Source organism: Muscardinus avellanarius (assembly GCF_963383645.1).
Source record: "Muscardinus avellanarius genome assembly, chromosome: 5".
In the NCBI taxonomy this organism is placed as follows: domain Eukaryota; kingdom Metazoa; phylum Chordata; class Mammalia; order Rodentia; family Gliridae; genus Muscardinus; species Muscardinus avellanarius.
Window position 1 is genome coordinate 7,876,146 of NC_137790.1, and position 72,089 is coordinate 7,948,234.

General features: G+C 43.5%; 1 protein-coding gene across 3 annotated transcripts; it reads right to left on the minus strand.

Moving 5' to 3' along the window:
- Positions 1–7,884: 7,884 nt before the first annotated feature.
- Positions 7,885–46,780, minus strand: DYRK1A (dual specificity tyrosine phosphorylation regulated kinase 1A; the record flags this gene model as incomplete). Of its 3 annotated transcripts, none has more annotated exons than XM_080695874.1 (10): positions 46,589–46,780; positions 41,106–41,198; positions 39,067–39,255; positions 35,664–35,811; positions 30,957–31,243; positions 27,242–27,388; positions 25,261–25,401; positions 15,587–15,893; positions 14,975–15,099; positions 7,885–8,505 (listed from the first exon to the last, which is right to left on the minus strand). In XM_080695874.1, the coding sequence occupies exons 1-10, from the start codon at positions 46,706–46,708 to the stop codon at positions 7,885–7,887; spliced, it is 2,178 nt and encodes a 725-aa protein (XP_080552000.1). In that variant the 5' UTR covers positions 46,709–46,780. The 3 variants fall into 3 exon arrangements, with proteins under 3 accessions (XP_080552000.1, XP_080551999.1, XP_080552001.1); XM_080695873.1 differs by having other exon boundaries at positions 41,106–41,225; XM_080695875.1 differs by lacking the exon at positions 14,975–15,099 and having other exon boundaries at positions 8,462–8,505; positions 41,106–41,225.
- Positions 46,781–72,089: the final 25,309 nt, after the last annotated feature.

Consider the following 72,089-nt stretch of genomic DNA (forward strand, 5'->3'; position numbering starts at 1 on the left):
GGCCCTCTGTGACAAAGTGAGACCCTGTTTCAAAATAAAGAATAAAAAGTCGGGTTGGGGATGTAGCTCGGAGGCAGAATGCCCCTGGGTTCCCAGCAACACACACACACACACACACACACACACACACACACACACACACATTCTCACACAGTGTTTCAAAGATTAGTCTCCATTGCCTTTTGATTAGTGTCTTCTACAGGAAGCAGGGCAGGTCTTCCAGGCTCCACTGTAATCCTGTCACTAAAGGAGTACTGCCCTGTGCTTCCTGTACCTGGTCGCTGCCGGCCGCCCGGGTACTAGCGGGGCAGGGAGACCCCAGCTGGGAGGAAGACCCTGACTGAGGGAATCCCCACTGGAAGGCCTCACTGCACAAGCTCCTACCTTAACGTCCCGCAGACAGCGGAGGAGCCCCGCGGCCCTTGGAGAAGCCAGCTTCCAGAGGGCCCGCTCACACACATCCCTGCGTGAGAAGTAAAACCCCGGCGAAAGCGGCCCGAGCGAGGGGAGGCGGGGAGTCCTGACTCTGCATGGCAGCCTGTCCCTCGGGTCTAAGTACGTCAGTCACAGCCCAGGACTCCGGGGGGAGGCATGGGTCCAGCCCCTCACTGGTCTGTTCTTAGCACCAGGCACCCTGCCCACCATACCAGAGAAACCCCCAGGAGGCAGAGATGTGCAAACCAGACAGGGAGAAAACCCAGAGCTCGCAGGGGGCACACGAGCTGGGTAACTGCCTCCCAAGGACAGGCTCCTGAGGAGGCCAGTTTCATCCGCCACAGGCGGACACTCCGGTCCTACAAGTCGATCTGCTGTCATCTCTATTCACCCAAAGACACAGGCGGCGTGGGCAGCCGAGTGCATTCCAACAGACGGCAGACCCCAAGACACTTGGGTCCTTACGTATGAGCTGAGGGAGGGAGGGCACTGTAGGAATGAAAAGATGTAACCTGGGGGAAGTCCAGTCGGGTGGTCACCTCACACATGCACAGGTAAATGAAAAATTATACAATATACACACCATGGAATTCTAGCCGTCAAGAACAAGATTTGTTTTGCAGGAACATGAAGGGCCATGTCTTCTCCCACATGGAGGCCGGGGAGTGACCGGGACCCCAGGGGGACTTTAGATACCAGACGTAAAACCCCGGTGGAGCAGTGGAAGGGTTTAAGGAAAGGTAGCAGTGGGGGGGTAGACTTAAAGAAAAAGGAAACACTTCCACTGACATCCCATATGTGGAATCACTGATGCCAGTCTCAGCATGGCGCGTGGGGAAAGGAGCCGGGGAAGCCCGCTGGGCGCTGTGCAAGTCAGCCCTCTCACTCTGAACTACGTATGAGACTCTGAGACTACAATGTAGTGTTAGAAAGAGCCGTAGCTAGCCCCTCACAGCTTTCAAATGTGGATGACAGATAACCTTCTACGTTCCCATCCCCATCGCTTCTCCAGTAATAAAACTGACTTAAGCCCTTACTTCTTTCCCTGGTCTAAGTCAAATCTCTCCCTGAAGACTACACTCGGGACTGGCTTTGGGGTGGAGTGGATGTGACCCCAGGGCCTGAGGACATGCTTGTTTAGAAGCACTGCTATCCCTGAGTGTATCTATTCACCCACGCGGCCTCCTTGGTGTTAAATTCTACTGAAATCGTCCCCAAATGTTTCATAACTTTAAATATACATCAAAGCAAGCTTAATCTGCAACCCCAACCCCCAATTCAAAATTAGCAGAACCAACTTACGCTCACATTGTCAGGGTGCTCGGCATATACTGTAATTCACGAGAAACACCACACAGTTCACGTCCCGATCATGTTTGTTGTATTAATGTAGGAAAAGTAGGTTCCACTCTTGCTGTGAACCCAAGCTCTCTACTTAGAACCTAGTTCTTGGATACTTACTATATACTAAGCATGTGCTAAGACTTTTATGCTCTCTGAGGCCGTGCGAAATCCTGTAACTGGACACCAGATTCTCCGTTTGGACAGTGGGAACTGGAGGCTTGGAGCAGTGAAGGGGCTTTACCTAGCACAGCAGAGCTCAGGACTTCCACCGTCTGCTGCTGCCACGCACACTCAGGAGGCTCCCACGTCTCCACGCAGACAGACCCTGGAGACCGAGGTAATGGGGTAAAGGAGCACCGCCATGCTCCATCTGAGCGCGGACACAGCCCATATCAACCCACCTCTGTAAGGAAAGATGGCAAAGAAACCGTCCAGTTGGCATACTTAACACCTGCAATTTCTGCCCTTCTGGGAAGCTCTTAACGCTTTGCAATGCAATTTGAGCTGTGAGTTTTAATTAATTCAGGACTCCATAAACGTCAATGTTGACAGGTATCAACACTGAAGCCTATTTTGGGAAGCTCCGGAGCTTACACTGTCAGATAGCCGGTGCCTGGCCAGGCCCGTCCCGCCCGGCTGCAGCAATCCCCAAAGCTCAGAGCCTCTCTTCGCTAGATCCCGGGCCTCTTCGGCAGCCGCTGGCTAGTCTGCAAAACACACCAGCGCACTTCCTCCTCGGCCACTTCACTTTTTCTGTGAATAAATAACCGCTGCACAGCACCAGAAGCAATTCCTTTACTTGAGGAGTCGTCGAGTGTCCCCCTCACACCACTGCTGCTTTTCTGGGCAGTATTTCTCTGCAAGTTAAGGGGCGGTGACGCACTCCCAACAAGTCTACTTTGGGCAGCATCTGAGCGTGACCGCCCGCTGGCCACGCCCGACGGCCTGTGCCATGGAAGTGCGGTGCCTGGCACTTTGTCTTTGGCACCCTCCCCCCCCCACCTTATTTTTACTGGTTTCAGCTCAAGGACTTAGGGGACAATTACAGTGGTTAATGGAGCAAAAGTTTACAAGAATAAAATAAAAACCCAAGGGTAGCAATTTTAGAAAATTTAATTGTAAAGATATCCAAATAAACTATGGTCTTTCAAACAGGCATTTAAGTAGTAATACTTACATGGCCTTTCTAGACGTTGCCCCCTAAACAATCCTCGGGCATTTTTCTAGCTCTGAGAACACTGGGTGGCCCACATCCGCTGAAAAGATCACCTACCGGCCTCATCTGCACATGGGCAGAGCTGGGTGCCACTCGCACGCCCCAGCCAGGCTTACAGTGCAGCCGCCGGGACTCGCTGTCCTGTGCTCTCTCCTTCAGAACCCAACTGAGACTGGACGGTACTACCTACCGAGGGGACGACCAACTGCACCCCGCACTTGCCTGTAACACTAAACCAATGTACCACGCTAATCCCCACCCTTGATTTCTACAGAGGGATGTACACTGAAGGTGAGAAACTGCAAAAAAATGTGTGTAGATAAAAATGCTACACACTGGAGGGGGGTTCTAGGTACCTAGTTATTATTGTGTAAGTGTGTTTACTTAGCAGTCAGTTGGAGAAATACCTTTGTCACTGAAGATTTAAGGTAAGATACATTCAAAAACAGGGAAAAACACTTTCTGTTCTCAAGTGTAAGGGTGAAATTTTTTAAATTTTCTAATGCGTGAACACCCTCGTTCTTTGCCACTTGTTACTAGAGCAACTAGAATCCAGGACTTTGGTGATGCATAATGCCAAACAGAGACAAGCAGAAAGTGATACGCCACTTATTTTGCTGAACAAATTTCCCTCAAAACAAAGACGCCCTGCTCCACCGCAGGGGATGGGAGGAGCGGAGGCCCCCGCCGCCAGCACGCGCAGGACGGTTCCCTGTGGAGCACCTGCCGAGAACCGCAGGTGTTTAAAAGGACACCGGCGACAAAGCAAGCGATTTTCTCAGGATTCCTCCTTCTCAGCACTGAAATCCCTTGACTCCTTGTTTCATCCTAGGACGTGAGTCTAGGTAAGGAGCCATGGTAAGAGAAAAGAGACCTCCTATTCTTCCTGACGCCAAAGGCCCAATGTCCAGCCGACAAGGAGTTCCAAGGAGATCGTAGGAACGCTACGCAGTGTCATACGCCCAAGTGGGAACGGCCTTTGTTCCTTCATCTTACATCTTCAAACCTTCTTCATATAAGCTACTAAGGCCAAGTCATATATTTGGGATAAACCATTTGATCTACAACATATAGTCACCAGTACGAAAATAGAAGGAAAAAAAAAAAAGAGTATTGAATTTATATTCTGAGGGCTAACAAAAGCAGGCGACAGCAGGAAGGCCAAGGGCCGGGGCCCGCTGGCGTGTGGCCTGCTCACGTTCTTCCTCTCCTAAGGACGTAGAGTAAGACAACCTCATAGAAGCTGGGAAGAGGAGCGTGGCCAAGGCCCAGAGTCACTGGGGGACTTACACATAATTACTGCAGCCTTAAAGATTTCTTACATGTAGTTCTAATAGTTATTAAATAAAAATGTCTTGGTTTGAGCCCAGTATCACAAAATATGCCACACAGTCAACTAAGTAAAACATCCGTACCCTAAGAAAAAAACTAAAGGGAGTTTTCCATTCTTCCATGTTAAATTCAACGTTATCTAGCTGACCTGGATTTTACACCAGCACACTCCACTTTCTAGGTAAGTTTCTTACCTTCTGAAAGCCACCTTAATAGATGCGTATGCAGGTTACCTTACAAAATGAGAAGATGCTAGGTTAGACACTGCCTCGCTGTGGCAGGACTTCTAGAGTTGATCTAAGAAGGTCCCCGACACGTTTCCACGAGATGGGAAAGGAGAGGCAGGTTTGTGTCCCCGCCTTCATCTACTAGGAAAAGCACGCAGTCCTCACACCCACCCCAATACTACAATGACTCAGAGAGAGATGAGGTGACTAGAGTAATCATTCAGATAAAGAATCAGTTTTAAAAATCAAACCATCTGTTCAACCTCCAATTTTTACTTTCAGAGATATTTAGAGCCTATGTCGATGTAACTCAGATATTTTCCTTTTACATATTTGACTAAATTTATACTCAGTATACCTACCAGACCTGGACCAGGTTAATTGCATAGGAAGATTTTTACTATGTTTACATTTTTCCTTAAATTAATTTTAAAAAAGCATAGTAAAGAGTCTGAGGACAAATTATTCAACTGTTTATCATACATAAGACCGCATGACTATAATACAAAGGGGGTTCTTTTTTCATTTAACGTTACAATATACACAGCAAGTCCGGACTAGATCTTACAATCTGAACACAGGTATTTAACCTTTTCCATGCTGTTTATGTTTACAATGCACAGAAGTCCTGTAACCAAACTGTGTAGTAAAGCACACAAAACTGGACTGTAACATAACACAGTATGCAGAAGCAGTGGATTTTATGATTTTCTTTATGTAAATATCGGTTTAAAAACTGCTTTAGTTTTTTTTGGTGCTTGCTAAGATGTGGCAACCAGCACAGGAAAAAATGACCTGACCCATATGGTCTTAACCTTGCATTCTGTAGTCCTAAATAGCAGTAACTACTGAATCCTCTTTGATATCGCTATATGCTCCAGATGACAGCCTTTTATTCACTGCAAACCTTTATGAACTACCAAGTTCAAAAAAAAAAATCATCCACAGGCTTGACATTTAATTACAAAATAAATATGATTTCCTGATTAACAACAAAAAAATTTGTGGTTTATAAAAACGGATATTTCCAAGTTTCCATTCACATTTACATAGTTTTTAAGCCTTTCTTTTGTCGCTGTTTACATATAAAAAACCTGCTTTTGTTCAGAAAAAAATTGACCTAGTCAGCCACATGGAGTTGACCAATAAAAAGTAACATGGTGTTCTGCTGAGTTGTTTCGAACAGGGTTATCGGCAGAGGTAGATTACTGCTTCTTTTGATCCTGGACAGGTAAACTACTACATCCTCTCCCACTTCAGCCGCTCAGAAGTGCGACACCCTAAGATCGGTCAATTTAAAATGGGAACACAAATTTAGCAACTGCCAGACTGTGTTGCATTAAGGCAGCGCGATCTCGAAGCGAGGCACCTGTCAGACACCGGCCTGCTCGCGTCAGTCATGCTGAGGCTCTGCTTCACTCCTGCCCCTAGTGTGGACCTGTGGGTGCAGTCAAGGTCTGCGTTCAAGTTTACAAGTAGGTTAATCAGGAATACAAGAATCGACTGCTGGCTCCATAGCTCCTGGATCCAGTGTCCCTTTACAACCTTCAGAAGCCTGACCACATTTAGAATGTGACAGATGTTGTAATCTTGAGTTAGATGTCAATCTATTATGTTCAGTACACAGATTGCTGTAAATGTATTGGCTATGGATTCAACAACAGTTCCAGTTTTGTTTAAGCAATAGTACAGCCATAATTTTCAACTGACATTTAAAAATGGTCTAGTTACACCTTGTGTCAAAGTGCAGAACTGCTACATTATTGGTTACAGACATCTATGTGCTATAAAAACAGCTTTGGTACAATAAATTATCAAAAAAGAAAATAAATTTTTGTAAAATTCACAGCATAATTGTGAGGCAAAAAAGCAGTCACATAAAATTCTGCATTTTTTGAAAATGTTCAGGATGAACAGAAGACATCTTTGTGCAGAAGAAATGGTGGAGATACCACGTGCCGAGAAAAAGCAAAAGAAAAAGTAAAAAGCAGGAAGGGACACAGCTGTAGCTATTCCCATCAAAGCAAACCACTACTTCTGTGACCTTCAACCAATAAGGAAGTCAACTTTATGACACACGCAAAGTGACCTTGCAATACCTTACAATTAGTGGGTCACAAAAGTCTATTTTAAAAGAAAGGCCTCTTGAATTACCCATTCTCTGTTTTCAGCATTAAGGACTGTCTGCGAAAGCATGTCCACAAGTGATTGCATCTGAAATGGTAGGCTCTTCTAGTTTCGAGTCCAAATCCATAAGGCCAAAGGTTATCCCAAAGACCACCACTCAGACCTCCCGGGACTGGCCACGACCGCCCCGTTGATTGCTTCTCAGCGCACCTGTTAGGAGACCAGTCACGTTCCATTCCTATCTTCCCGTGGCCTCTGCAACAGGAGGCCCAGGATCCCAGGTAACAGCTGCTGCTCCTCAGTAGGTTCAGACAGGAGAGTTCTGATCCCCGCCACTCAGCACGCTCAGTGTGCCTTAGGAACTTCAACACGAGCGTCCCTTTCATACAGCTGGAGATGTTTGTGTAAGGTGGACGTCCCTCTTCCTTACAGTACTGCAATGCCGTGCCCAAGTGTGTTTAGAGGACTTAAAAACTCAAATTCGCCCCCCACCCAAAACAAAATGAAACAAAAAAGGAAAAAACAAAAAGGAAAAACAAAACAAAACACCCTCGTGGGGCCCTTTATGCAAATTATGTGCAGTGCCTCTTTTTTCTTTCTTTCTTTCCTTCTTTCTTTCTTTTTTTTTTTTTTTTTTTTTTTGAGGTACTAGGGATGGAACCCAGGGGCGATCTACCTCCGAACTACACCCCCAGCCCAACATTTTTATTCTTTATTTTGAAACAGGGTCTCGCTGAGTTGCAGAGGGCCTCACCAGGTAGCTGAGGCTGTCTGCGAACCCCGATCCTCCTGTCTCAGCCTCCCAAATGATGGGATTACAAGCGTGCGCCACCACACCCGGCTTGTGCAGTGCCTTTTTATTTTAAAATTAGTTGGCAAATGACCGAGACCAACATCTGAACGTTAATTTTGCTGAAGAGAAAGACAAAAAACCCCACTATGAAAGGGACTGGCAGGTTAAATGGGGAGGCAAAAAGAGGACGCCTCTGAGCTGTCCATGAAGACGGGCTTGGACATGGCTCCTAAAAACTTCATTGTCCCTTTGCAATCTTTTCAAGTTAAAAAAAAAAAGTCAGCTTTGCCCTCTTGTAGCGGTTCAGTGTGTTAATCTCCTTCTGATTCAAGCAGCTTTGCACTTTGTTTTTGGAAAAAAACACCACTTCTATAAAAACACACAAGAAACAAACTCAAGTTTCAATGTAGTCACGAGCTAGCTACAGGACTCTGCTGCACACACACTCCCGTCATGGGGGACTCTTCTCTGTCGGCCCCTTGCCTCATGGCCAGATGGCCTTCAGTCATGTAATGCGCAGGACCTGTATTAGCAGAAAACTGGTATGTTGGATGTCCAGCTAGGCCAGTCTCTTGGCGGGGATTGGAGTAGACGGTCAAATTAACGTCCATAGCTCCATTCTGTCCAAAGTCCAAGGTATTAGCAGCCACTGGGCGGTTCTGGTAGGCCTGATTGCCTTGATTACCAGTAGAGGAGGAAGATGTCGAGGAAGAAGTCGTTGAGGAAGACAGGGATGTCATGGAGTGGTGACTGTGGCCAACCTCCATAGAATCCTGGGTAGAGGAGCTATTTGTTGGAGAATTGTAGACCCTTGGCCTGGTCCGGTTACCCAAGGCTTGCTGTCCATGGTGGTGGTGGTGGTGATGGTGGTGGTGGTGGTGGTGGGAACTGTTTCCATGGTGATGATGCAATGCGTTCTGCTGAGGGGCTACATGAAAGGTGGTTTCTTGAACAGGATGGGTTTCAACAGTGACCTGTGTAGGAGCTTCAGTGCCTGACCAGCCAAGAGGAGCCGGAAATTGCTGACGCACCTGTAAGAACACATTTTGTGAGGATTATTCAAGAGTGCTATTTCCAAGCTTTAATCTTCCATTAGAAGCTATGGCATGAACATTGCCATTAACCAAGGAGACAACTTTTGAAACTTTAAATATGCTAGTTCTGAAATACAAAGTTCTGCGTATGTTCCATAAAGTGGTGACCTTGTTTCAAAGCGGCAAATTTTAGAAAGCTCTGCCCATAAATAGGGTCAATGTATTCCTTCCTTCTTCTTTTTTGAGGTGCTGGGGATTGAACCCAGGGACACTGTCCCTCCATGCTAGGCCCCTAGCCCTAGTTTTTATTCTTTCTTTTGAAACAGGATTTTGCTGTGTTGTAGAGGGCCTCACTAAGTAGCGGAGGCTGGCCGGGAACCCGGATCCTTCTACAGCCTCCCAAGTACTGGGATTACAAGCGTGTCCACCACCCCGGCTCTAGGCTCAATGTACTTCAACTGGCCACTGGCTTATCTTGGGAGCACTGTCTATACCAGGGGTCAGCAAGCTTTTTTCTGTTAAGAGCCAAAGAGTTATGTATTTGAGGCTGATCCAAAATAAATTCTTTGCTTTCCCCCCTAGAGTTCTTTTCTCCACCTTTCTTGTTAAATAAAAGGATTACTATCCCTCCAGCTGCTCAGTAATTCCTCCATCCAAACTGTTAGAAAATGACTTTATCCACATTTCAAAACAGATCCCAGACCTGCCTCTCTTCACAGGCCCCACGTTAGCCCAGGCACTATGGCACTTCTTGCTGGACCAACACAAAGGCCTCTCAACGTAACCCGCCGCTCTCACCGTTGCCTCTCCAACCGATTCTGCAGAGTAGAGGCATAGCCTTTCCAACACAACCCCACCACCTCCCTGCCCAACTCTCTGACGCCCTCTCATGCCTTCAGAAAAGCAAACAGTCCAAACTCCACCGTGCTCACAGCACCGTCAATGACCTCTCTAGCTGCCTGGGTTTTAGCCACAGGGCCAGCATCTTTCAGATGCCTGGGATGCTGGTGCTGCCGCCTCCTGTCTAGAATGCTCCTACTTCCTGCTGTTTCAATGTCTCTAACACTTCGGTTCTGGAGTCTTCCTAACCACTGTGGCTAATGCTGCCTGAACTCTGTGCGGACAGAGGCTACCGGTTGCCCCTAAGTGCATCCTTAGTTTCTGAGCTTACAGCTGGCTGTACCACACTTACTAGCCTTTGTACTTAGATGTGGCCAGGTAAAAAAAAAGCATCAGTGGAACAAGAAGGAGTTTCTATTTATGAGCCTGGCACACAAAACACCACAAGTCCTTCTGCCTGTTGTATGTACGCAGTGGGCAACTAGGCCCTAGGGGATGTGGAGCCACAAGAAGGAGGCGATCCGGACACAGACAATGGCTATGTTCAGCAGCCCTGGAATCCGACTACCACTGTACATGTTTTAACCTGCCATGGCATGGGGATGTTGGGGGAGGGCTCGAGGGGGGTCTGTCATCAGCTCTGCACCACTTTAATTAACACGTCTCACCCAACAATGAGTCACTGGTACCATACCCATTACTCCTTTCTTTACTTTTTTTTTTGAGGGGGGGCATTGATGCCAGGGGTCGAACCCAAGGTCTCAGGCAGGCTGACAAGCAAGATACCTCTGAGCTACAGCTTCAACCAGCTTTTTTTATTTTTTATAGCTAATGTTACTTGCAAACCCCCCCCCCCGCCAAGAGTTGAACCCAGAGGTGCTCTACCACTAAGCTACAACATCCAGCCCCTTCCAACTGGAGAAAGGGTCTCACTAAGTTGCCTGAGCTGGCCTGGCACTTGCAGACCCCCTGCCACAGCCTCCCAAGTAGCTGGGCTAACAGGTACGTGCTACCAAACGTGGATGCGACCTGCAATGTTTACTCCTGCTTCACTCACTGTCTGTTTCCTTGTACCACATAAGCCAAAGGAAGGCAAAGACTGCCTCCATCACAGTGGCTCTTCAATGAAGACACTCTGAGAGATGACCCTGAAGAGACACTACTGAAAACACACTGACAGAACTAAGAGTTCTCAAGAAAAGAAAATGGAGGCCGCATGTTAACCCAATGATCTAGTCAGATGTGGTGGCACCTATCTCTTATTCCAGTTCTTGAGAAGTACTGAGACTGAAGGATGGCCGATTTGAGGCCAGCCCCATTTAACAAGGCTCTGTTTCCAAATAAAAACCGCTGGGGGTGTAGTTCAGAGGCAGAATGCCCCTGGGTACAATTTCCAGTACTGTAAAAGCAACAAAAAAATCTGAAATCTAAAACTTTTTGAGTGAGGCCTTTAATACTTTCAAATTAGGTATATATACCAGGTAAAATCTATGCAAATATTCTAAAATCTGAAAAAATAAAATCTCAAAACACTTTTGTTCCAAATAATTACAAGTGAGAGGTACTCAAGCTATAGGCTGAGTCGGCCTACAGTAGGCACTCCCTCTCCATGAGAAGAGTTCCTGCCTCACTGCGTACCTAGAGCCCTGGACAGCACACAACCCCACCTGTGCAGCCAGTCCTTCCTCAGTGTGTGCACGACCGCTTTCAGGGCCCCTCTGAGGACCCAAATCCACGCACGCCCAGGTCCAGTCTGTGAAATGGCATGGAACTTGCACAAGGCCTTGCACATCCTCCTGTCTGCTTCAAATCACCTCTAGATTGCATTCATTTATTTATTTACTTATTTACTTATTTATTTATTTATTTATTTATTTATTTATTTTGCAGTACTAGGGATGGAACCCAGGGGCATTCGACCTCGGAGCTACACTCCCTGCCCTATTTTTTATTCTTTATTTTGAAACAGGTCTCACTGAGTTGCAAAGGGACTCACTAAGTAGATGAGGCTGGCTGAGAACCCTGGATCCTCCTGTCTCAGCCCCCCGAATGCTGGGATTACAAGCGTGCACCACCATGCCTGGCAGTACTCTTAATAATTGTATTAATACCTAATAAAAATGTTATATAAATAGCTGTTATACTTCCTGATGAGGAAATGATGCCAAGAAAATCTGTGTACGCTCAGTACAGATGCAATTTCCCCCTGAATATTTTCAATCTATAGCTGGTTGAACCTGAGGATGTGAACTGGAGCTATGGGGACCTGACTGCACTCTTCCCCCAATATGGATACACTGTACACTGTGCTAAAGCCTAATTTAGAAGTTAGGCATAGTAAGAGGTTAATACCAACAACTAAGAGTAAGAAATTATAATGCAATAAAAGCTATGTCTCTCTGAAAACATCTCATTGTACTGTCGTCTCCTTTTCCCTAAAGGAGGCACTTTAGGCTATTTTTGGTGTGTCTGGATTGCCAGCATCACTGACTCTGCGCACTGGGATCGTTATTAAGTGAAAGAAGGACTGCTCAGACACCGTGCAGTATGGAGACAATCAATCTGTAACTGAGACGGTCACTAAGTGGCTGACAGGCGATGGATACAGAGCATGGAGAAAGCTGGACAAAGAGATGGTTCACATCCAAGGCAGAGAAGGGTAGGCAGAGCAGGATGGTGAGAGAGCTTATCACACTGTTCAGAAGCACGGACCATTTATAATGTGTCAGTTGTTTCTAGAATTTTCTTTATTATTTTCAGACCAGGGTTGACTACAAGTAACTAAGACTGTAAACATTTTTAAACAGAAGGTGGGGAGATTGAACTGTCACCCCCAGCCTCATCCATGCTGGAGATGGGGTCTCAGGCTCGGGATGTGGGGCAAGTGTCCTGCCACTCAGCTACAGGCCAGCCCTGTAATGGTTTTTAAAGGATGAAGCTATTCAAATGACTGGATTGTAAATCATTTAGTAGTCGTTTCATAGATTCCAAGTCATCTTACTCTATAACTAGAAAATTTCATTTTCAATTACTTTCAGGAATTTATATCACAGACAAATTGCAAATATGTGACTGACGTGTGCACAGGGTTCCTTACTACGCCAACATCTGTAGTAGCAAATAAAAGTTGGGTGAAGAATATACATTTTTATTGGCTTTTATATGCATAAAAGATCCCCAAAAGGATTTTAAAAAACTAATCATGGTAGTTTTTATTAGAGATTATGTGGCTAGCTGGGCGTGGTGGGGCACGCTTATAATCCCAGCATTTGGGAGGTTGAGACGGGAGGATCTTGGTTCGCAGACAGCCTCAGCTACTTAGTGAGGCCCGCTGCAAATCAGTGAGACCGTGTTTCAAAATAAAGAATAAAAAATAGGACAGGGGGTGTGGCTCGGAGGTGGAATGCCCCTGGGTTCCATCCCCAGACCCCCACACACAAAGTATGTGGCTAGTGGAAGTGGAAGGGAAGAGAACTTCCCATAAAACCCTCTTTTGTATTCACTTGTTTTATTAACCATGTGACTCTGTCGACTCTTCAGAGTTGGTATGTGGGTGCGATGGCACACGCCTGTGATCCCAGCTTCTTAGGAAGCAGAGGCAGGGGGTGACAAGTTTAAGCCAGCTGGAGCAATGCACAGCGAGACCCCACCTCTAATCACACCAACAGTAAACAAACAGGAGAATGTGATCTCAAACAATGTGCCGACTCCCATGAGTATGGGCGGAAGGTAAGCGGTCCTCTGCCATGGAGTGCTTACGTGTGTGGGCATTTGAGCATTTGCACAGGAGGCAGGAGAGCGTCTGAACGTGCGGACAGCTACGGGAGCTGTGTAAGGGCAGGAGGGGGCTCCAGGCCGCACTTCCAGCCCTGAAGTGGGGTGAGGGGCACGAGCAGAGTAAGTGCGGAGGGCTCAGAAGACCCTGGTGGCGGCAGGTCACGAAAGTCACTGCCACTCTAGAAGAAGCCCAAATTTTCATTTTAGTTACAAAGGGAAGCCAAAAGCTGGTTTAGAGTAGAGGAGCCGACAAGACTGCTGCTCTGGAAAGTTCCGCTGGCTGCAGAGAAGAGGGTGGTGGTGGAGGTGGATGGACGGGACAGGGCAGGCCGCCTGACATTCGGCACAGGAAGAGATGCTGCGCGCGGGTGGAGAACTCATGCAGCTCACTACTCGACTCCATGTGGGGACGAGGAGGAGTGAAGGGTTATCTCCCCAGGCCCAGGCCCACTAGACAAGCACGCTGGAGGAGCAGTGATGACACTGGTTTACGTGAAATGCCCGCAGCGTCATGTTGTTGGGAATTTCAAAGTGATAGTAGTACACAGTTAGTTAGAAATAAAGGCCCTGTGGCTCGGGAGCAACACCCAAGTCCGAAATACAGATCAAGAGGGTGAGTGCAGTCACTGGGAAGGGGCAGGCCGTGGCAGGCTTCAGGGTGGGAAGGAGAAGCCAGAGGGCCGGGAAAAGCCAGAGGAAGGGGCACAGGGAAGCATCCTGCCAGGGAAAGTAGAGGTGAGCGCTTCAACAGCCAGGAAAAGGTGCTGAGGTTCCTGCAGTTGAGAGGTGGAAACAGACACAGAGTGGCCGCCAGCCGCAGCAGTGAAGACCACCTCCCACACCGGCAGGAGGCTGACTGGAGCGGGCCCAAAGCCCGGAGTGGCGAAGGGACGAAAACCTCCGGAGCAGGAGGGAGGCCGAGAAAAGCAGAGGGCAGAGGAAGGTGTTGCCGTGGAGAGAACCAAGGGGGACCGCTGTGCAGCACCATGCGCCGGGAGCGCGAGGCCTCGGGGCCGCCAGCGAGCAGGGACGGGAGGCGCGAGTGGAGGGCGTCCTGTGCCGAGACTCTGACCTGCCACACCAGGAGCGGCAGGACGGAGGCCAGAACACGGTTTCCACAAAGAGCAGGAAGGTTTGGCTAGTGAAGAGAAGGGGGAGAGGTGGGACGAGCTGAGACGAGTGCACGGCCACCCGGAGGGGCTGAGTGGTAACTCGCTGTGGTGACGACAGCGCCACGCGTGAGACGGGTCTCCACGTGAGCCGGTCAGAGGGGCGATGCGACTGAGAGCAACTACTTCACCCTTCACACCCTGACCTCCCTCTTACCAGAGCATCACTACACAGCGCTCAGCACAAACCATCGTTTTACAAAGGCATTCTGAATATTTTTAACTCTACTAACTGCTTCCTCCTAATTTCTAAAATTACTTAAGTTAGATCCTGTTCTTGAACTGGCTGAAAACAAAAACAAAACCAAACCTGTGCAGGCTAAAATCAAACCGTGAAGCCGAGACGAGTGTGCAAAGACCACAGGAGGCAGAAGAGCACAGAAAAGAGGCCGTGGCCAGGGACTCACTAGACCTCCAAGGCCCAGTTTCCACCGGACTGCAACTGTGTGAAGCTCAAAAGGCTGTGGTGGTGAATGAGACAGAACGGGAAGTGGAGGGGACGGGCGAGTTCTAGGCTGGGCGCTCCGGAGCCAGAGTCAGAGTGAAGCGCCACGTGTTTTCACGCCAAGCGGCCGCCGGAGAGAGGACCGCGCGAGGGGATGTGCGGCATCGGAGGGAGCAGAGAGGTCTGATGGTGGAAGCAAGCCACCCATCCTCTTCACACAGAAGTTAACGCTCACCTGGGGACTGTGCGTCTCGCAGTCCATGGCCTGCACGGCGGCGGCGAAGTGCCCGCCGCTGTGTCGGTGCTGGTGCGTGGGGTCCGACCGGGCTCTCCCGCTGTTGCTCGTCCCCGAAGATCCACCTGAGACATCGCAACACAGAGTGTGTGTTAGTTTAAGTTAGTCCTGCGCAAGCAGACGCTCTCAAACTACCCCTTCCAAGCCGAATGCACACGCACACACTGTGTATATATTACCGGGTCACGGGACTCCCTGACAAACCACGTGCTCTCACACCAGCCGCTGGGCTGAACACAACCAAAGTTTGCTTATGTTAAGGGAAAACGTGGACAAATAATTCCATCTAGAAAACAATCTAAATCTTTGGCTAGTAAACAAGTTTTGTTTCCAACTACCAGGCAGACTGGTATTATTACACCCATAATGAATGACTGGAGCTTTAACGGCTGGAGCTTTGAGGAGGATGAATTTACTAACTACAAAAACAACTTTAAGTCAAACAATTCAATCCCACCCCACTTACAAATTATACAAACGCTGCAAAAGAATTCCTCTTTATAACCAAATACTAAAGCTTCGCAACCCTTGCGCAACAGAGAGAGGGCAGACCTGAGCTGGACGATGTGCTGGAGGTGGTGCCTGAAGACTGGGACTGCTCCATCGCAGGGCTCGTGGACACACTGTTACTTGTATTTGTGCCTTCGTCAGCTGTTTTCTTGAAAAAACTGTGCTGCAGGGCATAATAAGGCTGGATCCGAGTCTTGGGGTCATAATCAAGCATCCTTAAAATGAGGTCTTTGAACTTCAAGTAGTCAGCTACCGTATGACCCGACTCCCCAGCACGTCGCCCACCCGGGCCTCCTGTTTCCACTCCAAGAATGTTGTGAAGTTTGCGGGTTCCTGGTGGTTTATACTCCTGTAAGAAGAAAGAGCAAGAGCGTTCTCTAAACTTGGTGGAATTGGAAAGCTCACATAACTTCACTTCAAGTCTGTTTTAAGATGCTGAGGTCTTTATTAGAAAGGACACATCATTAGATCCCCCCCTTTTCACATATTGCTGTTTTGAAAGTACTGTGGTTACAGAAATTCTAAAACCTCCTTCTTAAATAGATCACAGGATAAGCCTCAGCATCTTTCTAAATACTGAAATGACTTAGAATAGAAAGGCTGGACTTTTGCTTCTAGTTACAATGTAGGAATGGCTGACATGGTTGTTCACACTCTAAAAGCAAGAGGACGGAATCTAAGTTACAAAACAACTGCTGTTTAAAACCCAGCAGAAGTGGGAAAGACGCCAGTGATCCCAGATACTCATGAGGCCGAGGCAAGAGGAGCCCAAGTTTGAGGCCACCCTGGACAGTTTAGTGCGATCTTGTCTCAAAATAAAATAGAAAAGACCCAGGGATTTAGCATAATCGGGGCACTTTCCTAGCAAATCCAAGGCCCTGGGTTCAAAACAAATACTTAGGGGGGTGGGCAGCATCAGAGAATTGAGGCCCCAAGTAATCAGAATTAGCTGAGTCCTGGAAAATGAAAAGCCTTCCCAGGAGAGAAGCTGCCTACGGTGGGAAGAGAAGCTAGTAGGAAACACACGCGGGAAACAGAATCGGGCCCAGCCTCTGGCAGCCACCCTGCCACGCAACCTCCACCCAAAGAACAGAAATGCTAGCAAAAACCAAAAGGACACATTTAATGGTTTTAAAAGCAGACTAGATTTAGAATTTAAAAAATGACTGAAACACAGATAGAAGAAATCATCCAAACTTAGAATAACAACCCCAACAGGAATCGGGGTGATGCTAAGCACTGTAATAAGCAGGCAACTGAAGGTGCAGAGACAGAGCACAGTGAGTGTCGGAGAGTCCAACATCTCAGGCTTCCGGAAGACCGATGAAAGAGATCAGTCCACAAACCCAAGACTTCACTCAGCCCCAAGGAAAGTTAATGTCAGAAACCCACACACAGGTACGTAATAGTCAACTGCTAACAATCAAACGGAAACATAGCTAGGGGCAAGGGTTAGAAACATCACCACTATCTCTAGAAAATAATGTCATAATGTCATTTTCTTTTGCTGGAAATATTGAAAAAAGGGGGGAGGAGGCATCTCAAATTCTACATCCATAGGGGGGAAAATTTATTTTGTGGTGCTATTTGAGATTAAAGCCATGTGAGGCATTCTACCCCGGCCGTATTTTATTTTTATTTTGAAATAGGGTCTTATTAGGATGATGGGCGTCTCATTATTTGCTGAGGCTGTCCTCAATCCTGAGGCTCTCTTATCTCAGCCTCCTAAGTCCTGGAATTAGATGTGTACTAGCACACCCAGCTCGTGGAAAATATTAAAAAAAAAAAAACCCACAGGAAGCCTGGTGGTGCACCCTTGTAATCCCAGTACTTGGAAAGCTGAGACAGAAGGACTGAGGCTCTTGGACAGCCTCCACTACTTAGTGAGTCCTTGTTTCAAAATAAAGAGAAAAAATAGGGCTGGGGGTGTAGCTCGGAGGTAGAATGCCCCTGGGTTCCATCCCTAGTACTGGAAAAAAAAAAAAAAAGATGAATAAATATAATTTTTAAATAACTGCTAAATTTGTCAGAAATCAAATAGCAATAGAAGCCAGGAAGTGTAGGAAGGAATGACGAGTACCAGAAAGGGCAAATACGAGGGCAAACATAAGAGACCTGTCCATCACCTTTAATTATTTTGACATGTCTCTTAGAGTCTACTTTTCATTTTTATTTTAACCAGCAGATCGGGTGTTGTGAGCTTTGTACCACATGACAACTGGCGCACAAGAGGAAGGAGTTACAGAGTGATAGTTACACTACATTGCTTATCAAGTGGCAATGTTATTTGAAGGTAAACTGCTATAAAATAGCATAATAAAAAGTAACACTACAAATTTCAGAGGAACAAAAGTCAAGAGATGAAATAAAGTGACAAAAAACACTTAATGAACCCAAAAAAGGTAAAAAAGGAACTAGACCAAAGAACAAATAAAGCAAAAAGAATAAAACTAAGATCAATATTCAACCTCAAACATTCTGTATAATTGAGCTAGTCATTTTACTTATTTATTTATTTATTCATTTATTCATTTATTTTTGTGGTCCTGGGGGTGGAACTCAGGGGCTTTCTACCTCCGGGCTACACTCCCAGACCTATTTTCTACTTTATTTGGAAACAGGGCCTCACTGAGCAGCTGAGGCTGGCTCCCAACTGCATGATCCTCTAGTCTCAGCCTCCCAAGCACAGGGATTAAAGGCGTGCACTACCATGCCCGGCTTGAGTTAAGTCATTTTAAAATTTTAAAACTGTCAGGCTAGATTTAAAAACCTACTGAATCCATAGTGGACACAGAACTCATGCTTTAACTAGAAAAGTATGGACAGGTTTCAAGTAAATGGGCAGTGTATATGTACACACACACACACACACACACACACACACACACACACACACACAAACATACCCATGAACATACTAGGAAAGCTCGTATGCCTACAGTAATACCCAAAAAGATTTAAAGGCAAACATCAAAGATAAAGAAGGAAATAGAGGGTCAAGTGATCAGGAATCCTAACGGTCCTCCATGGTGCACACAGAGCGACAAAGCTCCAACATCAGGAAGCACTGACGGGGAAACGAGGGCACGCACGAAATGACCAAACCTTAATGGTCTTTCTCTGCTGTTGACAGGGCAAACACACATCACACAAATACAGGCGTGTGCGGGCACACATGGAGTTCAAATTTATAAAAGATGTGAAGAAAAATACCAAATGACTGAAACCATATGCTGACATCTGTAGACCGCTACAACGAACACAATCAATTTCTCTCGAGTTCATATGAAACACTCCCCAAGATAGGTCAGAGGCTAGGCCATAAAACAAGCCTCAGTGCATTTCGGTTTTTGTGGTACTGAGGACTGAACCCAGGTGTATCCAACCTCCAGTGATACTCCCAGCCCTTACTCACTCACTCACTCATTCACTCATTCATTTGCGGTACTGGGGATGGGCAGGGGCATTCTACCTCGGAGCTGCACTCCCAAGCCCTATTTTCAGTCTTTTTTTTTTTTAATTTTTTTGTGGTACGGGGGTTCCTGGAAAACCTTCTACCTCCGGGCTACACGCCCAGACCTATTTTATATTTTTATTTGGAAACAGGGTCTCTTAAGCCAGCCTGCGCGATCCTCCTGTCTCCACCTCACAAGCACGGGGATTACAAGCGTTGCCACCACGCCTGGCTCATTCATTCTTTAAAATTGAATTTGAAAGTCTAAATTGTGGAGGGCCTCACTAAGTAGCTGAGGCCTCCCAGTGACTAGGATTATAGGCATGAGTCACCAAAGGAATGAAATCATACTCATCTTCTGTTATCACAGTGCTAGTTAACTAGAAATCAATATAACGTCTAGGAAATCCTCAAAGATTTTGAGATTATGTAATAAAGTCTCAATAACTGTGGATTAAAGAAGAAATCACAAATCAGAAACAATATAAAATGAATGATAATTAAATCAAAAGGTTTAAGAAGCTGGGTGCTATGGTGCAGGCTCGTAACCCCAGGGCTTGGGAGGCTGTGACAGAGGACTGCACCTGGAAGACAGCCTCAGCAAGACGGCGGGACTGTCAGCAACCTGGGAAGACTTGCAAAGCACAACGGCTGGAAGATGGGGAGGGGGTGAGGCTTGGAGGGAGGAGTCTTCTGACCTTAATCCTTAGCATCTCTCTCTCTCTCTCTCTCTCTCTCTCTCTCTCTCTCTCTCTCTCTCTCTCTCACACACACACACACACACACACACACACACACACACACACACACACACACACAGTTGCAGGACACAGTTAAAGCAGTGATTAGAGAAAAATATGGACTACATAAATGCTGTAGGAAACAAGAAAGGCTTAAACCAATGATTTCAACTTACACCTTACGGAGCTAAAAAAAAGTACAAGTCTGACAAGGACACAACAATAAAGACCAAAATGGAGAGAATAGAAAATACACTAAAAACAGGGAGAAGAAAAAAAAAAACCCAAGGTCAAATGTTGATCATCTGAAGGATGAATAAAGCTTGACAGACTCTAACTGGGGAAAAAGAGAAAACACATGTGGTGACTGCCAGGAATAGAAGAGCGGCAGTCTCTGCAGTCTCCAGAAACTGAAAGATAATGAAATACTACGAGTGACTTTATGTTAAAAATTCCACAACTCAGACAAGAAGGAAAGTTTCTTGGAACTCACCATTTGGCAAAACTAACGGGGGGGGGGGGGGAACACCTGGATAACCATATATTTATATCAAAAACATGAGTTACAATTAATTAACTACCAACAGAGAATATGTCTGGTTCTGATGGCTTCACCAAAAAGCTCTATTATACAGGCAAAATGGCACATACCTGTAATCCCAGTATTTAGGAGGCTAAGACAGGAGGCTCACAGGTTCAAGGCCAGCCTCAGCAACTTAGCAAGATCCTGTTTCAAAACAAATAATAAAACAGGGTTAAGGTTGTAGCTCTGAGGTACAATGTCCCTGGGTTCAGCTTTTAGTACTCTCCTCAGGGGGGGAAAAATTATCAAACAAAACAAACAAACAAACACCCACAAAAAATAAAACTCTATTAAGCACTTACAAAAGAAATGTCAAACAATCTCACAAACTTTAGGGAATCAAAAATACTGCCCACTTGTTATATGAGGCCAACATAATCCTAAATTGAAACCCTAATGACCAGAACACTGAGTATTTATAATGGCCGAGAAATAAAATTTCTTACCAACAAACAAAAAGAATTCAGCATGCATAGAGACAATAGCACATCAAGGCCAGCAATGTTTTATCATGACTTCATACTCCAAAAATTAATTTATACATTTTACCACATGAGAGAAAGGCCATGTGATCATCTCTATAGGCACAGCAGAAGCATATGACAGGATTCAAAGCCTTTTGACATTACGAAAAAAAAAAACCTCAGAAACACTGATAAAGAAAATATTCCTACAACCTGATAATGGACACATACAAAACTATGCAACTAATATCATACTTAATGTGAAATGATTGCATGCTTTTCTTTCTTTCTTTCGTTGTACTAGAAATGAACGCAGGGGCCTTCTACCTCAGTGCGATGCTCCCGGACCTATTTTCTATTTTATTTGGAAACAGCATCTCACTGAGTTGCAGGCGCCTCACTCAGTAGCTGAGGCTGGCTTGGAACCTGCGCGGTCCTCCCGTCTCAGCCTCCCGAGCACGGGGATTGCAAGTGTGCGCCACCACGCCCGGCTGGCTGCATGCTTTTCTTATAGAACTGGGAACAAGGAAGAATGTCTGCTATCACTATATTCAATATATGAAGATCCTAGTCAGCATAATAAACCATGAAAAGGAAAAAGAACTGAAAGAATAAAACTTGAGATGGCTGTTCAAGTAGAAAGCCCTACAGAGCCTCAACAACGGCAAAAGAAAAGAAACGGCACTAGAACAAGACGGATCTGACAAGGTCAGAGGATACAAATCAATATACCATTTTATTTCTGTGCATTAGCAATGAAAAACTGAGATGATATTCTTAAAACAATGCCATTTAAAACGCTAAGCCAGGCGTGGTGGGCACGCTTGTAATCCCAGCATTCTGGAGGCTAGGACAGGAGGACTGCAGTTTGTGGCCAGCCTCAGCTACTTAGTGAGGCCCTTTGTGACTCAGTGAGACCCTATTTCAAAATAAAGAATAAAAAATAGGGCAGGGCATGAAGCTCGGAGGTCAAATGCTCCTGGGTTCCGTCCCCAGTACCACAAAAATAAATTTAAAAAAATAAAAAGCTAGGATCTTAGGAATAAATTGAAGAAAATATGTGTGACATGTATGCAGCAAAACTGTAAAGCTCTGACAATGAAACAAGAGACCTAAATCAATGGAGAGGGAACAACCTGTGTCTACAGACAAGACCTGGTAGTAAGATATCCATTCCTTTGATGCAACTCAAACCAAACTCTAGCAGGATTTCTGAGTACAAACGTATAAGCTGATTTCTAAAATTCATATATAAATAGGATTTAGAACATAAAATAATTTTGAAACACATGAACAGAGCAAGAAGACACTATTTGACTTCAAGACCTACTATAAAGCTATGGCAATTAACACTGTGGCATTAGACGGAGAGATAGTAATAAAAATAGTCCAAATATGGACACATAAAAGATGATTTTGAACAAAAGTGCCAAGTCAGATGAATAGGGAAAGGCACCTGTTTTCAACAAATGATGCTCAGCTTGAATCCCTTCACCTTACTCTATGCTCAAACTGAATTCAGATGGACCACAGAACCCTAACCACAAAAGAGGAAACCAAAGCACTTTCAGGAGAAAATTAGAGAGAACATGGATACAAATTCATTCATTTTTTAAAAAGTTAGAAAATATTAAAATGTCCTTCTCATAAAAATATATCATATTCAAAAAAGGAATAAGCAAGCCACATTCCTAGAAAAAATATTGACATGATAGTCTTATACCCTATATATATTTAAGGAGCTCCTAAAACTGAAGGATTAGATAGATGAGTTCCTGAAAAGGTGGTATCACCAGTCATGAATGCAAACATAAACCACCATCTACTTGCGAAAACCCAAACTGTCAAATGATAAAAGATGTCATCAACTGAACTCACATGTATCATAGAAATATAAAAAACAACTCTGCAGAACTGCTCACCACTTTCTTATGAAGGTAAACATATGCACACACAGACACCCTGCGCTATCTAGCAATTCTACTCGTAGGTAGTACCACGAGAGAACTAAAAATGCATGTAAAAATAGATGTGCACACAATGTCCCCAGCAGCCTCATTCCCAAATTAGAAACCACCCGAATGGTAAGAGCGGTGACTATGGGTAAGTCACGGTAATCATTCCGAGACATAGTATGAATGGATATGCCTGAATAATGTTTTGTTAAGAGAAACAAAACAAGCCGGGCGTGGTGGCGCACGCTTGTAATCCCCGCGCTTGGGAGGCTGAGACAGGAGGATCGGGAAGGTTCGAAGCCAGCCTCAGCTACTCAGTGAGGCTCTCAGCAACTTAGTGAGACCCTGTTTCCAAATAAAAATATAAAATAGGTCTGGGAGTATAGCCCAGAGATAGAAAGCCTCTGGGTTCCACGCCTAGTATCACTAAATAAATTAATTAATTAATTAAGGAAAAGACAAATCTACTCATTCTGAAATGCCCACCAACTAAAAATAATAAAAATAGAAAAGTTTTGGAGAAATGATAGGTAACAGACCACAAAATTATTTAACCATCATTATAATAAAGCAGAAAAATGTAGGACATGGAAGGAGCTGTAAAAATCCACAATGGCCAGATGTGGTGGTGCACGCTTGTAATCCCCGCGCTTGGGAGGCGGAGACAGAGGATCGCGCAGGTTCGAAGCCAGCCACACGCGCTGGCTTAAGAGACCCTGTTTCCAAATAAAAATATAAAATAGGTCGGGGAGTGGAGCCCAGAGGTAGAAGGGCTTCCAGGAACCCCAGTACCACCAAAAAAAAAAAAAGAGAGAGAAAAACCACAGTGAAGTAGCAGCAGCCTGTATGCCACAGAGAAACACGAAGGGGTCCATAGACTCCACACCCATCCAAACGGGCAGAGGCTCCCTTGAACGCTGGCACAACTAAGAAGGCTGCTCAGTCTATGTTTTGGTCAACAGGAAAACGGGTGAAGAATGAGAAGCTATGTGGATAAAGGACAGAGGGACCCAATATGAGTGCTTGTGATGCCTAGCCCTCCCTTAGGGGAGCAGGTAAAAATGAGGAAATGGGAACTGTGCTGTCTGCAATTTCAGAGAATAAAGTGGAATACAGTGCATTACAAGTCAATTGTGAAAGAAATAATTATATATACTTTTAAGGAATCCTAAAGAGGAATTTGATACTAGGACTTCGACTCAGAGCTAAGTGGAGGTGAGTCACAGGGAGCAGCCGTCATCTTCAGTTCACTCAAAGTGACACCTGGTGGCAGCACCACTAACACAAGGATGGGGTGCTCACCAGAGCAAAGGATGCGGCTGGCATCCAACCGCAAGCCATGCCCCTCACATGTGCACGCTCATCAGTCAGCACAGGACCACTCGACTGCACGTGTGTGTGTGTGACAATTACAGAGAGAAAAGGTATCAATCAAGATGTAAAGCTGCCAGTCTACTCTAGTGTCGTGATATACTTTGAGTATATGGAAAAAGTCCTCAGATAGAAGAAAATTATTAAAACAAAGTAGCTCTTTTATTTTTTGTCTATATTTTTATTTTATTTTATTGCGGTACTAGGGATGGAACCCAGGGGTATTCTATCTCTGAGCTACACCCCCAGCCCTATTTTTAATTATTTATTTTGAAACAGGGTCTAATTAAGTTGCAGAGGGCCTCATGAAGTAGCTGAGGCTGGCTCCAAATTTGTGATCCTCCTGTTTCAGCCTACTAAGTACCAGGATTACAAGCTTGAGCCCCCGTATCAGGCAAAGTTACATTTCTAACGCCTTACTTTTGGAGATTCTGACATGTGAAATTCTTGCTACTTAGGTCACTAAACCAGAAATCTGAAATGTATTGAAAGGCTTGTTGTCAGTTCACATCCTTGAGAAATCACAAACTGTTTAAGCCCCAAATCATCTCACATATTTCACAAATTAACAACAAAAAATCATTTACTGCAATTGTGACTTGGGTTTATAGCTATGGCCTGTGGACCGACTTTACACTACATGGCCGAGCTATGAAAACAAAGGCCAAACATCAATTCTAGTATCAAAACAAAGCATGGCGATTTGGTCATGGGTTTCCAAATGTGTATAGGTTTGTTTGTTTTTAAATGAAGTCATACAGAGAACTCTATTAATGTGGTGGGGGGCAGGGACTGATTCTAGAGGTGTGCTATCTCTGAGCTACACACCCCCAGCACTTTTCATTTTTTATTTTGAAACAGGGTCTTGCTAAGTTGCGGAGGCTGGCTTTGACCTGTGATCCTCCTGTTTCAGCTTCCCAAGTACTGGGATCACAGGTGTGAGCTACGGAGCCCAACAAGAGAGCAGCATTAAACAAACACTGGCCCACAGAGTTGGTCAGGTCAAATTACATTCAACTCTGAGCAAAATATCTACAAATCAATGGAAATGTTTGCTATAACTCTGATTTCAAGTAAACTCAAAAGTTGCTATAAAATGACGAGGAAAGTGGAGGAAAAAGCCCCGCACAAGCTGTCCCCCAATTTTACCCGTTTTCCATCTTTGGTCTTCTTTAAGTTCCAAGTGCCATCTGGCAACTTCTCAAAGAACTTTCTTGCTTTTGGTGCTTGGTCGAGAATGTGAGCGGGTGGAATACCCAGAACTTCCACTATTTTATTCATCTGATCTACCTGTATTAAAAACAAAAATAAAAGCTGTCAGCACTCCTGTCCATCCACTGCTCGTGGCCGCATTTATAAATACAATGAGCAGCTCCAAGGCGCTGACACTCCTGCAGGCACTGAGCTTCAGGAGCGACCTCCCTCCACCAAGACTGCAGAAGGGAGGCCTGGCTCTCGGCACACACAGCTGGCCTGGGGCCCGCTGGCCTGCAGGCAGAGGATGGAAAGGAAGGATGGGAGGGCTTTCAAGCGCCAGTTTTTGGAGACTTTCAAATAAAAAGCCTCATAGGCTTAATAATAATAATAAAAGTATTGTATTTTTAAGTGTAGACTTGTTTATCAAGTACTGCGGGTCTACTATATGCTAGAAACCAGGCTTAGTAAAGAAGTTTCTATTATGTTGGGGAAAAACTGACAGTAAACCAATACAGTCATCTTTCAGTGCCCTCAGGAGACTGGCTTTAGGAAGGAACAACCCCTCACGGGACACCAAAATCTCTGGATGCTCAAAACCCTTATATAAAATAACAGTGTTTGCACAAAACCTATGTATGTCCTCCCATATACTTTAAGCCATCTCTAGGTTACTTGTAATTCTTAATACAATGTAAATGCTATGAAAATAGTCCTTAAGAGTGTATTGTTGAAAGAATCCTAAGAGATAAAAGCCCGTACATGCTCAGTACAGGCCCAATCCCCTCCTCCACCCCTTAGGTATTTCTGACCCACAGTTGGCCGATTCTGGGGACGTGGAACCTGTGGATACAAAGGGCTCATAGCACTCAAACACATGCTATCAAAGGTGACTAAGTATGGAGGAAATGGAAAGGGAGTGGGCAGGAGGGGAGGAGCAAAGGTGGTACAGAGATCCCCTGCATCAGAGAGAGGAGGGGCATGTGAGTTACTCAAAGGCCTTTGGCTGTGACAGTGAGGGAGATGAAAGTCACTGAAGTTTCAGGTAATCCTCATATTGTTTAAGCTCAAGAAAGTTATTGACTGTGTCACAGAGTAGTATTATGTATACTAAAAATCAATACTATGGCACTTGCTGTCAGAATAACTCACTAGATGAATTTGAAATAATTTCAAAAGAACAGAAGGGAAAAGTTTCTGACATTACCTATTAACAAATGTATAATGCAGTATAAATCTTTAAAGAAATGTCTCTGGCCCTTCTTTTTTTCATTTATAAGTGAACAGTCTGACCAAGATCCACAATGATCAACTTTTCTTTAAAACACAAAACTCCCCAAGTGGATAGTTTCAAACAAATGAAAGCTCAGCTCCGCCGGCTGCAGGAGTGGCTGGCTGCTCCCCTGCCCTCTCAGCCAGCTTCTGACCTCCAAAAGACCTCGTGCTAACACAATGAAAACCCACACCCTCCGGACTCCTCTCCGTAGCCCTGAACCTCTGCTGTCTTAAGTTTACTCTCAATTATCCAGACTGTGTATCCACTGGTGTTACTGGTTAGAAGTCCCTAATTCTGTACCACAATCTCAAAGTTTAGAGCACTGTTTACCCTGGTTTTCAGGACAGGCCTCATTCCTTCACGATCATATAAGTTTGTTATTATTCTTAAAATCTGTGAAGCATGTGCAAATACTTTACACTTTCTAAGTCTGTCACTATTCTCTTTCCTTAGGAGATTAAAAAAACCTCAATATTTCCTAATTCTAAACTCACCATATGACAGCTCACAAGCATGCCCGGATGGAGAGGATGAGCTCAAAACTGACCTCACACTTGAGCCACTCTATGGGGAAGTAAATGTCTCCCCTGAAAACAACGTTCAGATTACTCTGCCACGGACAGAAAAGAATCGTAACTGTTAGCGCAACACATCGCGTACCTCATTGGCACCACTGAACAGAGGCTCTCCAGTGTGCATTTCAACCAGAATACACCCCAGGGACCACATGTCGATAGCAAGATCGTAAGGCATTCCCAGTAGCACCTCTGGAGACCGATAAAAGCGACTCTGGATATACTGGTATATCTGAAACACGTTTCAAAATAGAATTAATTCAATGTTAGTTGTGTTTATAACTGTGGTAAACATTTTATTAATACTGATCTCACATTAACAGAAAATTTCAATATTAAACTACAAACACTGATTAAAGAACTGAACATTTCAAGGGTTAATCGAAATGTAAAAAATGTATAAATTCCAGCTCCTTTCTTCTGTAGTCCAATCCTAACTGATGATTACTATAAATCTTAAATAATTATGCCTTTTTAGAAATTATTAAGAGTAACTTATTTTCTTGTTAATTATTCTCCCTTGGTATAACTGGCACTTGGTTTAACACGAACTTAATAGGTTAATTGTACTTAATTAATCTGAAGAATATATTTCAGCATTAAGAGCCCTGTAACCTCAAAAACAATGACACTTAAAATACAGTCATTTGTACTCTATTTTCTCACAGATAAAGCCTAACGATGCTACTTTAAGAAGATCAACTGGGAATAGTCTCTGACTAATTTTTCTTTACTCTCCCCTTTCCATGTTGATTCAAGACTTCTTAGAGGAAAAAAAAAAACTAGAAATGCACTATTTTTAATGAAGTAATAAAAAAAACAAGCTCAAATTCACTTAGTAATTGTAAATTTGTATTTAGAAATATTTAAGCATAAAGGATTTAATGAAAGAAACAAAATCCTCCTAAGCAAACTTCCTAACTGAATACCCGGACCAGGCAGCCACAGGACTGAGAACTATGGCCACATCTTCAAGAACCATGCAGGCTGCCGTAGGCAGGTCAACCCAATCTTTAGGCATTATGAGAAGAAGGTCTAATCCAAAAGAAATGAGAACCAACGATTAAACAATCCTAATCTAAAAAATCTAAATGCTCTAAAGTCTAAAACACAGCACTCAAAATGCCTATGAGTTCGACATATTTCAGACTGCAGATTTCTGATTTTAGTATGTTGTCAACTGAAAAATCTATGCAAATAACCCCCCCCCATGGAACTCAGGGGCATTCAACCTCCAAGCTACACTGCCTGTCCTATTTTTTATTCTTTTTATTTTGAAACAGGGTCTCATTAAGTTGCGGAGGACCTCACTAAGGAGCTGAGGCTGTCCGCAAACCATGATCCTCCTGTCTCAGCCTCCCAAATGCTGGGATTACAAGCGTGCGCCACCATGCCCAGCTCTTTTTTTGTTGTTGTTTAAAGAAAGCTCTAAAAACAGAAACACTTCTGGTTCCAATATTACAGAAGGAATACTCAACCTGAACTGTATTTCAAGGTTTTAATTTTTTAAATTTTTTGGTGGTACTAGGGTTCCTGGAAGCCCTTCTACCTCTGGGCTACACTCCCAGACCTATTTTTACATTTTTATTTGGAAACAGGGTCTCCTAAGCCAGCGCGCGTGGCTGGCTTCGAACCTGCGCGATCCTCCTGTCTCTGCCTCCCAAGCGCGGGGATGACAAGCGTGCGCCACCACGCCCGGCCATTTCAAAGTTTTTATAAATCAATATTACTACTGACCTCTAAGACTTAAAAGATTTCCTCCTACTAAGTCTGTCTCACTACGCAACTCATGCAAAAAAGCTTGTCACCTTCGATTTGGTTTGATTAAGGCAGTGATTTGAATCTACAAGGCTGGGCATCAACCACCCTGAGGATCTTTTCCCTGAAATACACTCCCCTATCACATGCTGACTGATCCAAGAGAACCAGTGTCAGGGCCAGAGATGTGCATCTTGTAAATAACTTTCCATGCAATACCGATACACAAGGAAAGTTTAAAACTTGCTAAGTTAAAGGGATAACTATCTGTGTTTGGCTGGACATAGCATATGACTTAATTTAAATAGGGAAAATTATCCCCAAATTTAATTAAAATCCACTGAAATTGCTCTGAGGATGGGCACATGAATATATCTTTGATTTTTCAGAGGTATCAGTAACTGCTAACTTTGCTTCCTTCTCCTCCTTGCTCCCAGTACTAGGAAATGAACCCAGGGACACTATCACTGAGCTGTATCCCCAGTTCACTGGTAGAGTGCTACCTGGTATAATCCCCAATACTGGAGGTAGGGAATCTAGATTTGCTACTATAATTTATATAAAATAACAAGATTCTGTTAACTGGATATAAATCTTTGTGACTACATTAACCTGCTATATTTAAAAACTGGATGGAGCCGGGTGTGATGGCACATGCTTGTAATCCCAGCATTTGGGAGACTGAGATGGGAGGATCGTGGTTCAAGGACAGCCTCAGCTACTTGGTGAGGCCCTTTGTAACTCAGTGGGACCCTTTTTCAAAATAATAAAGAATAGCCAGGTGTGGTGGCACACGCCTTTAATCTACACTTGTAATCCTGCGCAGAGACAGGAGGATCGCAGAGGTTTGAAGCCAGACCCTGTTTCCAAATAAAAATATAAAATAAGTCTGGGAGTGTAGCCCGGAGGTAGAAGGGTTCCATCCCCAGTACCACCAAAAAAAAAAAGTAAAGAATAAAAAAATAGGGCTAGGGGGTGTAGCTCGAAGGTAGAATGCCCCAAGTTCCATCCCCTGTACCAAAAAAAAGTTGGATGGAAGTTGGATAAGACAGAAAATTTCACTAAATTAGAAAAAAAAGAATGGAAAAAGCCAAATAAAATAACAGGATTTCTACCTCTGTGCTATACTCCCAGACCTATTTTCTACTTTATTCGAAACAGGATCTCACTGAGTTTCTGAGAGCCTCACTAAGTAGCTGAGGCTGGCTTCGAACCTGTGTGATCCTCCTGTCTCAGCCTCCCAAGTGCAGGGATTACAAGCATGCGCCACAATGCCCAGCTAAAGAAATACATTTTAAAATATTAAATGTTATTAAACTGACTCTAATTCTTTTCAAGAAAGCAATCCATAACTTTTATATGTAAAACAAAGAGTAATTTTCATAATGCTAGGCTAAAATGGTAGAAAAAATTTGCTTTCCTAAATAAATCACTGATAAATTTATCACTACAGATATGTCTGTTTTAAACAATGTGAGGAAAACCAGTCTGGATATATGTCAGGATTTATACAAATTCTAATTTAGTGGGAGAAGATGGGTAAGATTTAAATTTATTTACTAAAACAAGTATATCCACCAACTGTGTAATATCTATGCTACAGTGCCATGACTAATATAAAAGTTATTGCATATTTTAACCCATCAATTTTTGAAGAAAAACATTTATCTTAGAGTGAGTTAAGAGAGAAATATAGGAAAGATTCAAGTTCTAGTACCAGAATTCACCAGTTTATATTAAAACATCTAAGAATATACTTACAAATCTCCTAATATTTATTGAATCTTCTATCTGCTAATCTCCTTCTATTTTAACGCACATATGATTTAAAATATAACCACTTTGAAAATTCAGTGCCTTCTAATTCCAAGTATTGCTATTCGTTTACTAAACAGATATCAGTGCAAGGTGATTTGAGAGCCCCATTTTAAAGAAATAACCATCATATAATTGCCTTCACATGTAAGCACATTATTAATGACATTTCAAATATCTACCTACACTGCTCTACTTTAATTCAGAAGTTCTAAAATAATACTCACCCTCTGCCCCAACTGACAAGAACTGCCAAAGTCGACGATCTTGATTGCACTGCGTTTGGGGTTACAGAGAAGGATATTCTCTGGTTTTAGGTCACAGTGAATGATACTAAGTTCTGGAGTCGCCAGGAAAAGCAGCGCAGTGCACATCTGTTGTGCAAACTTTCGTGTTAGGTTCAAAGAGACTCCCCGGAAATTGGTGTTCCTCAACAAGTCATAGAGGTTGTAGGACAGCATTTCAAAAACTAAACAGAGATGATTTCGAAACATAAAGTGGCGTTTCAAATGCACTGAAAGAGAAAAAAGTTTCATCTTTAATCATACATACCAACGACAGTAGTATATACATGTGCTCTCAGTCTACAGTATCACAATGTCAGATGCCAAGTAGAAACCACAATGAGGTTTGCAGGTCAGTATTCTGCAGTAAAAGCATATTTAATTACTTAAGAATATCTAAGCCAGACGGTGTGACACATGCCTGTAATCCCAGCACCCAAGAGGCTGACACAGGTGGATCGCAGGTTCAGAGCCAGTTTCAGCAATTTAGAAAGACTCTGATTCAAAATAAAAAGGGCTGAGGTTCTAGCTCAGAGGTAGAATGCTGCTGAGCTCAGTCCCCAGTAGCCCCCACACAAGCCAGTCTGCTGAATCATAAACAAGTGTCGTGTCTGTCAATAAACAGCGTCAGGATTTGTAAGAGAAAGCGCATTTCACTTCTTGCGGGCTCTGCCTCGCGACTTCTACCTACTGCGGTCTCTGCTCTGCTTGGTGCCAGTGCTATACAGGCAGTCACTATGTTGGCTCTCCTAAGTAAATGTACAATCTATGTTTACTAATAATGTTCTGTACAATCAGAGTACAACACGGTAGTTTTTTTCCTCTTAAAAAATGCATTAAGTGTTTTGAAAAGCATACTTTGTAAGGTACTGAGAGTCAAGGTGTTTGATTATGTTCATCAAATTATACCAGGGAAATCTTCAAAATAAAGCTCAAGCAACAAAAAGAATTGACGAGCCAGCCTATGGTTGGGGAAACAGTAAAGGCTACTGACTTGCTACCACTGTAGCCCTCTAAAAGGCTACGGTTCAGTACTACTCTTCAAAGATGGCGGGCGCTTGGGCTTCACCACTGGCTCCACGGCGACTGTGGTCATTCGGAGCCACAAGTGCTGCCTTTCACTAGCAGCATCCTTATAGATGAGACCAAGCACCTGTGACTCAACGGGAAGGACAGGAAACAAGCACCTGCTGGGGTTACCTGCCCTTCGTCTTTGTAATGTTCTCTACAGATCTACCTGTAGTGCTATCCAGTCACTGAGAACAACATATACACTGTGTTTTTCTGGCAGTGGTCCTGGCTGTCTGCTTTAAAGCTGTGTTAGGCAAATAACACAAAGAAAATTCAACATGACTCAAATGAGTCCAAAGCACTACTTCTTAGCCGGGCGTGGTGGCGCACGCTTGTAATCCCTGCACTTGGGAGGATGAGACAGGAGGATCGCACAGGTTCGAAGCCAGCCTCAGCTACTTAGTGAGGCTCTCAGCAACTTAGTGAGACCCTGTTTTCAAATAAAATATAAAAAAAGGTTTGGGAGTAGAGCCCGGAGGTAGAAAGCCCCTGGGTTTACCCCCAGTACCGCCAAAAAATAAAATAAAATAAAATAAAATAAAATAAAATAGAAAAAGAAAAAGAACCCTTAAAGGTTCTATCAGAATGCTTAGTATCCACTCTTGGTCACTCCGATTCAAGGTTTGTAACTAAAAACAGCTCTCAAACACTTCAGGGACATGGTTCATGCCTGGGTTTTAGTCTCTAGGTTAATCAGTACCCACAAAAGGAATACCAAAGATAACTAATGCCAGAATCCCATTGTGGCTCCCTTGAAGAAACTGACTAGAGTGACCTTCCAATGAAAGATCTATTAACTTCACTTGACTTCATGACTCATTACTCATCCACTGAGTACCTATAATGTGCTGAGTACGTGTAAAGACCTTGTCAAAGAAAGCTCAAACACAGCAGAGCTGGTCAGTCTTTTAAACTGGACATGGGGAAAATGGAAGGCTGGCAAGACTTTGTTCTAGACCTATAATGAATTTTGGTCGATACCAAATAACTCAGCTAAGAAATGCTATGAAGGAGTGAGTAGAAGAAAAGGAGGAAGGGGGAAATTTAGTTAATAGGTACTAAGTTATAATTGGACACAAGAAGTAAGTTCTGGTGTATTATAGAGGCTATAAATAACAAGTAGGTACTGCATGTTTAAAGGAAAAAACTAAAAGAAGGGGATTTAAATGTCTTCACCACAAATGAAAAATAAATGTGAAGCCATATATGTTAGGCCTGACTTAAACATTACACGATGTATATAATATATATCAAAACATTCCATGGTACCCCATAGCTAAGTACAACGTTTTATGTGCTAATTTAAAAAATTAAAATATATGGTAGATACTTTATAAGTTCAAAGACTTAAAAGAGCCGGGCGTGGTGGCGCACACCTGTGACCCAGCACTGGGAGGCAGAGTCGAGGGCTGCAGTCTGGAGACAGCCTCATGACTCAGCAAGGCTCTCAGCAGCCTCGTGCGTCCTCGTTCAAAATAGAAAGTAAAGTATATGGGGTGCGGGCGCAACCTGAAGGCAGACTACCCCGGGTTCAACCCCAGTGCCACGAATATAAAATAAAATAAAATAATAAACATCAACAACAAAAACCAAAACAAAGAAGGCTTAAAAGACTTCCTCATCAGAATAAGTTATATTCACTCACTAAAATTAAATTGTATTATAAAAAAGCAACATGACTTTCTTAAGTTTAAGATGCCAATGGCATAGCTATTTCTAAAGGTCTTTCTTTGTTTTCCAAATAGAACTCTGTTTTGGTTTATTTTGAGATATTAAGCATTTGCCATCTTCTTAAATTGAGAATTACAAAAACAAAAACTCATCTAAGAGTGTATTTTAATAACTAATGTAATTATTGGTCACTAATGTCAGTTTATTCAAAACAAAAAAGTGACCCTAATACACAAAACTGTGTAGCTAACATTTTTGAGTACTTACTATATGTCAGTCATGTTTTCTTTCAATAAGGCAGAATTAAAATGTTATTAATGCTATCAACATTTTTTCTATTACTGAAGCAAACTTTCAAAATACAATTCTCAAGAATAAGAAGGAGCCAGGCGTGGTGGCGCATGTTTGTAATCCCAGTACTTGGGAGGCTGAGACAAGAGGATTGCAGGTTCACGGCCAACCTCAGCTACTTAGTGAGGCCCTGTTTCAAAATAAAGAATAAAAAATAGGGCTGGGGGTGTGGCTCGGAGGTAGGATGTCTCTTGGGTTCAATCCCCAGTACCAAAAAGAAAGGAGAAAAGGGTGAGACATGCCCAGAGACCACTGTGTTATGGGTCATATTAGATATCTACAAAGAAACTAAAGAAGAAAAAATAGCACGTGCTCGTTTTTCTTGTAAAAAGGGGGAAAATGGGTATTTTATAACTAAAACAGTCCCATAATATATTCAAATGCGCCTTTTTCTTTAAGGGTGCCAATTACAATACAATACTTATATGATATGTTTCATATTCCAGTATGGAGAAGGGCCAAGTAACTAATGATTAGTAGTTCAACTTTGAAACCGTCACAAAATTTGCTACAAATTTGTGTTATTCAAGTTTTCCTGTTTGGAACTATTTTTTCTCTCTCTTAATTTTAAATACAGTTTTATTTTAAGACACTATATTTTCTATTTCTACTCCCTGCTTTTTTTAAAGGAGCTTAACAAAATTTAATCTTATGCTTATCAGGAAAGTCCACCATTCTGAACATGAGTTAGTATGTATCTGTACCTTCAAATCGACATCTTTTATAAACATACTTGCCAGCAACTCTTTTTCTTGAAGGTATATAAAACAAGAGTGTCTTATACTCACTGGCATATTAGATTAAAAATAGCATGAGAAAAGTTATAATCAGAACATGTTTGGTGCATATACTGGCTAACCCAGGGCTTTGGTATTTTTTAATTCTTCTATCCCGTTTTTTTGTTTTCAGAAGGAAAACTATAAAATGATGAAAATAAACACAGGCTTTGGAACTACGCTGAGCGAGGTTCATATTCTAGCTGGGCCCTGTGACCTTGGGGATATGACCCCTTATATAAACATCTATAATTTCAGGACTCTACCATCTTCCTGTAGGACTGCTAGAATTCTTACAGATGACAGAAAAAAAGCACAAGGAATATCAAAGAGTTCAGTGAGAGCAGGATCAGCTTTCCTCCATTATAGGAAGTGTAACAGCTCCTAAGGCTGCCAGACTGACAAAACTCCAACAAAGAGCCTGGAATCTTGGTTCACACACTTCAAAAGTGGTGTCACACCACTAACAATGTATCACCTTAGCTAGATTAAAAATTATTAACTTTACCAGAAGGACGATTCTCTGGATAAACACACATTAAAGCAAACAAATGGCACTTATAAGTTATAATAATAGTATTCTCATTTTTTTCTACACTGTACAGTCTGGAACGCCCAATTCCCTTAAGATTAAAGATCAAGAACATATAGAGCTCTGCTCTCAAGGGAAATTCCTGGTCAACCAACTTAGATAAAAGTCAACATAACTGATTCAAAAATAACCGTCAGCTCAGATGCCCGGCCTGAGCTGGGCACAGGCATCGCTGCCCTGTCTGTTTACCTATGTAGTATTTCATTTCAGTGTCATGCTTGTTCATGAGCTCAAGAAGTCGCACTTCTATCTGGGCTTGATTCAGAAAAGCTTTCTTGTTCTTTATTATTTTAATGGCAACCCATTCTTGCTCCACACGATCATATGCCTTTACAACCTAAAAAAGATGAAAGTAATTATTTAACTAATGACAATTGCACAAGTTTACATTTACACTGCTCTGACCTTCCTAAATAGGAAAGATCCTGTTTCTATTCAATGTACCACACATTTTACTACAATCCATCTTTTGAATTGGATTTCTTTCTGTATCCTTATATTTCTAATATCCACAAAATCAATAACTTTAACAAAATTTGATTAACTGTTTTCCTCTTTCAGAAAAAAACTATGTTTATACTATAAGACAATTCAACAAATTAAGAAAGAAGTGGTTGAAATCCAGAGAACATACTTGAAATATTTAAAAAGTTCTAATGCATCCTGGAAAGCAGAGAACTTTCTAACTTCAAATTAGACAGCACATACAAATACATAGGTATATAAGCCGGGCGTGGTGGCGCACGCTTGTAATCCCAGCATTCGGGAGGCTGAGACCGAAGGATCGCAGTTTGCGGACAGCCTCGGCTACTTAGTGAGGCCCTCTGCAACTCAGTGAGACCCGGCTTCAAAATAAAGAATAAAAAATAGGGCAGTGGGTGTAGATTGGAGGTCGAATGCCCCTGGGTTCCATCCCCAGACCCACTACACAGACACACACACACACACACACACACGTATATAAATGAAGAATTAGTTTATACTAAATATATATGGATATATAGATATGTACACACACATTTCTAGGAAAGTTTCACATCACATTAAAAGCCACAGTCAGAAGACTATGATGAACTATTTCCCCTTGTGGTACTGGAGTGTGAACCAGGGCATTCTACCCCACGCGCCACCCCCAGGCCTGTGTGAGAGAGATTAGGGAAAATGAATGTAGGTTCCAAGATCTAAATCAGTCAAGACTAAATGTACTGTAAATAACAACTTATAAATCAAATTTGGAGTGAAAAGTGCAGTACGTCTGGTTTCACCCAACTAAGATACTACTTGTTGTCTTCCTTTTAGGTAGCAGAGGCTACCCTGGTAAACACGTGACCAAGCCGTGCCCAGTCTTCCACCTCACTGCGTCTACGCACCACAGCAAGGGTGGCAGTCAGTGCACGGATTCCCAGTGTTCTCCAAGATAAAGGCCACTCAGAGGGGCCTGTATATTTACCGGCCTGACAAATATTTAACTGGCTAAATGTTAAAGCAGTGTTTTTCTACCCTGAACTACATATTCAATAGGGAGTTTTAGCTATCAATGCCCCAAACCTAGCCGGAGAGCCTGACTTGTTCTGGAGAGCACGCATCAGACTGTATCACAGCTCCCAGGACATGTCAGCACAGCTGGGCCTGGGACCCTCTGGCTAAGGAGATGGCAAAGCCTCGTTCAACAAGGACCTGCTGAGAGGCTACGGTGGCCTGGCCAAGTTTATGTGGAAGTCTTTATTCTGGTGGTGGCGGGTCCTGAACAAGAACACAGACGCTGCATGTCTCAACCGCAAAGGGAAGCACCAGCGTGGCCTGATGAAAAAGACCTGGAGGTCAAATGCAGCTGCATTTGCACAGATGTGCTTGTGCTCACCTGCACACAGGAGCTGGACTACTGAGCGAACTGATGCGGTGGGAGAGACAAAGTCTACAGGCTCAAAGGCTGAGTGATCGGGACAGCTAGCGGCAGAGTAAGCTAGCGGCCGTCATTTCACAGTGGGTGCCCAGGTTAGAAGAGTGTCCCGCTGAGAGCAACTGCCCAAATGTGGTGGCCTTCTCAAGGTGAGAGCAGCCACTGCATCTACAGGTGTCTGCAGCCTGGCTACGAGCTGGGCCGCAGAAAGGCCTTCCCTTCAGGGCTTGCAGAAAGCAGCAAAAGCTGGTTGTGAATAGAGAGAGACTCCTCCAAATACTGAGGGAGCCCTGAATAAAAAGAAAATGAAGTTCTGAACGAAGGGAAAGTTCTTCCAAATCCCGGGAAGGAGCAGGCGTATGGCATACAACCTGGTGGACAGCACCACACAGGAGTCTATGTTCTTGAACACGCTGGTTCATTTTTGCTTACATGTTTAATAGCTCAGGTTTTTCTAAGTCTGCACTTAAAAAACTTAGAAACCTGGCTGCTAATGGCCTACAGTGTATTTCTATTTCAAGCACAGTTAGACTTGATGAACTTTTTCTCTCACAGGTCAAAAAGGAGCATATATTTCTCAGGACAGGAAGAGAAGTAAGTATATAAAGATTCCAACATTAAAAAAAAAAAGCTAATAAAAACAAAAAAAAACAGCCGGGCGTGGTGGCGCACGCTTGTAATCCCTGCGCTTGGGAGACAGAGACAGGAGGACAGCGCAGGTTCGAAGCCAGCCACACTGGCTTAAGAGACACTGTTTCCAAAAAATAAAATAGGTCTGGGAGTGTAGCCCGGAGGTAGCAGGGCTTCCAGGAACCCCAGTACCACCAAAAAAAAAAAAAAAAAAAAAAAAAAACCCACATAAAAAAGGAATTTAGAAAGTTGTTTGTTTTGTTTTGGCCCCCATTCTATCCTTGTCCCCGGAAAGTCCAAAGCAGAATCAGGGCTGCATGCTAACTGCTAAGCCACCGCAACCGCAAGGATGGCATGGCAGACGAAACTGGGGTGAACAGGAAATCAGACCTTAGACCTCAGTGACTGACACAGGGGCCGCACCATGAGCACAGCCAGGGAACCTCAGCAGAGAAATGGCTTTTGAGAAGCAGGAGGAGGACAGAATGAAAGTTCTTGGGTCTTTCTGTGATGACTGAGGTAAGAAACTTACGCTCTTTGGAGTTGTGGGCTCTGTAGTGGCGCCAGGTGTTTACGTGTGGACAGGAGTTCTGGGTGGCAAGAAGAATAAGGGGTGGGGGGCAGGTCCTTGGGAGTTATCCCAATCAGTTATTCGCAATGCTAGTGCCTTGACGACTTACAGAAGATATCCTGAACCCTGTTTCCTCCCTTACAGATCTGTTACAAGGCGTGGTGGCATAAACCCACAGCATAGTCCAAGCTTCCACAAAAATGAAGAGGGTACCCGCTGTGCCACCTGAAAATGGTAGTTCTTTTTTCCATAAAGGGTTCTGATAGTATGTACTTAGTAGCCAAAAGACACTACGTTTTTTAAAAAGGTCTAATGAAGTTTTTAGAGCTGATATAATTTTACTGTTTTGGCAAATTATGATTGCCTAAATAAGATATGCATTGTTTAGATTTACAAACATTAAACGTAATTACTGAGGAAAAGATGTAAAAACATGATTTACAAAGAAATTCTTCCTACATACTGCGGTTCAGTGTTTCCCACTGAATTACCTGTCCAAAGGAGCCTTTGCCTATCAAGGAGTCGATTTCGTAACGATCCATCCACTTCTCTCCGTTTTTCACGATGTAATCGTAGTTATCGTCATCATAGCCATCATTATACACCTTCCTCTCCTTCTTGTGACTGGAATCGTCTCCCTGGCCCTGTTGGTGTCTTCGCTTCTTTTTTGCATAGTAAACCTGAAATGGAACACGGAGTGTGAGGGTGCTGTCATCGTAAGCCATCCTGAGGACACACCCCAGCAAGACGTTTAGAGTGAGATGGCTCACACTCAAGAGCGCAGTGTGAGGGACTCCGACAGCACCAACAAATGCCAGACAAAACAGGTAACCTTTTTTATTTCTTCAAATTCCTTCATGGTTCATTTCTAGTCAATGTCAATTTTATATTTGACCTTATGGCAAACATTAAAAAAAAAAAAGTTTAAATGCAGATGAATTGATGCTTTACTAAAAATCACCCAGTTTTTAAGCCTAAAATAATAACTAGCAAAAAAAAGCAGCCATACCCACTCCAATTCTCACCCTCACTGAAGACCCTCATCGTTGCAGTTAATCAAAGACTATATTTTTCTTATAATTCTAAAATTAATAAAAAAGATGATGATAAACTAGGCAACCATCCAAATGACTGACAACTTTGAGTGAATTATCAATTATATACCACAGGGTAATATCAGAAAATCTAGTTTACAAGATGGCAAGACATTTAGAAACACGTCTCAACAAAATTACTATTAACAGTTTAACTATTGTTTCTTTTAACTATTTGAGACATTAACATTAATATAGTTAGAAACAACTTATACTTTCAATAATCACAAGTTAGTTCTGTATATCTTCATTACATTAAAAATGTATAAAAAATCTAAAAAATGTTCCTCATTGAGTTAAGTCTAATTTTATCTGGCCACATGCCATAGTAATGTAATAATAGTGGCACTGAAAAACATCAAACTTCTATAAAATTTGCACCCGTCGCCGGGCGTGGTGGCGCACGCTTGTAATCCCCGCGCTTGGGAGGCAGAGACAGGAGGATCGCACAGGTTCGAAGCCAGCCGCGCGTGCTGGCTTAGGAGACCCTGTTTCCAAATAAAAATGTAAAAATAGGTCTGGGAGTGTAGCCCGGAGGTAGAAGGGCTTCCAGGAACCCCAGTACCACCAGGGGGAAAAAAAAAAAAAAAAAATTGCACCCATCATTTCTCCACCTATTAATACCTGCTTGGTAAAGAACTCTAAAGCTGGAGCATAAGAGTGTAATGAGAAAGCATGGCAGCCTCCCACTAAAGGGTAGAGAAAATATAGGCTCTTCTACTCTTCTCCAGAAAAGCTCACTTAATAATTAATTATAGAGCAAGAGTTAAGACCAGAAGCATATACTGCACTTACGCCAAAAAAAAGTCCAAAGCAAGAAAAATAATTTTTAGTGGCAAAACAATGAGTTTTAAGACAAAGCACTGTTTTTAATCCATTTACTTTTACCCAAAGAATGCTTCTGGATATCTTACCACAAGATATAGATAAAAGAACACATAAAAAAGACAGTAAAATGACAAGAATATAGATAGACCAAATAAACTAGGCCAAATGCCTATAATTGGGGAGTTAAATATATCTTGAGCTTCCTGAAAGCCAGGGCAAATTGAAATTTTATATATCTGTATATAAAATTTTAAAATTTATATATATAAAATTTCAAGCACAAGTCTAATATATGTCTATTTTTAGAGTCACTATCCCCCCTCTTTATTTTTTGGGAAGTTATTATAGAAACAATTCAGCTTCTAAATACAACTTAGAAAAAGAGAAACGTATACACAAGCTTATTGTTTGCAGTCCTTGCCAATATGTCTTTTTTATATAACTGTAATTACACTGTCTATAAATCATTAATTTGTCAATCTTCAGAGTAATTAGGAATCTGCTAGCATTTGGGAGTAAAACAAGTTGAGAGTATTTAATTACGTACAAAATAACTCCCCCCCTTGGATTATTACAAAAGAGAGATGATAACCAATCAATAGTCTTACCTCATTAATATGCTTATATGTTTTGATCAAGTCAACAGAAAGTTTTCTCAGGGGAGCAGTAGCTGGATCACGGAAGGTTTGGGGCATCCGCCTCTGTAACATGACAATATCAGGCATCACCTTAAATAGACAGAAAAAACTAGCACTTTAACTATACTGTACTGGTGCCATTCCCTCTTCTGTAACATGTATATATCTATTAAAAAAAGACATCCATGTTAGATTATGCATTTCTTTACAATGTATCCCTTTCATCTGGATTCCAATGAGGACAACCACTGAAAGAAATAATATTAGAAGATGATTTGTACTGCTGTCCAAGGCTTTCACCCTATGCCCCAGACATAAATGGTGAAATTACAGGTATAGGCGCGTGCGCGCGCATACACACACACTTCTCTCCTCCCTCCCCCTCCCCCTCCCCCTCCCCTCCCCTCCCCTCCCCTCCTCTTCTCTTCTCTCTCTCTCTCTATCCAGGAGAGACATCTGATTGGTGCCAAAGAGCTTTCTCTGCCACACAGTTAGCCAAAAGGAATGTTTCTTCCAAATTATTCCTAAAATCTGACCTGATTTATAACCAAGACAAATACAGCCACTGCAATCAACCTGCAGCTTCCTAAGACAGATTTCAAGACCCAATGGCACCAGAAAGCAAGAGAAAAGCAGAGCCCCACTGCCTCCAACTACTGGACAGTGCTGCAGAAATAAATATGGCTAGCTGCTCTCCTGCATGTATCCACGAGGGCTGCCCTTCAAGCATCACCCCTCCACCGAGTGTCACACCTCAGCAAGCGGCTTCCCCACAACGGGGTTTCTTCCAATCGATGGATCCTCAAAGCCAAGTGATCACACCCAAGGTACCACACTCATCATGCCCATGAGCTCATCCTCATCCTAACACTTAGGCCAGGAACGTGAAGTGTTCTGACCAGCCCCCCTGGGAAGGCCCCTCTCACCAGAGGCTCCCGCCACCTGCATCATGCCAACACCTCAGAGGGACCCGGGGATGGAGGGCTGCTGGCCCAGCCCACGCTAACAAGGAGGAGGAGAGGCTGCAGCTGTGGGCAGAGCAGAAAAGACTTGCCACGCAGGGTAAGTCTGAACGCATGGTGCGTTGTCTTATAAACCAGCACCAACACTAATTTCCTAGTATCTTTTACATGTAATCGTTTCAATAATCACATGACAGGAAGTGCTACTGCCATCACTATTTTAATAAATAGAAACATGAGAATCTCGTGCTAAGTGATGTGACCAGGTCCTACAGCCAGTAAAAACATATCAGCAGAATGAGAGCAGATGAGGGCCACACCCACCCAGGCTCCTCACAGCAAGGCGGGGCCAGGAGCTCCCCAAGTCTGGGCCTCTCTTCGGCTCACTTGAATGAGTCACTTCTAGGTTATTTGGGGGCAAAATAATTGTGACATTCATAAAATTAGCATGTATATTTATTAGAATTAATTATATAAAAACTTGTGACTATATTTAAATTTTTAGGTTGCCCATTTACAATTTCACTCTAATTTTAAACATCTAAATTAAGAATCAGAAACTACATCCAGTAATTATGCTCACTCAAAACACCCAGATCAAACCATAAATAAAACACGTTTCGCCAGGGATGGTGGTACATGCCTGTAATCCCAGGACCTCGGAAGCTGGGACAGGAGGATCTTAGGTTCAAGACTAGCCTCGGAAACGCAGTGAGACTCAGCAACCCAGGGAGACCCTGTTTCAAAACAAAAAATTAAAATGGGCTCTGGTGTAGCTCAAAGATAGAATGTCTCTGGGTTCAATCCCCAGTACCACCATCGCCGGGCGTGGTGGCGCACACTTGTCATCCCTGCGCTTGGGAGGCGGAGACAGAAGGATCGCGCTGGTTCAGAGCCAGCCTCGCTGGCTTAAGAGACTCTGTTTCCACATAAAAATGTTTAAAAAAATAGGTCTGGGAGTGTAGCCCGTGGGAGTGTATCCCGGAGGTAGAAGGGCTTCCAGGAACCCAGTACCACCAAAAAAAAAAAAAAAAAAAAAAAAAAAATCCCCAGTACCACAAAAAGAGAGCAAGTTTTTAACTAGAATATAATCCCTGCTAGGAGGAAGCCAAGTCCGAGATGAGCCTGGGCAGCATAACAAGAACGTCTCATTTTAAAAAGGCATACTACGCACATGCAGTCACACGCACGCATGCTGGGCCACGCGATCTCTTGCTCCCTATGGCTCTGTGGCAGACGGCTGGCACTTGGTAGTGCAGCAATAGCCTTTACCACCCTGGGCAAGCTCTACACAAGGCGACAGCAATCGCTGATTCTTGGTACCTGCTTTCCTTCTCAACAGAAGTTACTATTTCAGGGACACTTATAAACAGAAGTGTTCTGTCCACAAGAAAACTAGCCTGAGACTAGAATGTATTTCTGCACCTCAAAAAGCACCTTATAGGGAAGATGAAAATTTATTGAAAGAACAAGTTAATTTGTATAACTAAGTAACACCCCTGTTGCTCTCACTGTGATTTCATATTTGCCAACCAAATACTGTGAAGCCAGTAAGCACAAACCCAGAATTAGAAAGTAACTTTCCATCTACCTAGATGCACATGTGTAGACTCTGGGGCCTGCCCTATGCACCGGCTGCCGGCTGGCCTTCCTGCTTCATGTGGCACGGTCACGGGGTGGTGCATTCGGAGCCCCAGGCGCACCTTGGTGCAGTGTTGCCCCTTTTGCTGGGTAGTAGCCTGTGGAGGGAGGTGGTGGGGTGTCATCCTGCGCCTCAGCTCTCTGGCTCTGCAGCCAGACACCACCTCCGTGTGCCTGTCTCCACCTCCCACGGACGACAGAGAAAGGAACGGCCTGCACCTCCACCTGGGTCAGGTACAAGAACTAAAGCAGCGTGACTGTCTGAAAGGTCCTGAAGAGTGAGGTCTAGGACTCATGCAAAACCCGTTTCCTACTTCAGCGCCACCTACTCCATTCATTTCAGTTAGTTACCTCACTTTTCAGGTGCTGGCAAACCGCACACGCTACATTTGGCCTGTTTTGTTATTTTGAGTAGCTGAATAGTGTGTATCACACACAACATTTCCAGGTTCCTGGCAGAGTTTCAGAACTATGAAAGGCACTGTGAAAACTGGAGTTGTCCAAATAGCACCCGCCACCGGTCATTCTCTTCTACACGCCACCGCCTTTCTAGGATTCCTCAAAGTCATCTGAACGAAGCTGTAACGCTCGTACCCAGCAGTCATACAGGAAGGATGAACACTAGAGACAAAATCTTAGGGCTAGTTCCTACTAACCTGTATCATAAACCTCATTTAAAACATATGCACAGAAGACTAACAAGAACAATGGAAATCGCGTACTAAAATTAGGCGAGTTTATAGTAGAAGGCACTTCAGTGGGTCCAGTCCAAGGTCTCAACTCTGCATTCAAGAAACAGACACGGTGTGACCATGTGACCTACTCAAGTCTTCCAACCAGATCCTGAGCCAAGGCCTTGAAGCCACGCCATGTGCCTGTAGACCACGCCAACGTCAGGACACCACATTGGTTACTATAAAGATAACTTCTAAAATGGCTGTGCCTTATTAAATTCAGAAATTTCTGGGCTCTGGCAGAAATACAAGCTGAGTGTTATTACTTTTTTAAAAGATAGCTTTTTTTTTTTTAAAGAATTTTAAGGAACATTTTACAGCTTAAAATAGAAATACTAAGTGAAATATCTCTTATTTTAAATGATTTCGAAGAAAACAAGATGTTAGTTGCATATAAAATAGGTATTTTGCTAACTACATCACCTACTACAATAATACAGCCATAAAAATAACTTTAAAGGAATCTGTTCTAGCCTTCCAGAGATGGCAGATGTTACACGTTAAGGAACACCGTATCAAAGAAGAAAGAAACCATGGTTGGACCCAAGAGTCTACTGCTTATGCACCTGGATAAGTTACAAATGGGAGCTTAGTCTGTTCAGCGAGGAAATAGACTAAAAACAGTACTTGCTTAATGGGCTGCTTTTTAACAAGTGAGAGAATTATTCCAAACACACTTATTTTAAAAGTACAAAGCAAATGGACAATCATGCTACTGCTATTATTGGATTTCTGGAGAGTTTTCTTCTGGCACATAATTAAACACTTTCTAGGCTTGACCATTCTGATGAACTGCTCTAATTATCAAACACAGATCTAAACTTCTGAACTCATCTACTGCATAAAACAAATTCTTAAGTCTGGCCATAATTCACCTAACTATGAATGTATGTTTATAACACTTACAAACAAAAATTTATTATACTACACAGGAAGGCTTTCTGATAATGTTGATGCTTAATTGCATTCAAATGTTCACTAAGCCCACATTATTGCTGAACTGGAAAAAATTCACTCAAATAATCCAGTATAAAATACTTTAAAATATATGCCAATGTCAACATGATCCACATGATAGAAGACTATAAAATACCAATATTAATATACCAATAGAGATTTACATAATATTTTCCAACTAATTTTTTTATCATAACTTGATATATTAAAAGACCAAAACAAAGGCAAAATAAACTAAATCCATGGAAGAGGAGCCATGCTCAGTGCTTAAAACACATCCAGGTGGTGGAAGAAAGTTTACCTCGCAACTAAGGCACTAAGAACTCTCCCCTAAACCAACAGTCAGGATAGTGGTCGCACCTACCTCAAAAAGATATTTCAAATACACACATATCTATGTGCTATGTGTCTACACCAAGTGAATTCAGAGCTGAGCATAGTGGCCTCTGCCTGTAACTAGTACTTGGAGGCAGAGACAGGATTCCTAAGTTCAAGGCTACCTCAGGCAAGTTAGTTAAGACCATCTCAAAATGAAATATAAGAGGAGGTGGGGGACGCTCAGCAGTAGAGTGCCTCTGGGTACTTCAATACGCAGTACAAAAAAAAAAAAAAAAAAAATGGAGGGAGGGACCCTTAGCATTTATTCTATCATCCACTTTATGGCAAACTATTAAATATATAGTCTGAATTTTAAGAATGAAAAGCATGGCTAATATGCACATTTTTTCCTTTGAATTAAAAAATCTTTTAGTTTTTACAAACATGTATTAAAGTACTTTAGTTATTTTAAACAACATAAAATAAATTCTGTAAGTTTGACATAATGAAAACTTGTTTTCCTAAAACTTTTTAATTAACTACTTTTCTATAGAAATAAACCTTTTCTATGGGTTCATTTTATCTAATGTTCTTTAAACATAATTTATTCCTCGCTATTTCAGAATAAGAGCCATGGCTATGTCTGTGTCTCTTTCAATTAATTGAAACCCAAAATTAAAAGATATCAACACACTGTTAAATACACACTTAACATCATGTTTTGTCAGTACAGAATTCCAGGCAACATGCAAAACTAAAAACCATTGAAATATCTTCCCTACTTAATATTCAAACATTTTCTTAATGTTCAAACATCACTTCTGAAACGTCATGAGCTTACCTGGTTAGTTAGAGGTTGCTGAATCGGGTCAGAATAGGGTAAGGCAGAAACCTGTTGGTCACTGATGTTTGGCTGGCGACGGTCACTGTACTGGTGTGAATGGGGCATCTGTCCAGCCATCTGAAGGCCAGCAGCATGGAATGAAAATGACGGTGCAAGCCGAACAGATGAAGGTTTGCATGCTGAAGTCTCTCCTCCTGCGAAAGGGGGCGTGAGGTTAGAGGAAGCATTCAACCCGACAGCTGACATCACCCGACATACCTGGCAGTTCTTAAATAAGGACTTTAAGAAGCTCAGTGATATTAAAAACTTAAAGCTCAAATCGTGATAAAAAAAGATTATAACGTTGTACAGAGAAAATCTTGTTTTACATGAAGCAACTGTAAACTTTAAAACTTGCTTTGACATGAGACTTCCATCATGAGAACCATGGGGAAGTTACAGTTTGGATTATTTCGAGGAGCCCCGTCAATGGATCAGCCCCTCACAGGCCAACTCAAAGGAACTGTGCCAGGTGCTGCTTTGCAGCAGCCAAGCATACGGCAAGTATCCCTGAGATCCCCAACAGGGGAAGGTCTATCCTAATGGTGCTCTTCACCCACACGGGCAACCAAGGGTTGAGCATACAAACAGGGAAATAATGCACAGACACAGAGCTAAACTTCTCAATTCAAGGGTGCTAGGATTATTCTGGACCCTTCCAACACAGTCCTACGAGAACCTAGACCTGGCAAGCTTTCAAAAAGAAAGAAACGTCAATGATCATCTCACAGGTAGGTTCAGACCATGATTTGAATATCCATGATAGAGATGTAAAATGTAACACTTGTGCTCCACAAAAGTATTGGTAACTGGGAAAGTAAAAGTAATTATTCCTTTAAGAAACAGGAAAAGGGGAGAAAGGAAGCCAAAAGAAATTAAAAGAACAAAGGCTTTTCTACATATATTCAGTCAAAGTATAGTCACAAATTACAGCCAAAAGGCCAAGACATAAAACTCTGCTCAGCAAACTCCAGACCATACTTGTGCTTCCTCCTGCATGGACCAGCTAACTGGCGCTAGGCACCAGGCTGTCGCTCCTGTGTCTACTATTTTAAAGACACCAGCCTTGCCCCACCTACGAAGCTCCAGGTTAGAGTCCTAGCTTCACCTCTAACCAACCATTAGCCTTGTTCATCTCATTTCCTGGTAAGGATAGGAATACCGACGTGAAAAGGTTGTTGTCAAGGTTAAGGACTTAGAACAGCGCTGTTACGTGCCATTACCACACAGTACCACTCAATGTACTCTAACAGAGTGAAGAGAGGAACGGTGCCCGTTCCCGTCACGCGTACAGCTTCTACTCGAATGTTGCATAGACTTTGCAAACTTAAGAAAACAAAGCCAGTTTTCTCCCTGAACTTTTCTGCTACGGTTAATACGTTCTGGCCAGTCAACCAGAATCACAACTCCAGTAGTCGTGTGTGAGTGTTTTCCTCAAAACCCATCTCACGCAGAGAGCTCACCCACAGCAGCTCCCTTCCACGTCCACCACCACGCATCTCACGGCTTGTCCTAATGGACGTCCTAATGGATCTGCCCACTGCAGCTCCATATTTCCTCTAAAACAGCCCATGGGCCCTAAAATAACGCCAGCTTCAAGTCCTCTGCCCTGCAGCTTCACCCGAGCGACCACGTCCCTTCACGCCGCGCTCAGGTCCTGGCTTTGGTGTCTCCCGCCCCATGTGTCTTTAACTGACCCACTGCACAATAGGCTAAAGCTCGCTGCAAGAGATGGAATTACTTCTAAATGTTTCCTAATGAAAGATGCATTCAATCAAATTCAATAACGTGGAGCAGCTTTGTTCAACGAAAAATGTTTACTAACCGTAAGAAGTAATGATGTGCACAACAATGTTAGGCTTGCTTGTTTGTAGGAAAAGATAAACATGGGCAGGTAGGGTAGAACCTAACATAACAGCACTTGGCAAAAGGCTAGTTTCTATTTCCAGTGTCCTCATCATATACTATGTCTAAATTTGTTTATTTAAACACTGTGGAAGCGTGTAAAACTCATTAGCATACAATTTCAACAACGAAGGTGCCTCAGATGAACACACTGCGATGGTGTGCTGGGGACAAGCGTGGCGCGCATCCCAGCAATCACCAGAACACTCTTTCCTCTTCTTCCCAAAGGACTATTGGTCTGACCTCCAAAACCGATCTGCTTTACGTTTTAAATAAACGAGCTTATATGTATAATGTTATACCTGCAAACTACAGTGCCTTAATATTCTTGCTTTATAATACTCTAATATAGCCGGGCGTGGTGGCACACGCTTGTCATCCCAGCATTCGGGAGGCTGAGACCGGAGGATCGAGGTTTGCGGGCAGCCTCTGCTACTTAGGCCCTCTGCAACTCAGTGAGACCCGGTTTCAAAATAAAGAATTAAAAAAAAAAAAAATAGGGCAGGGGGTGTAGCTCGGAGGTCGAATGCCCCTGGGTTCCCTCCCAACCCCCCCCCCCACACACACACACACACTAATACTCTAATGTGTAAGCATTACTTATTTACCCATTCCACCTCTGGATGGTATGTGGATTCTTTTCAGTTCAGGACTATGAAGTGTTATCAACAGTAATGAAATTCTCAGCACACACCATTCAGTAACATGGAGCTATTGCTGCCTTCCTTTTTAACCCACTGCCCACTGGCAGCTGCATTTGTTGACTAGTATTTTTGGCGTCTGTTTAAGAGATTTCCCCCTTATAACAAAGTCATGAAGAAATACCATGTTATTTTCTAGATGTTGGGTTTAACTGTTTGCATCTAGATGGGTAAGCTATTTGAATTTTTTGTACATATAGAGTAGGAATCAAGTGCCCCCCCCCCAGTAGAAACCCAACTGACTGAAAACCAATCATTACAAAGGGAAACTTGTTTCCCTCTTCTGCAAGTCCAAGTCATCATAAACCAGGTAATCTCTAAATATGCTTGGATCTGTTTTTGCTATTCTCCTAGATACAAACTTTATAGATTTTTCCACATAAGAACCACTGTCTAAATCGCAACAACTTAAGAAACTTTAATCCAATAAAGAATTTTTGTCCTTCAAGTATGTTCTGGCTACTTTCAGCCCTTTGTACTTCCACTTAATTATTTGTATTCCAGAATCAACTCACCGAATCCACCAAAGCAAACCATGCTGGACATTTGGTTGAAACTACGCTGTTTCTATAGACCAGTGCTGTCCAACATGACTGTTCGGGATGGTGGCTTTATCTGTCCTGCTGGTGTGGCTACTGTGCACTTGAACAGTTTGGGTTTTTCCTTCCAAATCTTTTATTCTTTCCCTTGCCTTAATTCTGCTTGCTGAGACCTACAGTATCATGACAATCATGAGGAAGAAACACAAGCTTTGATCACAAGCTCAGAGAGAAGGCTTGCTAAAGTTTCTCAGTATCTGGTTGATCAACTTAATAAAGTTCTCTGCTGCTCCGAGTTTTCTAAGACTTTCTGCTTTTCTGTTGTCTACTGTAATGGCATGACTTTTCAGACTTACTCTGCAAATGCAGTGAATGCCTAACAATCTTTGCACTTCTGGAATGGTCATGATTGTGTTCGCAGATTCACTGGTGAAGCCCTTGAAACCTAGGGTTTCCTTTGTGGGTAAGTTTTCCAGTTAGAAAGTATGTATCTTTAACAGGACTAATCATGTTTTTATTTCCTGATGTGTTTATTCTTCTGGTGAGTTTTGTTTTGTTTTTTTGGTGGTACTCTGGGTAGAACCCAGGGGCATTCCACTTCAGAACTACAACCCCAGCCCTAATTTTTATTTTTTATTTTGAAGCAGTGTCTCACTAAGTTACAAAGGGCCTTATTAAGGAGCTGGGGCTGGCAGCAAACCATGATCCCTCAGCCTCCCGAATGCTGGGATTATAAGCATGCGCCACCATACCAGGCTTATATTTCTCTAATAGTATGTTTACATAATCTAAATTTCATATGTATTGACATCAATATAATAAATATGTACTTATTCAGCCAGGCATGGTGGCGCACGCTTGTAATCCCCGCGCTTGGGAGGCTGAGACAGGAGGATCGCACGGGTTTGAAGCCAGCCTCAGCTACTTAGTGAGGCTCTCAGCAACTTACTGAGACCCTGTTTCCAAATAAAATATAAAGTAGGTCTGGAAGTATAGCCCAGAGGTAGAAAGCCTCTCCTCTGGGTTCCACCCCCAGTACCACCAAAATAAATAAATAAATATGTATTTATTCATAAGCCATCCAACTGATCATCTAGTGTGAATGAGAGATACAAGGATGTATCTGGAAGGACAAATGGATGATTTTTATAATATCAAAAGCTATAAAAAGAAAAAAGAAAATGGGTAGCTCCTTGTTGTAACAATCCTCATTTTCTGAATCTGTATTGGTCAATGAAGTGCACTAAATTCACAAGCATTTCCTGTAGGCTACGCTGGCTTTGTGAGGGCAACAGTGTCACTCATGATCTAAACAGCACTTCTCAAACTTTAGTGGGGTTTTGTTGTTTTTCTCCTGGTGTTGGGGATGGAGCCCAGGGGCATTCTACTTTCAAGCTACACCCCTAGCCCTACTTTTTAGTCTTTAATTTGAAACAGGGTCTCACTAAGTTGAAGAGGGCCTCACTAAGTCGCTGAGGCTGGCACAATTCTTGTCTCAGCCTCCCAAGTACTGGGATTACAAGCATGCGCCACCGCGCCCAGCTTAACTTTAGCGTTTTACAAATCATCTTTGAATCTTGCTCAAAATGTAAATTCTGATCTAGTAGATCTAGAGTAGGCCTTGAAAGTCAACATTTTCATCAACAAGCCACAGCTGATGCCATGTTACTCTGAATACTATCTGTAAGACAAATGTTCTCCTAAAATTAAAGTTGTCCACCAACTAATACCAATAGCAGGTATCTAAAAATATGCCATATATTTTGAGCTTCTTTTTTGAAGACAAATGTGTATTCCTATGCATAAGACTGGTATCCCAAGTGACAAAGACTCTGACTTTCTTTTTTATATTTGCTGTGGGTAATCCTGTGGATGTAGAGAAATAAGAAATAACTTTTTCTCACTTCAGAATTTTTCTTACTACACTATGTATCCTAACTTGTCATTACCATCAGTGAAATGAAAGCGGACCACACCCTGGCGCCAGAAGGCAGGACCTGAACCACAGGTGCACACAACACAGGCGAGCTCCCTTCTAAGCTCACTTGCTGTGTGAAAGCGAGAGATAAACTAAGTTCAGTTTCCTCCTGTGATGCCAAACATATTTAAGTTATCCACTCATTCTTTTCTTACATATTAACATTTTATTCAATTACATTCTACTCTGTTTTTATTTTCCCTAAAGTTTCTAATTCAAAATTTTTAATTCAAACGTTAAAAAAGACCAAGTTCACCCTATGAGAGAGATGAAGATAAAATGTTAGGTTGGACCGTGTGAAGTCACAAGTGTCCGACCGTCTCTGTAAACAGCAATCTCATTGTCTGCCATTATTATAATCTTTGTCCCACTAAGAAATGAGCACAGGAATATATCACGGTACGTGTTGCCGTATCATATATTTACATGATAAACATAATGCTTAATTCAAAACTATTTTCAGAATTAATATTTGGAGTTCAATTCTGTAATTAATAATTTGGGGGGGGGGCAGTACTGGGGAAGGAACCCTGGAGCTTTCTACCTCTGAGCTACACTCCCAGACCTATTTTTAATATTTTATTTGAAAACAGGGTCTCAGTAGGTTGCTAAAAGCCTAAGTAGCTGAGGCTGGCTTCAAAACTGTGTGGTATTCCTGTCTCAGCCTCCCAAGTACTGGGATTACAAGCGTTGGCCACCACACCCAGCCCAAAATAATATGTTTTAAATTGCTACCAAATATTATAAAAGGCAAGCTGGAAAAAAAGGATGCATGCAGAATCCTTTTGTATTTTTGTTGTTGTTGTTGTTGTTGTTTTTGGTGGTACTGGGGTTCTTGGAAGCCCTTCTACCTCCGGGCTACACTCCCAGACCTATTTTTACATTTTTTTTTTTTAAATATATTTGGAAACTGGGTCTCCTAAGCCAGCGCGCGCGGCTGGCTTCGAACCTGCGCGATCCTCCTGTCTCTGCCTCCCAAGCGCGGGGATTACAAGCGTGCGCCACCACGCCCAGCGAGTCCCTTTTATATTTTGTGTAGCTTCCCGACCTATACAGACCTCCTCCTCTTCTTCTTCTTCTTCTTTTTTTTTCTTCTGCAATACTAGGGATGGAACCCAGGGGTATTCTACCTCCGAACTACATCCCCAGCCCTATTTTGTATTCTTTACTTGGAAATAGGGTCTCACTAAGTTGTAGAGGGCCTCACATGAGTAGCTAAAGGCTGGCCGCAAACCTAGGCTCCTCCTCTTGTCTCAGCCTCCCAAGTACTGGCATTACAAGCATGTGCCACCATGCCCAGCAATTTTAACCATATCAACTTTTTAAATGCATAAAAAAAAAATTAAGTTAACTTAAAAATGTTTTCTTAGCCCAGTGAAGAAACTACTGTATTAGAAAAACTATTAGAAAGCATATTACTAGTAAAGAGCATTAATTCAGTGGAAAAACATTTATCTTTGGGACTGGGACTTATCTGGTAAGACTCAAAAATGTAGTAGACACAGAAGAAATACCGATTAGAAGAAATACCGATTAGAAGAGCCTGAGAGAAGACAGAGCAACACGCACCAATAGCACTGAATTTGCTTAAGACGTGTGGTTGGCTGTGGTCTGGATGTAGTTGGGTTTTTCGTTACTGTGTTGATAGCCAGACCACTCTGTAACAGTATTAATTCACATTTGATTTTAAAGAGAAACAACCACATTAAAAAAAATATTAAAGAACCAAAAATGAAAACAACTTGAGTTAACTAAAATCAAGTCAAATAAACCCAGTTTATGTGGCAAGAAAACCTGCAATATCCTAGGCACACCCAAAAAACAGTAAAGGAACAGCCAGCTACACTTGAAATGGCGGCCAGATTAAAGGGGTGAGACCGAGGAAGCGGCCGTGGACAGGCTCCGCTCACCACTTTACCGTCGGCACCAACAGCGCCTGCCCCAGTGTGGTCTGCATTCAATAAATATTTGTTCAGTGTAAAAATGCACCAAATCCATAAGGACTTTTTATATGAGAAAGAAAGTGCGGAGAAAGGGAGGGCTGCAGAGAGTCAGCACAGGGAGCAAGGCTGAAGGCAGTATTTCAGAACTGAGGGGCTCGTGGGTCAGAGGTAAAGAAGCGTCTCATTGGTGGGATCTGTAGGTGCGACGCCTCACAGGTAGTTCCCTGCTCTCAGACCAGCCAACATGGGCTTCTTGCCTGGGACTCGCAGCAGCAGGCACCACGGGAAGGTAGAAGGCTTCCCTAAGAATGTCCCTTCCGACCCTGTCCACCTCACAGCCTTTCTGGCTACACGGCTGGCATGGCCCCCCTCATGCAAGGAGTCGATAGGCCAGGACCCAGAAAGGAAGCCGTGACCATTGAGGAGACACTGCCCGTCGTGGCCATGGACATCAGGGCCATCTTTGCCCAGTGTATCAGTGTCTCTAAGAACTAGCACAAATCTAAGAAGGCCTTCACCAAATACTGCAAGACGTAGGATGGCATGGGCTGGGGGCAGGAACCGAGCAGCAGGAAGTAGTACTGCCAGGCCCCGCGCATCATCGTCCACACTCGGATACACCTGCTTCCTCACCCCAGAGGAAGGCAAGGAGAGCAGGAGAACTGGGCATCAGAGGCTGGGACAGAGGTCCCCGTGAGCCACATGTTGGGGCAGGAAGAGATGGACCAAGGGCAAAGGCTACACATGGGCTAGCAGTTGCAGGCACACCGAGAGGCTGCCCACAAGAACCACGAAGAGCGCAAGTGCCTGTGTCGGGGCATGGCCCTGCAGCTTTCTCTGTGGCCCAGGCAGGGCAGAAAGCGTGCCATCACCGCAAGGAGACCAACAAGAAGACCTACAAGGCTGGTCAGGCCACCTCAAGGACGGGAAGCTGATGAAGAACTGTGCCTCCACCAGTCACGGCCTGCGTGACAAGAGCACCTCTCGCCACAGCAGGAGCACAAGCGTGCACACGCTGTCTTGACCAGCAGGTCAGTAGCCAAAGCTCAATGTTCAAGTGTGTACAGACACGTGAAACTGCTCGTGTCAGGATCTAAACAGAAGCTCAGTTTTTTTTTTAGTGAAACAGTCAAAAACAGTTCCTAATGGGGTATGAATAAGAACATACATTTTTAAAACCCTTTAATATCAGACTTGTACTTCTGACCAAAGTCTCTGGTATCAGACTACCACATGTATATTAATTACTTCTAGACACTGGACAACGGAAGTGTAAACTGTGATCGCCAAAAAGGGAAGCCCAAGGGGAGCCCCACAGTCACCTGGGCTTTCTATCTGGAGATCTCCAGAGCCCAGCACGGGCAGGAACCCAGGTAAAGATGGCAGCGTCACAAGCTGAGGACCGGCGATGAGCACGCAAGGCTCCCAAGTGGCTTGGCTGCGTGGGGCAAGGGAGCAGACAGGAAGGCGCTAGGAAGAGGAGACTCCACCACTGACCCACAGCCTCTCCCTGATTCTGAGGCCTAGCGCTAAGCTGCGCACACACTGGGAAAAGGCCAGGCAAAGACAAACTACAGGAAGCTGAGCTAGGCGCTGACCAGAACTCACACGAGTCTGGGAGACAGTAAGTGTTCAGCCAGCCTACGTAGAGAAACCCTGAGAGTATCTCAGACACCAGCGCAGACCACAGAAGGGCCCTGTTGAGAGCAGAGCTAACCTGGTCCTGGACCCTCCTCACAGAAACTAAAACCACAAAGGATGAAACGGTCTGCAAGCAAATTAGCCTGCCAGGACACAATCAAATACTCTCTAAAGACGACAATAAAGTCCAGATGCTCAACAACCTATGGAATGCCCACATGCAATCAAACTTCACTAAGCCAAAGAGCAGAAGTGTGACCTGTACTCACAAGAGGGGAAATCGATTTATAGGCTAAGAAATAACAAAATCAACAGGTAAAATTGGTGTTACCGGTTTTTTGAAGATAAGGAAAACATGGACAAAATAAAGGAAATAACAGTGAATTTTAGTATAGAAATGGAACCTATAAAAAGGAACCAAAAAGGAATTCTAGAAATGGTAAGGAAAAAACAAACAAAATACTCGCTAATTTGATCTAAAAGCAGATGAGAGGAAGGGAGGGAGGGAGACTTATAAGAACGCAATATAAATTAACCAAATTGAAAACAAATACAAAATTGATGGGGAAAAATGTACACAAACCATACTGAGTCATCAAACCAAACTGTTGAAAATCGATGGTGAATAAAACTATAAACGTGGCCAGAAGATTTTACATACAAGCGAACTAGTGACTTCTCATCAGAAGCCATGTTCACCACCTGAGAAAATGAAATGTCTTTTGAATGAGAAAGAAAAATAACTTTGGCCTCCGAGTCTACATTCAGTAAAAACATCCTTCAAAAATGAACGCAAAGGGCACGATGTGCGTGCCCGTAATGCCAGACCACTAAGAGTCTGACACGGGAGGATCAAGGGTTCAAGGTCACACGTGCCGTTGAGGACACAGGAGAGGCACGCTGAGGACACAGGAGAGGCATGGGAAGGTAAAGAGAGGAGAACAGCTGAGAGCTCCTGAAGGGAAGGCCGCAGCAGCCACACCAGACAACTCTCCTGGGTGTTCCATGTGCAATACTAACTATATTTAAGACCCAAAACAGACTTCATTCTATGAGACCAGTGTAGTGAACAAATGTACACATCTCATTTACTGTGGATTTAACAAGCACATAGTATTTCTGAGGTGCTATACTATTCAAAAAATTAATTACACAATATCTTAACCATAACTCTTAATTATACAAGGTAAATTCTTAGAACTGAAGTATAAAGCCAAGAATTTATTTTCAATACTAGCATCTTGAACAGAGAGAAGATAAAAAGAGTCACCCAACATATAGCTGCCGGATTCCATATATTTCTACATTCTTCAGAGTACAACATGTAAAATGGGTAAACGTATATACTCCCCATGTTTTAAAGTTATAAAGTATTTCAGAATAACAAAAATAAAAGCCGGGCGTGGTGGCGCACGCTTGTAATCCCCGCGCTTGGGAGGCAGAGACAGGAGGATCGCACAGGTTCGAAGCCAGCCGCGCGTGCTGGCTTAGGAGACCCTGTTTCCAAATATTAAAAAAAATTGTAAAAATAGGTCTGGGAGTGTAGCCCGGAGGTAGAAGGGCTTCCAGGAACCCCAGTACCACCAAAAAATAAAAAAATAACAAAAATAACAAAAATAAATAAGATGAATAATGCTACCAGGTATTTTATGGGTTATTAGCAATCATGAAAATTCCAAATGGAGAAAATATCTTTTTCCTTACAATACCCATTAAAATATTTCATGGGTGATGAAATCCATGCAAATATTTCCCCATTTAGGAGAAAAGGCATCCAGCGGTCTCTGAGTTCTTGATACCCAGGCACAGGGGAAAGGGGTGCCTTGGCAAACAAAAGACAGGGAAAGACACACAAGGTCTCAAGAGGAAAGTGTGGGCAATTTTAAGCCTTTGAAGAGAGGAAGGCCACCCACGGGGGCTGGGGGCACAGCGATGGTCAGCGGCTCTCCTGGTGGCAGGCTGCATTTGAAGCTGAAGGGCACCGGCCAGAGCCATCCTGTCACTGGGATGTAAACACAGGGAATACTACCACCTTCCTTGCCAGCCCTAGGGTTCAGAACCAAACGACTCCTGCCCTCCCCTCCAGCTGTCCAGTGAAACCTTGCAAGTTACTGGAAACGAATTTGCTTTGGGTTCCTAAGAGACTGGTGTGAATGGATTAAAGAATATTCAGAATATATATATACACATATATATTCATAAACCACAGTTCCAACAGCCAGTAGAAGCTCCAAAGGCATCTGCAGCCTCACAGACTTAGCAGGGGGTACACAGAAAACAAAGACAAGTGAGCCCCCCCTCAGGAGAAGACTGAGAAACGCCAGCGAGACGGGGCTTCTTTACGTATTACAGTGAGCAGGGCTGAGAGTTGATTTAAAGTGACCGCGCTAGCTGGGCATGGTGCGCAGGCGTGTGGTCCTAGTACCTGGGAGACCGACAGAGGAGGACCAAAGGTTCAAGGCCAGCCGCAGCTACTTAGTGGTTCTCTGCATCTTAGTGAGACCCTATTTCAAAGTGAAAAATAAAAAAGGGGTACGGGTATAGGTCAAAGGTAGAACATCCCTGGGTTCAATCCTCAGTACCAAATAAATAGGTGGTGACAAAACTTTAAAAAAAAGTTAGAGCCGGGCGTGGTGGCGCACACTTGTAATCCCCGCGCTTGGGAGGCAGAGACAGGAGGATCGCGCAGGTTCGAAGCCAGCCTCGCGCGCTGGCTAAGGAGACCCTGTTTCCAAATAAAAATGTAAAAATAGGTCTGGGAGAGTAGCCCGGAGGTAGAAGGGCTTCCAGGAACCCCAGTACCACAAAAAAAAAAAAAAAAAAAAAAAAGTTAGAGACTAATAACACTTTACTAGAAAAACTCCATCATGCAAACGAAAGCAACGTATCTAACAGAGCAACTAAAATAATGGTCACTTGATCAAAACACTCTCATTTTCCTGTTGAGTCAAATTTAGTAAAAAAAATAAAATAAAATTTATCTAAATGACAGTAGTTGTTAAGGTCCTTGCTGGCTTAGTCAAGCACTTGGCCTAAGGCTCCCAAATAAGTATGAATACATATATTTTTAAATTTATATGTTTTGATCTACTCACCCACCCCTGCCTCTTGGAGAAATAAAAACAAACTCATTTCTGGTATAAGTTTAATTTTAGATGTTTCACTGGTTATGCCAAGAGGGGCAGAAAAACAGGTTTTGCAGACTAGCAGAATCCAGATAACAGCACAAGAAACAGCAAATAAAACAAGTTGCAGAACTTCTTGACAACATCAGTGTCTTCATACAAAAACAGAATGCTGCCAGGCATGGTGGCGCCCTTGGGAGGCTGAGAATGGAGTCTCGCACAAGTTTGAAGCCAGCCTCAACTACTTAGTGAGGCTGTCAACAACTTAGTGAGACCCTGTTCCCAAATAAAATATAAAACAGGTCTGGGAGTATAGCCCAAGGTAGAAAATCCCTGGGTTCCACACCCAGTACCACCAAAAAAAAAAAAAAAAAAAAAAGAATGCCAAGCAGGGCGTGGTGGCACACACTTGTAATCCCAGCATTAGGGAGGCTGAGACAGGAGGATCGTGGTTCGCGGGCACCCTCAGCTACTTAGTGAGGTCCTTTGCAACTCAGTGAGACCCTGTTTCAAAATAAAGAATAAAAATAGGGCAGGGGGCGGAGTTCAGAGGTACAATGCCCCGAGAATAAAAAACAGAACGCCACATGTAAATTGGAACCTAAATTACATAAATTTCTTTCTAGCAGAATATTAAGGTACTTTTACTCAGCAAGTAACTGACCAGGCTGAACTAAAAACCATGTCCCTAAAAATATATAGTAAGTAAAATCTACAACCATTTGTGGAAATGAAGGTATTTTCAGGAATCTACAAGACCCACACAGGACAGTGATGGGTGCTCTGTCCAGCATCCAACCAAGGCTAGCACTAAAGAAAATAAGCAAATCATTAGGACCCTGACTAGACTGCTTACGTGCTAACCACTCACTCGACTAGAGATGGGACCTCCACTGCGGTCCTGCAGCCTTCTCCACGCTGAACTTTCATGAATGCATAAAGATTTACAAAAAGTATTCAAGTCCTTCAGATGATGAATTATGTTAACTATTATCGAAGAACCCTAATAAAGTATTGTTCTTCAGACTAGATGACAAACCAGAGCCTGAAATTTTAGATCTTTCAAGAGGTGAAAATCCTAATGGGCACTCTATGTCTCAAGGCTGTCAGTCTTGATTTTAAAGCTGTCCCTCCTGCCTATCACATGGTGTGTTCTTATTTATGACTTAGTGAATACAGCCCCTTCTTGAGGAAGAGTTAGAAATAGACGTAGGCCACGAAACCGTACACGGCAGCTGAACCAGCAGCAGCGTGACAGGACATTCACAAAGCCCACTCCCCACTGTCAGCCAGAGGTGAGGTCTCCCTTCACTTCCTCCCAGGCCCGGCAGCCTAGAGTGTGTGCGGCCCTCCAGCGGCTGCCAGGCCCTTTATGAGGCGCCACTGTCCTGCGTCCGCTCTCCCCAGCTCACAATTCACAATGACATGCAAACTTAGCACAGTTGTTTAGAAAAAAGGTAAGACAAGAAAGCCATCGGGCTGGGTTCAGCTGGCTACCCCGAAACACACTGGGCTGGGGCCCAGAGCCCCTCTGCTCGCCTTAGACCCTGCATCGATGCAGCGTCGTGACAAATGAGTCAGGCTCCTCCATCTGGGAAATGTCAGAACTCATCGTTACTTCCTACCAGGTAAATCCACACTCTCCCTGGCTTGTAACATGCACAGGCAGGAAATGTTACACAGATAGTTACTAGAGAACAGAAAAGGCTGTGCCAAAAAGATGCTCCAGAATCTGACTAGTACTTAAAAGAAATATTTTAATGGGAGATAGATTCCAACTTAGTTCCTATGTTTAAAAAAAAAAGCTGAAACAAAAGCAAAATACTTTTTCTTTGTACTATGGAACCAAGAGGCATTCTACTTTTGAGCCCAGAGGCTCTGCCTCCATCCCTTCTCATTTTGTATGTTGAAATGGGGTCTCGCTAAGTTCCTAAGGCTGGCCTTGAATCTGAAATCCTCCTATCACAGCCTCTCAAGTACTGGATGACCGGCACGTACCACTGTACTCAGCTAAAAAGTTTATCTTAAAAGTTTTAAAGGCTACACAAATTCTATTGATGCATACACAGGAATATGTATGTCTGTATTTTCTTTAAACTTAAATAACCTAAGATCCCTTTACTCACCCTTGGGCTTTTCTTTAAGAAAAAACATTACTTTGCAAGTACACCAAAAGCAACTTCCCAGCAACTTGAAAATACAAAAGGAAATCAAGACATTCCAGTATGCCTAAACACCAAGATATTACAAAGCCACTAAGAAGCTAAAAGTTGCCTCCTGAGCTGCTTTTCCCTCTGGGGAGAAGGGTGGGAATGCAGAAAAGGGCAGTGGGACGAAACTCAGAAGAGAGCAGAGACGCTACCTACCCCAAGCCTGCAGACCTGCAACGATGCCGCGACCAGGTTATTTTAGGTGTCTGAAGATGTGCCTAAGTTTCGGCACGTAAGGTTTCTCTGGAAGGAAAGCTGCCTCAAACCTTCCTTGGTCTTTACCTCTGCCTCCTTCTAAAGCAGGCTCAAGAGCAGCTGAGGAAAGAAACCTTACATTGTCCCCCTCTCCCAACTCAGGAAGAAAAGAGAGGCACCGTATACATGCTCCTCAATCTTTTTTAGTTCCAGCCAAACAGCTGTTAAGTATACAAGATATTTTTAAGCTCAGTTAAGTAGTTGGGTATCTATATTGAATTGCAGTATAATACTTAAAATTATCTAATGAAGCAATCATTTGACTTCACGATTCCAATTAAAACACTGTATATTTACAGACATTTTCCATTACAAAACTCAAAAGACAAGATATTTATCACACCAAAGATACCTTAAAAGTAAATCATAGAGCAAATTAATTTTTCAATAATGGCTATAAAACTTAATAATGTAAAAATTAATACTTCATTAAAAGTATGTTTATAGTAAATAAACATAATTTTCCCACTTCCATATATTCTATGCAGAAGTGTTAACATTTCCATCTCAATTCTATACCAAACCAAAATAATCTGAATAATTATATAGTATCCAAAATAAGTATCCAGCAAGAAAATTAAAAATACTTAGGTCTCCTCCTCTACTCCAGTTCACCCCAAAATAAGTAAAAGATGCAGTTCTCGTATATCAAAGTATATGAGAAAACCTTCAAACTAAGTAGTCAAAAGTAAGAGAATGTTGGGCATGATGGCACACACCTGTAATTCTAGTATTCTGGAGCCTGAGACAGGACAGCTGTGGGCTGGAGCCCAGCCTAAGTAACTTAGTGAGAAGCTCAGCAAGTTAGGAAGACTGTGTTTAAAAATGAAAAACAGGGCGAGGAGTATAGCTCAGAGTTAGAACACCCAGGGGATCAATCCTCAGTCACACACACACACACACACACACACACACACACACACACACACACACACACACACACACTTCATTGTTACCTCTCAAATAAGCAAATTTTCCAAACCAGAAAAAGTGCCTTTGATAATAATAGTATGGCTAAAATAGGTTTCTATGACTCTACCAAAGAGTCTGTGGGTAGTTTCCAAAATTAAATAAAGAGTGGTAACATTCCCTGAACTCCTATGCTGTGCCAGCAGAACCTTATGTCCACAGAAGCGCCGTGAGCCAGGTGACACTCCAGCAGCATCCCTGCACGTCACCTAGAGGCGCAGAGGTGAGGGCTCCAGGCAGCCCGTGCCACACGTGGCACATCGCCCCAGAAGGCCAGCAGCTTTCTGTCCAGAGCCAGCTCTCACTAACACTTGGAACTGGCCTCAAAGACACAGGGGTGGTAAACGCTCAAGGGGCACTACAGACAAGACCGCGGAATCCCTGCAAAGGAAGGCAGCCGAGGCCCGCCCCAGGAGATGGCTCCCTGCCTGACAAAGTCCTTCCCAAGTACAACCCGCGTGGATTCAGGTAGACAGAGCCAAACGATGTCTGTGACCACATGAGAAAGAAATGAAACACGGAATTCAGGAAAATTAACTTTACAACAAATTTTAGAAAGTACCTTTGATGAAAAAAGGATCTAGTTCACTGAGTAGCCATGAAGCCTGTGCTCGGCTCACAACTGCCCCGTGGAAGGAGACGGGCCTAGGAAGTCCTCGGGAGTCCGGCCCTGACCTGCACCTGCAGCCTCGCTCTGGGCTCCAGCCCCGCCGCTACGCCCGTTCGCTCAAGTTCTCTACTGCTCTACCAGACTCCTGCCCCATCATCAAGCAGCAGCTTAAAGTTTGACTGGAGGCAGAATAGAGGGAGAGGAACAAACCAGCTAGGAAAGGAAGGCTGGGCCACAGAGTCTTAGAGGCAGGCCAAGGAATGCGGATTCCGCAAAGCCTGGTAGAGAGTGCAATGACACAACTCTATTTGTGCTCTAAAATTATTTTCCTTCTTTAGGCCGGGTGTGGTGGCGCACGCTTATAATCCCTGCACTTGGGAGGCGGAGACAGTTGGAAGCCAGCCAGCCTTACTGACTTAAGAGACCCTGTTTCCAAAAATATATATATAAAATGGGTCTGGGAGTGTAGCCCGGAGGTAGAAGGGTTTCCAGGAACCCCAGTACCACCAATATATATATATATATATATATATATATTTTTTTTTTCTTCAACTTTTTCTTGGTAGATTATAATAATACACAATAACGAGGTTAATAGTGATAAATCCACGTGCGCACATAACATTATTTGGTCTGTTTTTAGTTACAGCGATAAGCACTCTGGCATGCCTGGATTCACTCTGTCACCAGCTAGCTACTATATAACTCGGGATATGCCAATAGATCTCTGCCTCCCTTTTCATCTGCAAAACGGGTTAATCAGAGTACTTAAACATCAAGAGCAGAGTTAATAAAATCACAGACCTGGGGTTCAAAATGGTACCCGTTCCATCAAAGTTACAGAAGTGCTGTGTAAACTGCCTGGAACAAGGAGAGACCCACAGAGCTGAACTGGGGCTGGCGCCACACTGCGCGCGCCTCGCCTAGGTGCGTGGAGAGTGCGGCCAGGGTCGGAGGGGACTGCGCGCAGGTGGCTCCCTAAGTGCATCTGGATTTGAAGCTCACAGACCACCTCTTAGAAGCTCACAAGTTTTCATCTTTTCAAATTTGAGACCGTTACAACCTTGTTAAATACAGTAAGGGAAAAAAAGCACCAAAACAATTAAAATAAAAAGGGGTATAAGGGGAAAAGAAAAAACTGCCCCACCAGAAATGTGGGGCTATGTCTAGTTCTGTGGTTAGTAACGACCCGCCCAGCCACCCCGAAACGCACACGGGGTAGGACCAGGGCACATTTGAGGCGTCTTCTAAAAAGACCCCACCAGTCCCTCTCCATCTACAAACCTGTGTCCTGGGAGCCTCTGCTTTGAGCGGAGCGCAAGCCAACCTGCTGGCACGATGAGGCAGCACACAGCTCTCCACCACTGCCAGCTGCACATCACCACGTCTGCCTGAGCAGAGCATCACCCAGGAACACAAGGCTGCTCCCAAAGCAAAGCGATGGCACATTTCCAAAGAGAGCAAAACTACACACCAAATCTTTCTACCTAATACGCAGGAGAGGCACCGTCTCGGTACAGTCAAAAGCCTCCTTCTCCTTCAACACTAGCGCTCTGCTGTCGGGAAACCCCTCGCCATCATCTAGGGTTTCCAGAGGGCAAGATCGTGAGCTCTAAAACATCTTTAAATATTATTGCTTTTATTTATTTACCTATTTATTTGTTTTTGTGGTACTGAGGGTTGAACTCAGGGGCATTCTACCTCTGAGCTATACCCCCAGCCCTGTTTTTATGTTTTATTTTGAAGCAGGGTCTACGTTGCAGAGGGCCTCCTGAGGTTGCCAAGGCTGGCTGTGAACCTGTGATCCTCCTGTACTGGGATTACAAGCATGTGCCACTACACCTGGCTTACATTAATACTTTTTAATACCTATATGATATTTTATCCCAAGCAACACTGGGATAAATATTTTTAACATAAGAATATTGATGTTTTCCGTTCATCCAATGGGTATATTCAAGCTTTCCACTTATTAGCAATGCTTCTTATAAAGGCCTTTAAAAGTTTTGACAACATCGATGCCTGCAAAAGTCATAACCTCAAAAATCTGTCTTAAATTTCTTTGCCTCTTTTCTTACATAAAAATAATCATTCCACAAAATAATCCAATAAGCTTCTAAAACTACTACTGAAAAAGGTTGCTTTAGGCCTCTGTCATCCTCAAATTGAACTTTGTTGTTCAAATTAAAGTAACTGAGAGCACATCTGGTAATATGACAGACTTTGATCAAAAACGCTGTTTTAGGACTCAAGTATTAACCTTGGGAAAATAACCTAGCTGTATAATCACATGTACAATAGTCACAATGCTAAAAGTCAGATTCAGTAAGTTAGTTTTAATATAGAAAATACTATTTCCTAAGGCTGGGCATGGTGGCGCACGCTTGTAATCCCCGCGCTTGGGAGGCTGAGACGGGAGGATCACACAGGTTCGAAGCCAACCTCAGCTACTCAGTGAGACCCTGTTTCCAAATAAAGTATAAAATAGGTCTGGGAGTATAGCCTGGAGGGAGAAAAGTCCCTGGGTTCCAACGCTAGTCACACACACACACACACACACACACACACACACACACACACTTTCCTAGTTGAATGATACCAAAATAAAGACTAATGCATGCCCAGTAACATTTTCCCTACTTCACTCCTTAAAAAAGGTGTTTTTCTTTCCTTAAGCCATTCCAGAAGACACTTCAAAGCTTTTTCTTTGGGGACGGGGTGCTGAGAATTTGAACCCAGGACCCTGCATACGCTCCACAGCTGAGCCATACCCCAGCCCAACTACAAAGCCTCAGAATGATCCTGAACTACCTAGAACCCAAATGCTGGGGAGGAGTTGTGACACAACTCCAGCAGGCTCACTGGAGCGCACACCCTTCTCAGAGGGGCTGGGCCCCCCTCCAGCAGCACCGTCTCTGGTTAGCTCCCGCCTCTCTTTCTGCTGATGCCTCCTTAAACACATGGATGTGCCCCGTGCCCATGAGGAGGCAAAGCCATCTTCAGCTAACATGCAACCTTTTACAACGAACCCTTTCTTACTCCATGCATTCGCTCATTTTAAAATGCTCATTGAGCCCCGCTAGGCTTTCCACCTCACTGTCCAGTGCAGGGGACAAGCCACACGTGGCTTCTGAATATTCGAAAAGTGGCTGCTCAGAATTGAGATGCATTACAAATACGAAACGCCTCATTAGCATTCATAAACTCTGCTTTTACATTTTAGACATACCAGGTAAAACAACATATTACTAAAAGGAATCTTAATTTTCCTTTTTTTCTTTCTGTGGTACTAGGGATTGAACCCAGGTGCATTCTATCTCTAAGCTACACTATCACCCAATTTTTTTTTTTTATTTTTGGAAACAGAGTCTCACTAGGTTGCGGAGAGTCTTACTACTTACTAAGGCTGTCCTTCAACCTGTGATCCTCCTGTCTCAGCCCTCCCAAGTACTGGAATCACACGTGTGTGCCACTATGCCCTGCTTCTTTTCTACTTTTAAAAAATGTGAATGTTAGAATATTTTAAACCATGTAAGTGGCTTATATTTCTATTGGACAGTGTTGTTTTAGAAAATGCTCTTACCGTTAAGGACATACAGGGAGCCAAGCATGGTGGCCATACCTGTAGTCCTAGTACTTGGGAGATCAAGAAAGGAGGGTCACAGGTTCAAGACAGCCTCAGCAACTTAGATGCTGTTTCAAAAGAAAAAGGGCTGAGGGTGTAGCCTGGAGGTATTATAACCCTGGGTTCCATCCGTAGTGCCCCCCCCAAAAAAAAATACCACAAGAAGGACATAACTGGAAAGGTGATCCCTCAGCCCACCTAGAGTCTGCTGCTGTTAAGCGTGTGGCGGGAAGGTACTCTGACAGTGAGCAAGTGTGACATGCGACCCCATCAAGAGTGATGAGTGCTCTAAGGAGAGCAAGACTAGGGCGTGGGGCACCCATTCCCAGCTCCCTCTCCCTCTTCTCCATCCCCATGCCCATCACCTTCCTCTCCAGTACACACCCAGTGGACTGGCAGTGGCTATCTGGAGCACTCAGAGCTATAAAAACGATTCCAAAGCTAACTCCAGCCTCAGCTGGAAAGCACAGCATGCTATATTTAACTGTGTCTGCCCGAGCTGGGGAGAGGAAGGAGTGCCAAGTTTGACCCAGTTCTATAAACGGCATCTCCACCCATCCAGCCACTCAAGCTAGAAACCTCCCAGTCTGATTCACTCTTAGTCCCGTTTCCTAACCCCTCACCCCAACACACGCACCCCCAATCTAACTACATTCTGAGACTCTGGCCTCTGGAATGCCTCACAAATCCAGCTGCATTTCCCTTCATTTCCCTGTCAAGACTTTAATCCAGAAAAAGGAGAGGGAAGAAAGGAGTAAGGAGAGGCAGCCCCTTCACGTGGTCCCCAAGCCTTCAGAGCATCCTCTCCACAGCATCACTGTTCCTGCTCTCTAAAACCTCCTCAAAGCATCCATGCTTTAAGCCTCTTGAGCTTCCAGTCCAAATATTTACACCTCTCACCTCATCCCCACCATGTCTCTCCATCCTACACCCCAAGGCATTCTTTCCCTCATCTCTGATATCTCCCCCAACAGTGTGGGTGGGAGGGTTACTGAGGATTGAACTCAAGAGCATCCTACCCTCGAGCTACCCCCCCCCAATTTTACTTTATATTTTGAAACAAGGCCTCACTACGTTTCTAAGGGTGGTCTTCAACTTGCCATTCTCCGGTCTGGACTAATGTATGGGCTGCCGTGTCCAGCCCTTCTTGCCTTTATTTATTTATTTTTCTTTTGGAAGGGGCGCTGGGGATGGAACCCAGGGGCATTCTATCTCCGAGCTACTCTTCCAGCCCTACTTTTTATTCTGTATTTTGAAACCGGGCCTCACAACGGCTGGCTGCAGACCTGCCATTCTCCTTTCTTTCTTGCCATTCTTAAACGGTGCCAGGGCACAAAATGTTCAATTACAACTCTGTTTCGGCTCTCCTCTTGTCAACTCCTAGAAATCCTGAACTCAACTTCAAGACCCAGGTGAAATAGTATCCAAAGCAAAGCTCCCAGAATCCCACAGGGACTCCAGCGCCACCTTCCCTTCACTCTGCTCCCAGAGACGGTCACCATGCGTGTGAGTGAAGGGATGGTCTTGTTTCTTTCTGTATTCTCTTTACTACAACACTGCAAAGGCTTAAAGTAGATACTTTAATAAATGCAAGAGTGAATAAGCAAAGAGTGACCCCTGAAACTCCACCACAATACCCTCTTCCCGGGCTGGCTGAGCACGCCTCACCAGCTCCTACAGCTCCTGGGCTGGCTCTAGACACTTAACCAACAGTGACAGAAGACGTCCCTGCAAGCCACCCAACTATGCAAAGTGAAGTCCACTCGCTCTTTCCTAGACCCATAAATGACACTCACTCAACATCCATCCAATGAATGACTGAATGAACAGACATTAGCAGACATCTACTTCCCTCACCTCAATTCAGAGGCGGCAACTACCACCCAGAGAGGCTTAACGACTTGTCCCAAAGGTCAGAGGAAAATCAAGACTGGAACACAGGTTCCCATCTTATACCACCATATCCTGCTGAGACAGGCTCTCGAGTGGGCACCTGTCATTTTCAGCCACTTGGTAACTAGATACCCTTCACAGGGAAATTATAGAAGACAAAAACGCTGTGCCATGACTCCTACTATAAAAGCCACATTTAACCAAAATCATCTTTCTTATTTCTTGGAAACTAGGGCTTTGCCAGTGACCAAAGTGTGGGCAGTCACATTCTTCTGCTCAGGAGTTTAGCATTTGTCAGGTCACTCCTGCAAGAGGCAGACGGTGAGAATAGTCACAGTGGGGAGGGGAAACTGAGGTTCACACAACACAGCACTCACCGGGAAACTTTAAGATGCGGCAACCTATCCAGACTGGTCCTATGACTCAAGACTAGCCATACCCTCTATTGCCTGATGCTTTGGTCCTGTTCCAGTCCATTTTCCATTACTGTAACAGATAGGTGAGATAATCAACTTTTAAAGAAAAAAGGTTTATTACTGGCTCTTAAAAGGTCTCAGTCCGCCGGGCGTGGTGGCGCACGCTTGTAATCCCCGCGCTTGGGAGGCAGAGACAGGAGGATCGCGCAGGTTCGAAGCCAGGCGCATGCGCTGGCTTAAGAGACCCTGTTTCCAAATAAAAATACAAAATAGGTTCCGGGAAGATGGCGACCGAGAAAAGCGGGGCTTAAGAGTCCCGCTAACAACCAATCTCCATTACCACAAAAAGAGCGCCTTTCATAGCCAGAAAGCACCATCACCAGAAAAACAAAAAAAAACCACCAGGCTCCAGAGAGAAAGCGGACTGAGAACAGAGCTCAGGGCCACAGAGGAGACACACGCGCCCGAGGACGTGGCAGCAGCGCCATACTGCCGGCGGCAGCGGCGAACTCAACGGACGGCTACAGCAAGCCAGGTGAGCCGCTGCGGAACAGCCAGGCGGGATCTTTCGGCGCAGACAGCATTTAAAGCTCCCAGTGGCTGAGCTCAGCACACGCTGCAGGGATTCAGAGTGGAAATCAAAACCAGAGAAGAAAAAATACGCCAGCCTCATGGCCGAGGGCGTGGCAGAGGCGCCATATTGCCACCGGCGGCGGCAGCAGCAGTGAATTCACCGAGTCCAGTACAGCTACATCTGCGTACTAAAGAACAGTGAGTCAAATTGCGGGCCACAGAGGAGAAATCGCAGTATTGGGCCTCCTGGGACTTGACCCAGTGAGGGAGTGGTGGTGGCAGAGATATCACACCATAGGAGAACGTGCAACCTGGCACCCCCCATAGTTTAAAGCAGCCTCTATCGACTCCCTGGATCGGAGACTCTGTGATACAACCCAGTAAAGGAGTAGTGGGGTCTGAGATAATACAGACTCGAGATCCAGAGCACCTTAAGTGAAGCCATAGTGACCCAAGGGAAGAACCCAGAGAAGGCACAAACCTCCGAAATCATGGGAAAGAGGAATAACACTGGAGCAATGAATGTGCACAACCCCACAACATCAGAACCTGATAAAACAGAAAATCAGAGATTTCTAGAAGATCAAATCAGGAAAATAACTGTAGAAATAACAGAGGTGCTTCGAAAAGAACTCAGAGAGAGCCAAAAAGAGATAAAGGATGCAATTAATGAAGTAAAGGCCTCAATTCAAAGCACAAACAACCGATTAGACCACATGGGGAACAGAATCTCGCTCTTAGAAGATGAGCAATCCAAAAATGAATGCATAGTTTCTAATCTAGAAAAAAATATCCAACAGCAGGAATCTGACATTGAAGAAATATGGGCCCATCTTAAGAGAGCTAACCTAAGAATAATTGGAATAGAGGAGGGAAAAGAAAGTGATACCAAAGGGATCAACAATCTCTTCAAGGAAGTAATAGCAGAAAATTTTCCAAATATAGAGCAAGAGGTTGATACACAGATCCAGGAAACTTATAGAACTCCCTTTAGACAGGATCCGAGAAGAGGATCCCCACGCCATATAATTGTCAAAATGACCAATGTGGAAGCCAAGCAGAGAATCTTAAAGGCAACAAAAACAAAGGGCCAACTGACATTCAGAGGCAAACCAATTAGAATCACTCCAGACTTCCCAAACCAAGTCATGAGAGCCAGAAGGGCTTGGAGTAACATATTCCAAACTCTGAAAGAAAACAACTTCCAGCCAAAAATTTCCTATCCAGCAAAACTTTCTATCAAATTAGATGGAGAAATAAGAAGCTTCCATGACAAACAGAAACTGAAGGAATTTATGTCATCAAAACCAGCGCTAGAGAAAATACTCAAAGAGATTAACTACAAAGAAGAAATAGGTAACACTCACCAGAACCAGAGAAACAAGAGTTTCCATCCAACAGACAACTAAGATTGGTTATCTGTGGAGATTCATTATTTATGTTAGTCTTTTACCTATCTCTAAGTTGTATTGTTTGCCTTTATTGTTGTTAATTTTTAGGATTTCTAGTTGGAATATTAATATACCTTCAGATATAGCATTTGGAAATATTTTATCCAATTCTATTAGTAACTTTTAACTCTGTTTACATTGTCTTTGGATATACAATATTTTCTTTTATTTTTTAGGGAGTTTGTATATTCTTCTGTTGCCTGTGCCATTGAAATCATATCCAAGAAATCACTGCCAATTTCAATGTTGTGAGGTTTTATGACCCAGATTTTATCCTAAAAGTTTATAGTCTTAAGATTTATATTTAGGTCTTTTATCTATTTTGAGTTAATACTTGTATATGGGATTAGGTAAAGGTCCAATTTTATTCTTTTCCATGTAATTATTAAAAGATTATTATTTCCACCACCAAATGTTCATGGAAACCTTGTCAAAAATAACTTGACAATATAGGGAAGAATTTAGCTCTAGGCTTGTATGTAACTCCAATGGTCTATATATCTGCCTTTAGAACAGTACTACACTGTTTCAATTATTGTAGCTTTATATGGTTTGAAATCAGAAAATATATATCTGCTAGCTTTGTTCTTTTTCAAGATCGTTTTGGGTATCTAGAATTCATATTCCATATTAGGATAGAGTTTTTTCTGAAAAATAAATATATAAATATGATAGTTTCACCTAAAAAAACAGAAATAAATATGCTCTAGTAAGAAAGCAAAAAGAAATATTGAAATGCTCTCTTTAAATCATCAAACGCTTGGTATCAGACAAATGAAACTGTTATGTGAGATTATCATTTTTAATTTTGGATAAATTGCTATAATACTAGATGTCAACCACTAAGCCAAGCATGGGAAGGAGGGATGGGGAGAGAATGGGGTGGGGATCGGGTGGGGGCTGACTGGGCGATGTGTGCATGTATGTCTACAAAAGTTTGTATCCCACTATGATATATGAATACAGTGCACCAATAAAATAAAATTAAAAAAAAATACAAAATAGGTGTCTGGGAGTGGAGCCCGGAGGTAGAAGGGCTTCCAGGAACCCCAGTACCACCCAAAAAAAAAAAAAAAAAAAGTCTCAGTCTGCCGGGCATGGCGGCACACGCTTGTAATCCCCGTGCTTTAAAGCCAGCCTTGCTGGCTTAAGAGATCCTGTTTCCAAAAATATATATAAAATAGGTCTGAGAGTGTAACCTGGAGAAGGGTTCCATCCCCAGTACCACCAAAAAAAAAAAAAAAAAAAAAATTGCTCTGGGCCTTCAGAGGCACACTGGGTAGGAACAGATGAGAGGAAGAGGCAGCCAGGGTCCCGCAACCACTTTGGAAGACTTGCCTCCAGCGAACTGCAGCTTTCTCACTAGGCCTCACCTCTGAGACCTCCCAACACCTCCCCATGGGGGCAAGCCTTTACCCCCAGGGCCTCTGGAGGACACAAGATCCTAACCGCAGCACATCCCTATTTTTTTAGCAGTCTCCAGCTTTCCAATTTGTTCTGTGGGCTCACTTATAACCTTCCAGTAAATTCATTTCTACCCAAGTTAACCAGGGCTGGGTTTCTGTTGTATCCAAGAGACCTATTACAAGCCGGGCGTGGTGGCGCACGCTTGGAATCCCAGCATT